The following is a 72,089-nucleotide window of genomic DNA, read 5'->3' on the forward strand; positions in this document are numbered from 1 at the left end:
TATGGGGGCTACTATGGGCCCCCCGGCATGAGAGGTGTTGAGTCAGACCGCTATGTTCTGGCTTGGAACCTTGTAAATATGAATCAGTCTATGAAAGAGTACCTAGGGTACCTACCGTTCATGGATGAGGTTGTGAAACAGTAATTGATTACTGATTTATTACTCGTGTTTTGGTACAATATCAGTATGAATGTTGAGATATTGTACTCAGCTTTAGTGATCCCAATCCATTGATTGCTACACTGTTTTTACCAATGGATGTCACTAAACGTTCTGAGGAAGCAGTCCTGCAGCCAAATCCTAACGGTCTTGGGGCCAGATGTAAGACGTATTTTTGCATGCGCAAACAGGTTTGCAACCCATTTGCGCATGCAAAAATACCTAAGGGCCATGTACAAAGCCAAATTAGGGAGTCACAAGTTATTTATGCAAACCCCACTGCGAGGATAAGAGTTAATGGGTCACTTGTGTCCTCTTTTTCTTTATTTCAAGGTACTCACCAGGGCTGTCCTGTATTGCCACTACTATTACTTTTGTCAATAGATATGGTATTAGTGATGATTAATGACTCTTTGGATATTAGTGGTGTTTCTTTTGGTTCACACACATTCAAAACAGCTGTATTTGCAGATGACATATTACTTGTTTCTGGAAACCCTTACATTGCAATTCCTAACCTTCTCTCCCTGATCCAATCTTTTGTGGGATATTCTGGCTGCACGCTTGATAGAGATATGATAGCCGTCATGCCCCTTGATGTTTACTGCCACCCTTTTTGTATTGGACAATCAGGCCTTCTATGACAACCAAAAATTATTAAATACCTTGGTATATGGTGTTCTAAGAACGTAGTGAAATCAATAACCACAATGAACAGAAAATCTTATTTATATCTTGGTGGGGAAGATTAGTAACCTTAAAAATTATGATCATGCCCCTTGTGAAATTCTTGATTATGATGCTTCCTGTTTGTCTGCCATCCAATTTTTTTCTAGCTTAGACAAATTAACATCCAAGTTTTTGTGGTAAAATAAAAAAATCTAGAATGAATCTTAAAAAAATCGAATTCCTGGTTCAATGGGAGGGTGTGCTTTTTCAAATTGGTATAACTATCAAATAGCTTTCCTTGTAGCCTGCGAAGTGCGCTGGTTTGATATATCAACTACTATGGTAGCCCTTGGATTTTAAATTGACCACCATTTTATATCTCCATAATCTTTGTTTTCAGAATTAACTATGAACACTTTTAAGTTGCCCCACTCCTCTCATATGTTTCATGATATGATTCAAGCTCGAGTTATTGCAGTATGTGGCCTTTTCATTGCAGAATAACTTGAAAATCTCTACTGAGGTTTCAGTTGACATCGGCTCAGTTAGGGCTGTGAAGTTTTTTCATGAAAAGATGCAAAAGATACAAACCATCTACCGCTCCTTCCCGAGGTCCACCTTACTGAGTGAGATTTCGAGGCCCAGCTTCACCGTCGATGTAGCCCTTTCAATCCTCCCTGATATGTCCGGGGAAGTATTTGATAGCTTGGCAACTAAGGTGAAATCTGGGTCACCTGCTGACCCACTTAGACCAGCACAGCTGAGAGAATCCTCAACTCGTTGTCTGCCCCATGTACATCATCTTATTAATCTATCTCTCTCTTCAGGCACAGTTCCTATCAAATGGAAACAGGCCTATGTCACTCCCATCTTGAAGAAATCCACTTCAGATCCTCTTAAATTAGCGAATTATCGACCTATTTTTCTTCTTCCATGGGCCGCGAAGGTCGCTGAGGCCCATGTAAATAACATCTTGTCTGAACATCTACAGAGGGTCAATATTTTGGATTCTTCCCAGAATGTTTTTCGTGCTGGCCACAGCACAGAGACAGCTCTTCTCTCGATGACTGAATACCTGCGGACTGTGGTGGATTCTGGTCAAACTGCTGCACTGGTGTTGCTCGACCTCAGTGCCGCGTTTGACACAGTCTCCCATGCAATATTACTGCAACAGTTGGGAGATACAGGTGTCTCTGGCATGGCACTCAAATGGTTTCGGTCTTTTCTGGCAGACCGCTCATTTAAGGTCGCCACTTTGCCTTATGAGTCTAAACCTTACCCTCTGGAATTGGGAGTTCCCCAGGGATCGGCACTGAGTCCCACATTATTCAATCTTTATGTGCAGCCGCTGGCTGCGGTCGCCAAGCTGTGGGGTATGACTGTTGTCTCCTACGCTGATGACACGCAGCTGGCGGTTACTCTTAGTGGGAATTCCGACCTCGACGCCCTTAGGTTTCGAAATGGTCTCCTGGCAGTGGCTGGCTGGATGACAGCTAATTGTCTCCAGCTTAATGCCAAGAAAACTGAGGTCTTGATTGTGGGCAATCATAGCAACCTCTGGGGTGATAATTGGTGGCCCCCAGAGTTAGGAATTACTCCTACTCCGGTTTCGGAGGATAAAAACCTAGGTGTCTGGCTAGACCCAGCCCTTACTTTCTGTGGCCATACAAAAAAAGTAGCAGCAACCTGTTTCGGGATCTTACGTGGCTTGAGGCCCGTATTAAAAAACATTTATGCCCCTACCAGGCAGCTGATTATTCAGGCAAGCATCTTATCCCGACTTGATTATGCCAGCTCACTTTTGTTAGGGGCTAATCAAGCCGAAACTGTTCGGCTACAGCGTGTTCAGAATGCTGCGGCTAGGGCTGTGGTTGTCCTACCGAGGTTTTGCTCTGCAAAAGGAACTACCCATGCCCTCCACTGGCTTCCAATGGCGCAAAGGATTGACTTTAAGACCTTATGTCTCTCCTTTAAGATCCTCAAGTTATCTTCCCCTCGGATTCTTGTAAAACTTTTCAACTCCTATGTCCCTTCACGATCTCTGAGGTCTCTTGGCCAAAATCTGGTGGTTGTTCCACGATTTAGGCTTTGCAGAGTTGGTGGACGTTCCTTCTGTGTTTTAGCTGCCAAACTTTTGAACTCACTTAAAAGCCACATCCGTGCCCTCAATGATTTGCTTGAGTTCAGGAGGGCTATCAAAACCTTTCTGTTTCCTCCTGTCCTTTAGTATTCTGTGCCCCAGGTCTTTCTGTTGTCTTTTTTAGTGTTGTGTTTCTTCTGCCTATCCTAAGCCCCGGGATGCCCCTTTGCTGGGGCAGCTGTGCGCTATAGAAGTCTCATTTAACTTAACATAAAATAACAAGGGTGTAAATGTAGTGTCTGATCTGATAGAAGGTGCCCAACCTCTCTCATTTGCCCTTCTACAGACTAAGCATCTAATTTAGATCTTGGCGGCTGGGTTACTCTGTCCCAATGGTAATGGATATCCCATCTGCCAAAATATAAATCCCATTATATCCGATGTGATTTGTATTTCGTCGGATGAAATATCCATCACCATTGTGACAGAGTAACCTGTCCGCCAGGATCGAAATCAGACCCTTTGTATTTATTATCCAATATGGGTTTTTATAACTTCTTAAAGATTAAAGCAAATATTTCAAAACTTGGTACATTACCTCCTTCAATGCTCTGGTGCAGTCTGCCTCACCCCTTCAACAAAGTAAAATCTTCTTTCGATTCCTGACAGTAATTGGCCAAACATCTCTTCTCACCTTCTTAACAATACATTTATCCCACACTTATCCCAGACAAGTTTTTACACTGCACATTTTCTCTATTAGTCACCATTGAAATTTGTTTCAATTACATTTTCTTGAATCTGATCTTTGCTGGTCCTGTAAGGATACTGTTGGCACTTTTGAGCATATGTTTCTCACATACCAACACTTGAAGTAGTGAGCTCACTTGAGTGAAGTAGTGTGGCTCACTGGTTAGAGGTGGCAGACCCGAGAGCAGAGGACGGCCCGGGACCAGGGTTCGATTCCCGGCGCGGCAGGTTTCTGGACCAGGGTCAGCGGACTCGATAATTCTCTCGCCTCGGTGCCCACTCTGATCAGCAATCACACTCGGCAACTCTGGGCATTAGCTTGCCTCATCTTCACTAACGGCCCCACCAGACCGCCGGGGATGCCTGGTCTCACCCTGGAGATACCCATTAAGGGACCATCTCTCAGGGAAGCCAGGAAGGGTTTCGCAGCGGTCGAAGCGCCTTGGGACCCTACGGGTAAGTAGTGCGCTATATAAATGCCTATACATTTACATAACACTTCTCTTTCTATTGAATGGAAGTTTACGATCACATTTCTAGGATTTTTAACATATCGTTCTTGCTATGTATGCCTCTCATCATGTTATGCCCACACGTCTTGAATCCTCCTTTGTAGTTATCTGATAACAATATAAATTTGCTAGACCTTCTTTTGATGGTAGCAGTCAAAGTTATTTTGTTGGAATGGAAAGCGTTGAATAATGTTACATTTCCTCCGTGGTGGGCATGGGTTACCTACCTAAGAAGCTTACAAAAGCGTTTATCATTTTCACCAAGGACACCTGTCCCATCACAATCCCTTTGGCATACACTCTGCGCTTTTTTAGCTTCAATGTAATAATAATTTCAATAATACTTCTCTTTTTTCTTTTGTCTTGTAGGAAGTGCCTAATTTTATTCTGTGTTATACAACCCCATGGCGCTCCCTTTCGTCTCATCTCCTTTCCTTTTTTTTTCTTTCTTTTTTCTCTTCTTTCTTTTTTTCTCTATCTTCTCTCTTCTCCTATTTTTTTTGTCTTTTCTTCTCTTTTTTCTTCCCTTAATCGAATGTACCTTTGACACCTATGAATATTTTATTCATATATCCGATTTCTGTACTACTAGGTCTTATCTATAGTATTACCAGATTGGATTAGTGCTTTCATTTTTATTCATATATTTGGTTAGTTCTGTCTAACATTTTAATATATTGATCTTACATGTTCATGTTGTACTTGTGGCACTAAGATACATTTTGTGTAACTCTTTATATACATATTGGATTGTAATTTTTTAATGTCTTTTATTATGTGTGACGTGTATATTTCTTGATTCCCGTGATATTAACTCCGTACGTTATTTTTCATTGCTTTTGTTATTCCGTCTGTTTTCTGAAAATTTATAAAATATTTGGAGCAAAAAAAACCTGTTAACTGTAAATTACAATGATTTTAAAAGTATAGTAATAAATTTACATTTCTATTATTTGCAGACACCATGTTAGAAATATCAAACACAAAGGGCAGTGATAGGAGAAATGCTTACAATTTGTTTAACCACAGTCATTCGCTCGGCTTAGCAGTCCCACCACATCATTTTTATCCTCACCATGCCACCTCAGTTTGTAACCAGCCATGTACAAATCATTCTTGAGCCTGCACCCTGTGGGAATAGCCCAGCCTGAACAACCAAGCCAGGTCATCACTGAACTGGAACACTGGCAACAGAGGACTGATTTCAGAGGGTGGGCGTAGTATGTGTAGTGGGGCAACGCGAAGCTACGTGAAGCGGGCATGAAGCTACACCCACCCACGCACTTCACGCAGCCCCACTACGCGCCGCCCGCCCCCTCCCACCCTCTTCTACAAACCTAATTTCTGCTTAACAATACTTGAAAAGTAAATTAAAGGCACTAACCTGGTATGCGGCTTCCCGGGGCTCCCTCTTCTATTTCGCGCCACCCGCGCATGCGCATTTCTCGTGGAGCGTAGTCTTGCGCCCAGGGTTAGCTCATCGGCCAGCTACAGATTGTACCTTGTGGCACAGTGAGAACAGGACCCACTTCTGGGCATACCCTTGCCACTTAGGGCAGTAAATCAAACACATGAAAGGTGATGGGAGGAACTGGTCCTAAGTTGCTTGACAAGGTTGATTTGCATATGGTTGGGTTCAAACTGAGGTGTCGCTGGTAAATAGCCAATATCAAGCACGACTACGTACTGATTTCTGGCTTTTGTAAAATGTTGCACTTAGCTCATGTAAAAATGACTGTTTGTGACTTGGGTCACAGATGAGTGACTCTTTGATAACATTTTAGATCTCACTATGGACACCAGCTTGGAACAAGAGACCTCTATGCCTCTATTCTAGTTGCAATGCCAGTACTTATTTATAGCTTATTTATAGCTTGGCAGATGGGTGCTTAATCACAAAAGCTGCAGATTTTGCAGATTAAATATGCATTATAGCAGTGCTTCCAAAACTTTTAGAACCACAACCACATTTTTTTAATGAAAAGCTTTTGCTGTCCTGTCCAGTTTTAATGAATGCAAGGCAGGAGCAATTTTTTTATGTAATTATAGCGAATGTTTGTAAAAGCCACCTTTTAACACTGCATTCCATATCGGACTGAATCCATAATAGGGACAGATGGTGGAATGCACTGGAGTCTGGAGCTGGAGCACTTTTCATATAAAAAAACATATAAAAAGCATGGTGGAGCCAGACTTGCATTACGCCACAGCCTTAAATGAAGCTTTACAATCGCTTTTTGGTATGTAAAGGACACCGGCTCAGATTGGCTCAGATTGGTAATCGATTATCATGATGGAGATAGTGTCGACGTGGGTTTTAGAAATCAGTATATAGTCAGGATTGATTAATTGAATATTTACCAGCATGTTTTTTTCACCCTTCACCTGTACCTACCTTAACAACGTATAACTATCCCCAACCCTCTGTGGCTCTATAATATCACTAAATACGTAGAGCATATAGAACCCAAGGTTAATATCCAGACACACAGGGTCTGGCTCAACAATACTTTTTATATGTTGGACTGTTCCTAAAACCAGGATTAATTTTACCAGTTCAACAAAATTCTATATCAACGCTGGGTGATCTAATAAACACCTTCCTTCTGACATTATCTAAAAATAACTGAATATCCAAATATGTGTCAATGCTGGCTAGGGATTTTTTGATTGTCTCAACTACAGCAGAGATGGCAAGGTAGTATCCCAGAGGAAACCTTTTGGTAATGCTTTATAGTAAGTTTGGCCTCCGACCTGCTAAACACATTCTATGTTTGAGGGCACTGGATTTCTGTTAGGATAGCCTCCACCTCCCTTTTTAGGTCCACCAGTTTAGAGAGTTTCACTGCAAAATTAGAAATTTGATTATCAGGAAACATATCCTTTGATGTGTTGGAAGGTAAGGCAATATAAACTTACTCTGTTGCCATATTTTTGTTTCCCTTTCTTGTGCAGAGAGTTCTATACTCCCATTGCCTTTAAAGTGATAGCCTGGCCCCAACTGTTACATTTCCCGGGCCAAATCATCCATTTAACTAAGGCTTGCTTCTTAGCCCCTCCCCCTTACAATTTCAGAATCTTTTCAACACTGTTGACCCGCTGTGGATCAACCACCACCTTTTGGAACTCTTTGTTGTAAAAGTTGCCCTGTAACCTCTTTGCCATCATAATCTTTTAAACAATAAAGATATATACCTTATTTACACTCTGTATGCACCACTATAAATAATTCTGTTGCGAGAAACATCTGTTGGTAGCCATTTGTAAAGACCCCTTTTAACTTAGGCACCCAACATGATCACCTTGTTTTAGAAGAGGTTTCTTTACTACGATTCTGAACAGATTGCCAGACACGGTTCTCCACACCACTAAAGAATGACGTGCTGTTACCGCTATTTGCATTGTTTCGATGGTTCTGTGGTAGCTGGCATTATAAACAAATATAATACATCCACATAGTGGTATATGTTGTAAAAGCTGTGAAATAACTCCATATTTTAGATTTTAAAGTTGTGTTAAAACGTTCTATCAAAACGGTGTTGACCTCCATGTGCATAATAGAATGATGAACCGAGCGCCGTTTTAATAATTTTTGAAACAGTTTGTTTAAAAATTCTATTTCAGCATTTGTCTGCAGTTTCTGAGGGGTTCTGTCTTTGCTGTGTATAGCTTTTTGAGTTCAAAATAATGTTATTGAATTTTCAGAATAAATAACATAAACATACATACAGAAACATTTTACATGAGCAATAATACCTAAGCAAAAAATGAAGAAATAGAAAAACATCAGTAAAGTATAATAGGTACTCAAATTTCAATACTAAATTAGAGGAAAAAGGAGAATAACAAACAGTAGAGGGGAAAAGGGGAAGGGGGAGTATATACCATATCATCTTTTATAAAGTAGAGGTACTATTAACATATAAATAATGCAATATAAAGAAATTTGATTATATAACAGGCATAAAAATACATTTAAAGTAATAAATAAGTATCAATAGGTAACCAAAAGGATTGATAGAAATGAGACTTATGATTAATCCCATTCATAGATAATTGTGCTCCTCTTCTTGTAAAAATTACCCATGACCACCAAGCATGAACGGATAGATCTGAAATATCTTTCCAACAAAAAGTAATAGATTTTAAAGCAGCTGAAATAGGAAAATTGAACAGTTTTTCTTCTAAATCAGTTAGGATATGTACAAGACCAATCGATTTAAAAATTATTAATTTATAAGAAAGAACATCTTGAATATGTAATATCTTTTGTATAGTATCCCACACATCAGCCCAAAATTTAGAAATTAGAGGTCAGTCAAAAAGCATATGTTGCAACAATCCTGAATGTAATTTACAATGCCAACATGTTTCTGATTGTATCAGTTTAGCACGGAATAAGCGCGCTGGGGTCCATAATTAATTGATTAAGATGTAGGAGTTGGTCTGATGAAGCGATACAGGTAGCCATCCTGAAATACTATTAAGCAGTAAAAAGTGTCATTAGAGAAAGAAAGGGAAAGTTCATTATTCCAAAATGATGAAAATATATTTAAATTAGTGCCTATCGAGGTAGCAATGTTTTTGTATAAAATAGAAACAGCATGTGAAGATGTAGAAACAGCTTGAATATATTTTACTAAATCTGTTTCAACATTAGATGTGCTACCATGAGGGAAGAATCTAAAATTGAATTACATAGAAACTCATATTTAATAAAATCAGATTTAGGTAACCTTAATTCTAATTGTAAAGTTTCAAATGGAATAAATGCATTATTACAATAAATATCTTTAAGATAAAATATACCAGCTTTAATTCAGGAATTCCAGAAATTCACATTTGTATTCAATTTATTAATATTACTATGTCATAATGACAGATCTACTGTATGACCTATAGGAAATAAAAAAATTGAATCTAAGTCATTAAAAATTATTTTCAAGGATTTGATAATAACTGAACGGTGTAGGACTGTAGATTTATTAGACATTGATAGCAAGGTTAGTAATGGAAAAGGGGTAACAAGAGATTGCCCTATATGAAACCAAATAGGAGATTTAATTACAGAGGAAGATGTAAGTCATATCGAACTTTATTTCAATATAAATGCTTTATGATATAGAAAAATGTCAGGCAACCCAAAACCAGCATTACGTTTAGGTATTTTTAGTATTTTATAACCAATTCAAGGTGATTTATTATTCCAGAGAAATTTGGATAACATTCTATCAACATCTTTATAAAATTTTAACGGAAACTGAGTAGGAATCATAGCAAGGGTATTAAAGATTTTAGGAGCAATATTTATTTTAATGGACTCCATTCTACCCACCAAGAAAGATAAAGAGAAGACTATTTAGCTGCTGTATCTTTAATATAAGTTAGGATAAAGTTACTATTCAATGTTAATGTTCCTTTGATGGAGGACGAGAACAAAATATCAAGATACTTCAACTTATTTTTTGCCATATAATATCAGTCATAGGCAACACATCAGGAGTACAAAAAACATTTAAGGGGAAACATTCTGTTTTATTAATATTAAGGGGCCGATTATGATGGCGGATGGACCTGAGTCCGTCCGCCACCATAGAGTAGGAGGGAACCTCCGCATTACCTGCGGAGTTCCCTCCTGTGCAATTAGGATGTGACCGCCACCCTGGCGGTCACATCCTCAATCTTTAACATTGCGGCGGGTGCAGCTTCAAGCTGCACCCGCCGCAATGTTAAAAATGCATGCACGACATTTGCGTGCACAAAGCAGCAGGCACCGCGTGGTGTCTGCCGCTTTGTCTACACAAGTGCACCCCCCTTCACCCAGGGGGCCCGCAACGGGCCCCCGAAGTGAAGCTCTGTAAGCTTTTCCACAGCGGAAAAGTCGCCGTGGAGAAGCTTACTTTGTACTCCATCCTAATATGGATGGCGGTGTCTGATAGACACCGCCAGCCATGTTAATGCTTTTCCGCCGTGGTCGCCTTCCGACCACGGCGGAAAAGCGGAGGACAGATTGTGAGACCCACCAGCCATCCTAATTTGGCGGTGGGTCTTTCAAGCCTCTGCGGCGGATTGCTTCCGCCGGCCCGGAGGATGCGGGAAATCCACCATCGTAATGACCCCCTTAGTTTGTAATCTGAAACCATGGAATATTTTGTGATAATTTCTAATAAGGAAGGGATTGAGGAGACAGGATCACTAATAAATAATAACACATCATCAGCATAAACATTCTTCACTGTGATGCTTTTAATATTATCACATTTTCTTATATGATGAAGGAAAGGTTCAATTCCAATTAGAAATAAAAGTGGAGAAAGGGGACATTCTTGTCTTGTGCCTCTAAAAAGGGAAAATTAATTTGATATTTGGCTATTGCTAAATAACCGAGCAATGGGAGCAAAATAAAAGGCAGAAATCATACTAATACACAATGGACCAAAATTAAATGACAGTAAGGTTCGAAATAAAAATTGCCAATGGATTTTATCAAAGGCTTTCTCAGCATTTAAAGCCATAATTCCTGAGGGAGCAATTAAAGTGGAACTCTGTTCAATTACATGCAATAAGATTCTTGTGTTGTTTGCAGAATATCTGTTTTTCATAAAGCCTCATTGATCTGGGTGAATAATAGAGTCAAGTATAGGGGCTAGTCGGGAGGCGAGAATTTTAGCACATAATTTACAGTCTTGATTAATTAAAGATATAGGACGATAATTTGAAACAAGGGTAGGATCTTTATCAGATTTGGGAAGTCCAATAATTAAAGCATCAGTAAAAGAACCTGATATAGTTCCTGAAGAACTAAAAAAGTAAAAAGTTGAAAAAGATAAGGTAAAAGTTGAGATTGGAACTCTTTATAAAATTCAGCTGGTATACCCTCAGGGCCAGGGGGCTTTTATTTAAAGAGATTTAATGGCTTTTAAAATGTCATCAGTAGTAATGGGTGAATCCAGTCCAAGCCTATCTGTTTGTGAAATTTTGGGCAAATCAGTATCTAAGAAAGAATCAATTAATGACGTATAATGAAAATCTGGTTTATTATATAGAATAGAGTAAAAATCTAAAAATTCTTTAACAATGTCATTATGGGATAGAGAAATTTTGCCATTAGGGCCTTGAATTTAGGTAATCTGTGTCTTATCTTTTTGGATACGCAAATAATTCGCTAGGAGTTTCCCAGATCGATTGGCATTAAAACGAAATTTAGCATTAGATTTGGAGAGTTGGATGCCAGCTCGTTTACTGAGGATCAAATTAAATTCATATTGGAGCTTTAGCAGCTTAACTCTGAATTGAGGATCATTGGTCGTAATAAAAAGTCTTTCAAATTTCGCGATTTGTGTTTCTAGGTGACTGATATGTGCATTGAAAATTGTATTCTCGTAGGCCATAATAGAAATAGGCGTCCCATCTATTGACCATAGAAGTGGATTCTTAAGGGTTATGCAAAAAATAATCATTAATGGATTTTAAGATTTTTGGTTTATTATGCTCATTAAGAACAATGCCAGTATTCATACGCCATCTAGTTTGTTTTGTAAATGTGGAGGTTAAATTTAACAAAAAAGAAATCAAGGCATGGTCAGATATATCGATATTACCAATCATAGGATTAATCACAGACTGAATAAGTTGAGTAGAAATGAAAAAATAATCATTCCTGGCATATGAATTATGGGTATTAGAAAAAAATATAAAGCATTTGTCAGTAGGGAAATGTAAGCGCCAAATGTCCGCTAATTTGGTGGTATGAATAAAGGATTTAAAAGCATGAAAAACATTAGGAGGACAACATTTAGTACTAGATAGTCTATCTAATAATGGGTCAGCAATAACATTAAAATCACCTACAACAATCAAAGGAACTTTGCCCAACTTTAAGACTTCTGTGGTAATAGTAGACCAACCAGTGGGGTCATCTGCAGTAGGACCATAAATATTGAGTAAAAATAAGACTGAGTCATGAATTTTAATTTGAACTATTATGTATCTACCATCTGCATCTGAAGTTTTACTTAAAACTTGACAATGTAATTTTTTTGCAAAGAAAATAGCTACACCATTATTCTTACCATTAGCAGGGGACAAAACAATAGTATATACCCACTTTTTTAATATCATTTAATATTTTATCATCAATATGAGTCTCTTGAACAAAAGAAATATCTGCCTTACAACTACCTAAATAATCTAAAATGTTGGTACGTTTAACTGGATGACGTAAACCTTTAACGTTTAGAGAAACAACTTTAATATTATGAACATTAGCCATAAGTAAGAAATAGAAAAAGAAATAAAAGTAAAAAAAGCAGGAAGAGGCGAAGAAGAGATGAATACAAAATAGAAGAAAAACATGAACTCTAGATTTAGAAAAAGGACAGGAAGAATACAGGGAGAAAATGACAAACTAAGTACATTAATATCAAGAATGAAACGCACATACGTTCTACAAGTATGATCGGAACCGTTGGAGCCCCAAAGAAGCATTAGCAATTATCTTGTCAGAACATAATAATTTAGTTGAATTCAAGTATTAGAGTCATGAGTATCCATGGAATGATGTGAATGTTGGTCCAAAAAGTGACGTAAATCATCAGGTCGGTGATAAGATTTTGAAAAATTGTCTTTACAGATACACATAGTAGAAGGGTCAAAAAGTCCATATTTGAACCCAAGGCTTCTCAATTGGGGAGCAGAGCAGAAAACTCCTTGCGACTTGAAACAGTTTATTTTGCAAAATCTTGATGAATAAAAATGTTATTCCCATTAACCATCAAGGATGGAATCTCCCACGTAGCTTTTCGAATCAAAACCAGATGATGATGTCGAAGAACTTTGAAAATCATTTGAAGAGGTTTAGTATGCTTTGGATTGCGATGTGAAGGAATCCTGTGGGCCTTGTCAATCTCAAACTTTTCTGGAAATTTAATTTGTAGAAGGCCTGGAATCGAATTTTCTAAATACAGCCTGCAGTTATTACCCTCAACCTCTTCTGGCAGATTAAAAATACATAGGTTGTACTGCCTATTGCGATTTTCCATGTCTAAAAGTTGTGTAGTAATTGGTGATATTTTTGAAACAAGTGGGTTGAATGAGTCAAGCTTACACTTATTATCCTGTATTTTAATGGCATTATCAGAAATTTTCATTGATACACTCGCCATTTATTTTCAAACATTTTTAATTTCTGAAGCAATAGAGTCAGTATTAATGCAAAGAGCTTGAATTTCCTCTAAAATTAGTGATAATGAAGGCTCAGATGATTCAACCGCCTTTGATTTAATTGGTGGAGGTGAAACTTGGTGCCTTCTTTTGGAAGGAATAGAATTCTAATTTTCCATTTCATTTAAATGACAATGTCAAAATTTGTAGCAAACAAATAAACAAAAGGAGTAAAGTTCTAAGGCAGCAAGAAGAAATCCTTGTTAAAGCAGCAATAATGGGCTATGGGAGTGGCTAGGCCCAAGCCAGGCCCTTTCCTGAAGAAATGCTCCGCCCCTCTGACTGACTGACCTGGCTGTTCCTGGGAGCAGAGCTGGAGGCAGAAGCAGCTGGAGGAAGAAAGCTGCTCACCATCGCAGAAATCGTCAATAAACATCTCAACAAACAGGTACTAGCTGAAATACATAAGCAACCTCATTTTCGCTGCTTTTTTGACAAGATTTCAGTGTATTCTAAGCCCAAAAAGGGGACCGATGCGCCGGAGCTCACTAAATGGCGGCTATCTTGTAGCGCACGCTTGCGCGTCTCCTCTGTGTATAGCTTTAAAGGCAGCTGAAGCATTAGTTTCGGTCTTATTGTGTAGTTCTTCTGCAAAGGCATACTTGGACAAAGCTTCTATTACCATTAATATGTTTTGTGATCCTTTATTATATCTGAATAGATCTTGAAGGCTGATTACATCTACCTGCCATTGATAATTTATTTGCACATTAACATTGGTAAGCCTCCTTTTGAAAGTCTTCCTAATGGTCTTATGAGCAAATACTCCTCTTCCCCAGACAGCCACGCCTTCACCAGCATTCTATTTACTTGCTCTTCTTCAACTCTGACCTGCCTAAACAAAGTTTTGACACTTCCAAGGTTTACGACCCACTGTGATAAATGTTCCTTAAAGCATCATCAGCCATGTTATTAGCCTCTGTAGACCATGACATGAAAGACACTTTTTGTGACAGAACATTATATTAAAAAGAAAGACCGGATAAACACCAAAACACTTCCACGCTTTGCAGCGTATTGATACAAATATTGGTGCTGTTGTTGTAGAGAATGCCTGCATTCACTGTATATACATAATATGACATAATATGACAAATGTACAGCTACAAAGTCAACTACTCACCCCTCATATAACTTTGTACACATAGGACACTGGCAGCATTCAAAAGAACATACAATCCACTGTCATACAGTACATAACCTTTATTACAGAAATAATCGTCAGCCAAAATATCAGAGGCACTTCGCAAGCTGACAATCAGCTGCAGTTTTTAACCCATCATACAGTACTCATAGGAGTTCCAATAGTCATTCACTGAAGGTAACCACACTATGGCACACCAGACAGCTAATACCGAAGGACTATCAAACTTCAGATCCTTTGGCAAAATATAAACCTTTAAATAGCACAAAATTGCAGAATGAGTTTTGACTGTTCTGTCTTTAAGCAACATGTATATCAATTCTGTGATGCATATGTTTCCAGGCCTTATATAAAAGTCAGATTGTGGATGGGTGTTCTGTCATTTGTTTTACAAGTAAGTATGTGACATTATGTAACACGATAATGACCCAATAATGAGGTCTTAACAATTTTTTTAAACACATTTCGATGGACTAAAGATCCTTTTTGCTGCCTATTTTTAAAATCTACATCACACACAAGTTTTTTTTACAGCTCTTTAGACAATCTTTCTAACAAATGTCGAACATTGCCCTTGCATCTGTTCATGTTTTGTGCATGACTCCCACTTGAATTGGAAATCTCTCAATGTACTCAACAAGACCATGATCATATCTGGATGGACACTTTTTTTCAACTGTCAAATGATACAGCAGCTTTAGTAGATTACATACTGTGTGGTGGTCTAACAAAAAGCATATATGACGGATATATCTTGTTCACTGTGTATAGACACTTGTGAGCCTCCTGTTGCGCGTCATTGATTTTATGCCAGTGGCAGAGAGTTTAAAGTCACGTTTGAGACAGGCGTTCACAGCACAAGCTGCAAAACCTTATACAAGTTATATGTCATTAAATGGTTGAGCTGGGGCTTTCTTTTAAAAATCTGCATTATTATGGATACAAGCACATCTCTTATGTGATTCCCTCTTTTGGCTTGGGGATCGTTCTGTCTGTTTTGAGAAGCATAAACAGTAAAAATTACAAGCATGAATCAGTGGCGTACCCTCTACCACTGCTCTTTTCGATTATCCTTTCAGCAGTTCAAAAAAGTAAGAAAGGCAGTCTGTTAGTTAATAATACATATGTTATGTGTATACAGTTTAAAACATGATTAAAAATGTTTTACTCACTTAGCACACTGCTTGTTCAAAGACACCTCCTAATTCCTGTGAGTTGTTTAGATCCATCAAGGCATAACTGCTGGCGGAGCTTGCACCTGGCTCTCACATGATGATAGCGTCAGAAGACGACTGGGCCAGAGACCCAATATATTCATACATAGGTGAGTTACATACTGTTAAAGATCCTTCCTTATCATCCATCTTGAAGATATTGCTTTGTTACTAGATGCCTCTCTGCTGTTGGATCCCTTAATACTAGCTGTGGCAAATCATTGAGGGTAAGATTTGCAAACCTCTGGCGAAATCCTCATTAAAACAGGTGACGTTGTGACCCTCATCTTTAGAATCGCCTGGTGACAACGTCTGCATCATATGCATAGGTGTCACACTGCAGTAATATTTATTGATGGTGTTCACGCTGCTTGTATTGGCTGTCTTTTTGGTGATGTAGTTATACCGCTTCATAATGGCGCTAGCATCTCTTTCCAGGAGGAGCTCTGGGGCTGTCGGCAACTGTGTAGGGTGTTCCTTACATGTATTCCTTGCACCAAAAGGGGGCATACTCCTCTACATCCCATCCTGGACACATGGTCTTCAGGGGTCAGGGCTCACCAGTGACATATCACACCGGTCACAAGATCTTCCTGGTCAAGGATCACAGACGACATCACAACAAGGATTACATGCTTTTCCGGTTCAGGATTCACTTATGATGTCATAGCTGGGTCATGTGACCACCTACGATCACCTGATAAAGGTGATGTCACACACCTGTAAGCACCCTGTGATCACCTGACTAAGGTGATGGCACACCCCATGTGACCTACTCCCGGGTCACATGAACTCAGGCAGTCATGTGAACCAGATATGATGTAAGATCCAGGGAGGAGCACCAGGGGTCCCGGAAGTCCCGGCTACAGAAGTGACATCACTTCCGGGGTGGGATACAGGTCAGTTTTGAAGTTGATGAAAGGTACCAGTTTATCCAACTAATGGGTACATGCACAACGGTTTAAAGGATGGCTGTAGGAGCTTTTCAAAAAATGTTTACTAGCTCTGATTGATCCACACAATCCTGTTCTCGGTTGTACCGTAAAAAATCCAAAAATGTATTCAGTGACAATGATAACCTATGTCAACTGTTTTGAAATGAGTCCCCTATATACAATGGATATTAGCAAACATGATGCCTAAACTAGGGGAGGAGCCAGCTAGTTATGTAGCGGGCCCTCCTATGGCATGCTTACAAGTGGGAGGACAAACAAGGTGCAGTAATAAAGCTCTCGTTAATACTGCTATCGGGTGGTAATATTGAGCAGTATTACTATGCCATTACAGGTTTCAGCCCCAAAATGGAAAAAAACATGCTGGATGCAGCATTACTAGACTCATATTTCGATGCTTTTGCAAGCAAACATTCCACATGCATTAAACAGTTGGATATGAGCCTAGAAATGCTGGCCAATTTGTAACTCCATTTTAGCTGAAAACAGGGACTTGGGGCTTAAACTGGAATTCTTGCCTAATTGTAACAGAGCCTGAGCTTGTTCCTTAAACTGGTATGTCCCCAGGCAATCCTGCATGTGGAGCTGTGCTCCCAGATCCTTGGTGGGCTCACCTGGAGCGACAGTTTCAACCCCCTCCGATGAACACCCTCTGTCCAAAATGGCTTCCAAACCTGGTCTGTGAGTGGAACATGCCACTGAGCAAGCACTGCCTTCCTTTCTTGGTACAGCAACATCTTAACTTGTAGCTTCATGGACTCAACCTTCTTTACCCGATTGGAGATCATGACTCACCTGGACCATGAGAAGCTGCCCAACAGTTGGCCTCAGGTGCTTACCTGCCTTGTCCATTCATTGTTCAAGGCGATTGTCAGCAAGAGGTTTAGCATCAACAAAAGGGCAAGAGCTAGAGGACAAGAGCTGGGTGCAGGAGCCTGGCACAGTGCAGACATGCTCTCAGTCAACCTGCTCCACTAGCCCGGGCCTACATCCCCTCCATCACCTCTCATCTTTGCATTGTAACTTAGTTGTGTGTCCTGCTGCTTTAAGATACTGCTTAAGAGTGAATCCCTGAAAAACATCGCCAGGGTAATTGTTGCTTTTTGGAACACCTTATCCTGCAATGCCTGCTTAGTGGTTTATTTCCTGGTATTGTTCTTCATTTTAAAGAGCCGCTCTGATATTTATATTGGCACTTTATTCTGTTTGGTGGTCTATTCAGTGCTAGGTACCCATGGACTTCTAGGTACTAAAATGAGCAGAGCTTGTAGCCCGGAGTGACCCCAACTATGTTCAAGGCCTCACGATTATAATTGTGATTAGTGTTCACACACCAGGGTATTAGACTGTCTATGGTGGCCTTTTTCACTGATAGAGATGAGTGCTGGGTCTATACTTGCACAGAGTATGGATCTGTGTCTTTGGGTGATATCATTCATTGCTTTACCTCCCCTGATGCTGGCATACCCCCCTGACTTCAGACTAAGCTTCCCTTTAGCTGTATTTATTAGTTCTTGCTCTTGGGTCCCAAGTCCTTGACAAGCATCAGCAGTGATGAATAATCTATGTGTACAAACAAATTACCAACCTGGTATTATTTTTGGATTGTTGTGTGCTCTGCCATTGCTCATTCTCTATGACTTGCACTTCAGAGGGTACCCTGTTGTGCTCCAACACAGCTGTACATGCCTCCTAAGTGGAACCATGATCCTTATCCGTTGCAGTCAATTGTGTGCATCTTTGCTAGACCTAAGAGTTTTGGAGAGGGCCACACATACAACAACCTTGGAGGCTACGACAGGTACATAGAGGTCTGATACTTGTACTGCTGACCTATTAGTGGATATATAACAGTTAATAGTTCCGTGTAGTTTCAGTATTCACAAACTCCGAGTGTAAATTACAAAAAGTAAAAAAATAAAATAGGAAGTCCGGCACTACATAGAGCCAAATACTGGCACTGCAACACCCTCCCATAGAATATAATGGCAATAGGGACTTCAAACCTCATAGGAAATAAAGTTAAATTAAACCACTCAAAATATTCATAAATATCAATGCATATAAATAATGTTAAAAATATAAAATAGTATATATATTATTTAATTATAAAATATTTGAATAACTGATTTTGTATTAAGACAAAAATAATAACAATAATATAGGAATATACATCACCAAAAATAATGTCATTAATATTGATCCTTTTGAGTTATGTGGGAATATAGAACGGAATGTAGAATCTATTGAAAACTGGGTCAAGCAAGGCACAAGGAGTCTAGCCCCTCTGATCACATGCCTGGCGAAACCGGTTAGACGCTCAGCTCCGTGGTTCAATGCCACTTTATCTCAGGCCAGAAAATACTGCAAACGCCTGGAAAGAGTATGGAGGAGAGTCTTCAGCATGGAAAATAAAAAACTATAAAAAAACTATAAGAACCTATCACAAAAGGATACACTGGGAATAAAAGTATAGAACTTTTCAGTGAAAGGTTTCTCGTCACTTAATGCTGGATCTGACCATCCCTACTTCTCCGTGGATCGGATCAATCAGTTAGCCAATTTTTTCTATACGAAAATAACCGAGATTCAATCTTCGTTCAGATTGCACGGGGGCCTGAAAACAAGGACTTCCCCCTTAATGACTGTCAAAATAAGATAGAAAATGCTTGACTCTCTTGCTTTCCCCCGGTTCCCTTAGAATCTTCCTTAATAATAATGAAGGGTCTGAAGTCCCCTTCGGACCCTTGCCCTGCAAAACTTTTGGTCGCTATAGCAGCATATTGAATCCCACAGTTAACAGTATCCTGAACCTGTCCCTAAGCACTGGCCAGGTTACTAAGAATTGGAAAAGTGCGAAAGTGATTCCTCAGCAGACCAAACAATACTTTCTAACTATAGACCTATCTCCCTTCTCTATTTTTTGGCTAAAACGTTGGAAAAATATGTACACTCGGTAGTCTCCAAGTTTGCTGAAACAAATAACCTTCTCCATTCAAGCCAATCAGGCTTTCGCTCTAACTTTAGCACAGAGACGGCCCTACTTGCGGTCTCTGAGACCATCAAAAAGACCCTCGATAAGGGAGGAAAAGCTGTTCTGATTCTCTTGGACCTCTCAGCAGCTTTCGACATCGTGCCCCACAATCGCCTACTGCAGAGATTGCAGGAGTGTGGCTTGGGTGGCACGGTGTTGAAATGGTTTGCCTCCTTTCTGAAGGACAGAAAGCAAGAGGTATTGTCTCCCCCCTTCGCAGCCAGGATTCTTCTTTTGAACGTGGGGGTCCCCCAGGGCTCCATTTTTAGCCCTGTATTATTCAATCTTCATATGTCCCCCCCTAGCCACGTTGGTGGAGGCGGGCGAGGCGAACATTATATTCTACGCGGAGGACACTCAGTTGTTGTTCACATGTAGGAAGGGGAGGATTTTAACGGACAGAAGATTAGAAATTGTCTGACAGAAATGTTCTCTTGGTTTCAACTCAACCAACTCAAATGAAGTCCTAAGAAGTCGAAAATCATCTTCTTTGGCACCCCCCCTCTGGATGTTTGGAAACAATGGTGGCCTGACGAAATGTCACCACCCCAGATGGCAGTCAACACAGTCAAAAACCTGGGAGTAAAAATGGATGACATGCTATCCATGAAAACTCAAGTTCAGACTGGCAGGAATTCGGACTAACAAATCAACAGTATGCAAGGCAAGGTCACTTCATAAAAATCTGGAATCGAATAAAAAATGACCACGAAAAACGAAATATCACAGCTAATATGGAGGGAAATAAATAACAACACAAACTCAACTGCATGGCACTATCTTAAGGAAGCAATAAGGGAGTTTGCAGTCACGTCCATTTGGGAAAAAAATATAACCACAGCATTGTTTAAGAAAATAATGAATAAAACTGCAAACCAACTATCCATTGTAAACGATAAAGCTGTCCTTACAAAGAGAAAACATGCCTGGACCATAATAAATAAATGGTTATATAAAAAAAGGAAATTAAACAATATCTGGAAACACCCTGGACGGAAAAAAATAAACAGGTGCTCCTTAAAGCAAGATTTGGAATATTGCCAGGCCTGTGTCACCTTCCACCGTGGGAGAGAGTGGAAACCCAAACGTTATGCAGACTGTGTAATAATGGTGAGGAGAATATTCTCCATCTATTATGTATGCCCTGATTAGGTGCCTACATTCGAACGACATAATCCTGAACGCTACCTTTGTAAAGTTTTTATTAACAGTTAAAAGGAAATTAGGAGAATGATTTCTTAGAATATGTATTTTACTAGGAAACCAAATGAATTTATATGATGTAATGGTATTTTAAGTGTTTTATACTTGAACATAGTTTTTACTGTTTTCTCGTTTTAGATGTGTAATATTGTAAGATTTTAAATAATCAACACAATAAAATTACTTACTTACTTACTTATGAAGTTCAGACAGCGACCTGCACATGCTTTGGACTCCTGAAAATGATTAGGAAATTCCTCTACCTGTTACCGACAATGCATAGAAAGTCAGTGGTGCAGGCTCTTATCACCTCCAGATTGGACTACGTTAATGTCCTATATCTAGGCCTCCCGGAGTGCTTACTGAACAGGCTTCAGATTGTTCAGAAGTCAGCGGCCAGAGCGGTCCTCAAGTTAGGGACCAGAGAATGGATTTCTCACCATCTGAAGAAATTACACTGGCTTCTGGTTCGGTCTAGAATTCTCTTCAAAGACCTAACTCTTGCTTTCAAAGCACTTCATGGGCTGGAGGCTCATTACATCCGGAAAAGAGTTCTATACTATACGCCACGTGGATCGCTTACATCAGCTCATCAATATTTGATCATGGCATTGAGCTTTTGTAGAGCCCGCTGCGGCGGTCGGTCTTTCCAAGTGCAAGTGGCTCAAGCTTGGAATAGCCTGACATTATCTCTAAGATAGACGACGACCCTGCTGGATTTCAGAAAGCAGTTAAAAACTTGTATGTATCAACAATCACCTTAACGTATTAGCTCCTCTCGGTCTTTGAGCTCAAGTTCTCTCGTCTCTTCTGTCATAGCGCAGGGACACTCTGTTGAGTAGCCGTGCGCCTCATAAATCTCTGCTTAACATAACATAACATCAACTCTATACATCACTTTTAATCCTTATTAATGCGCATTAAAAATAAGTTGGGTTCACCACATAGATCACCGTTGTTCTTGAATTGTGACATTAACATACTGGTTAAGGTCATTTTCAGCAGACTGACTGAGGTGTTCCTCACACTGGTACATTCAGACCCATCTGTCTTGAGTTTGGACAGAGTTACTACTAAGGCTATAAGGCGATGACACCTTTAATGGCCATTAGCTCAAGGAACATCCAAGAAACTGTTTTAGTGTCTCTGGGTGCAGCAAACATCTTTTACTTGCTCAGATAGACGTTACTGCTCATTAGAAAGGAATGGCGGGTAAAAGTCGTAAACATGTCACAAAGTTCACCTCATTCATTCCAGGAGTGTGAGAAAATAGAGGCGTAGGTGGGTTGCCAGCGCCTGGGGCAAAGCAAGTATAGTCCGACGCAACTTGGAATTTGCACCCCTAAAAAGGTGTGCCAGGGCAACCACCCCTGAGGCCCCCCACATGCTACGCCATTGGGTCTACACATATTGCTGTTCAGGAGGACTCTATTACTATTTAAACATACCAATGAAAGACATATACTAGTGATATAAAGTATCTAAGTTAAAACCTAAAAGGTTTTTATGCACCGTACCTCCTATTCTGAATTTTCAACTTTAACATGAGGCATAGCGATATTTAACATATTGAATTCCACTGGGCTTATTTACAATCCCTTGTGCCACCCGTACTTCACTTTTCCCATATTAAAAATGTCGGAAATTTGGGGTAAGGGGCTTGTAAATAGGCCTCCACGTTTCCTCTTTTATGGGCCTTCTCCACAGATGAATTAAAGCAGGTTTGCAATGGTGTAATAATTATCACACAACTCGTAATTCCGAATGAACTCTTAACTTTTAGTGAGGGCCTAGGTATTGAAAAGGTCTGATTGTGGTCCGTCTATGTCGGCAGATGGCGTGGGGGTCGAAAAGAGGAGGAGGTATTGAAAAGCGCTGCCTGCAAAGTCAGCCTACATTACTCCACAGTGTGGCTAATATAAAAAAAAATCTATTTATAGAGAGAGGGGACACTAGGAGCTGATCATTAGGTCTAGTGACCCTTGCTCCCGAAAAGTAACTAGTACATAAACGGAGTCACTGTTCCTTGTAGAGAATAAAAGAGGAAGAAACTTTTTTACGTGTGCTACTCTATCTGCACCCAAACGGCTTCTCATCAAAAGATCTACGTTAAAGAGACCCTTCAGGGGACCCGTAGGGCCTTGCAGCACCGACCCGACGAGGAGCAAAGCCCAAATGATGAAGCATGACATCCTTCGGGGTGTGTGAGGGCATTATGATGAGGACACACTGTCCCCCACAGATAGAGTAGCACACGAAAAATAGTTTCTTTCTCTTTCACTTTCTACAAGGAACAGTGACTCCCTTTGTGTACTAATATTTAAAAAAAACTTCTTCCCTGTGTCTGTCTGCAGTAGAAAAACAATAGAACGCATGTGCTTTCACAGCAGAAGGCCATTCTTTGCGAAGGCGGATTTATGAACGTCTAGATGTGTATATGGCCAATTTTCCGATAACAGTCCCATATGGGTTAAGACGCAGTGAAAATCAGTCAACAGACATACCAACTCATTTGCATAAATGTAATTGAATCATTAACACCCACCATAAATTATTGTAAATTGGATGCATAATGCTCTGTAGTTCAATCCAAATGGCCATGTTTCTGCTGGGAGTTTTCATAAATCTAAATATTAAGCACGCAGAAATAACACTTTCGACACTGTGGCCCTGATTCCCAGCTCGTCTGTGTTTTCTGAACTCCTGCGCCAACCCTTGTTTGGAGTTGGAATTCTGAGTTGAGAGGTATTTAATGCACTTAGGGCCTGGTGTACGACCCATTTTTACATGCACCAACAGGTTTGCGACCTGTTTGCACATGTAAAAACCTAAAGGGCCATGTACAAAGCCTATTTAACAAGTCACAACTTATTTGTGACTCGCTAAATAGGTTTTGCGACTCGCTATTAGGAAGGGGTGTTCCCTTCCTAATAGTGACCCTAAAAGTCATGTATGACTGTTTTGCATATGCAATTGCGGTTACAAAATAGTTGCACTTTACCACCCTTTACAGAAGGTTGGTAACCCACTCAGAAAAGGGGAAGAGGTTCCTAGGGGACCCCTTCCCCTTCGTGACTGGCTCTAAAAATATTTACTAAGTACAGGCAGTGGTCCCAGGGACCACTGCCTGCCCTTAAAAAATGAAACAAAAACGTTTCATTTTTCGTTTTTTAAATGCATCCCATTTTCCTGTAAGGAAAACGGACTGCATTAAAAAAAACTGGATTATTGAAAAGCAGTCCCAGACATGAAGGTCTGCTGAGCGCATCTGGCCACCATACCTTGGAGGGCCAGCCATTCCCTATGGGCCTTCATGAGGCATGCAATTTGCAACCCCATTGGGAATTGCAATCAGTGTCACAGACACTGTTGTACATACCAATTTGTGATTTGCAAATTGCGAGTCGCCATTGTGCTGCAATTTGCTAGTCTCAAATTCCTTGGTCGTACATCTGGCCCTAGGTGAACAGTGTGTTCATCCTAACATGCAGGTTTTGGTGCATTAATCACCAGTGGGTTTTGGAGGATGCCGACTGCAGGTGTGTCCCCCCAAGGGATCAGCAGCTGCTCCTCCTTTAGGGTGATGGAGCTCTGCCCCACTGCTCAGCCGTGAATAAAGGAAAAATAAAATAGAAATAAAACAACATTATCATTTTATTTTTCCTTGCTATGCTAATTAAAGGGAGGGGCCGGGCCATCCTGATTGACACTGGGAGACTGCATATGTCTGTTTGGCTGACCATCTCAGGCCGGCCAAACAGAGACACACACTTTCTCCAATAAAAACAGCAGACACTCCCTGTGCCTCAGTGAACGTGAAAGTAGTCTGCTCAGGCCAATCGCCACGCTGCTCTTATGCTATGCATAGCACAAGAGCTGCATCTGGATTGGATGGGGAGTCTGTGATGTGTCCCAGGGACTGCTAAGCGCAGGAGAGCAGAGGAGCACTGAGGCCCCAGGCTGAGGGAGCATCAGGTAAGTCATTATTTATTTATTTTTAACACCCTCCTGTAATCCCCCCACACCTCTCCACCCGCCTCACCACTTTTTATTTGTATCAGATGGCACTGCCAGGGAGTTTTGGTAAATGTATTAGGCCAGGCTTCAAATTGGCTCCTTTTGGGCTATAAACATTTGGAATATAGTCCAATATATGAAGAGCCATTTTAGGGCCAATTTCCCCATTTTGGGTAGGTGACATGGTGTTTAGAGACCAAGATTTTTCTTTATTAGTGTAGTGTGATGGAAATAATAGAAGGTATGGTCGATCAAAGTGTTAAAGAAGTCATGCGCCTGCTATCAGTGCAAGGTTGCATGAACTTGACTGCCACAGGAGCGCGTGTATCGGTGTGGTTGGCATGTCGGGTGGCAGGCGGGGTTGCCGCAGCAGTAATGGCATGTTTGCCATGGTGCGGCGCATCACAGGAATCAAAGCCACAGAAATGCACAAGGGGCCGCCCTGGGAGAGGAGAGCAGCATCTGGATCCATATGGGACGCGTGCGCGCCCGCAGTAGGGTGCGTTGGTCTGCATTGGTTTTTGAAGTTGGGAAGGAGGAAGAGGCCCAGGCAGTCAAGGTTGTGGCGGGCGCATCGCATGGTAAACAGTCAGTGGGTATCCCTGGGAAAGCAGCCCTGCTTGTGAGATGACAAGCAGCAAACCACCCTCCAGCAGCGGTGAACTCAGGGAACGCACCTCCACTGGAGGTGATGGCACAGGAGATAGTGGCAGCGGGAAGGCTGAGGCCCCAAGGCGGTATGGTCATGGCCCTAATGACAGGCCTTAGCTTGATAAATCAGGACTTGGGGGAGAGAGGGGACAAGAGGAAGTGCTAGGAGGGTAGGTTAGTGAGCACGGTCCCCTGCAGGGATAGCAGTTTTGGAAGGCAAGGAGTGGGAGGGGTTAAGAGAGGGAGTTCAGCAAAGAGGTCTGCCAGTCCCTGTGCCCGTTAAGAGGCCACAGAAAGAAGAGCATGCGAGGGGCCACAAGTTGAGGAATGCCCGGGAAGGGTGGGGGTAAAGCAGAAGGAGCAGTATGGAGAATTAGGGGACAGGAGCAGGAGGAGCAGGACAGATGGGAAAGCAGTGGTTTCAGGTCAAGCATAGAATAGGGGCCGAAGAGGGACAGGTAGGAATGGCAGGAAGTGGGGGATTGGGGACCGGCATTGGGGGAAATGAGGTGCCATGATCCTGGGGGGTGCAGGTGGAAGCCCAGGTAGCGTGGCATTGGCCCCCAGTGTTTTCTCCAGGGGAGGGTGGTTAGAGAGAGCTCCAGCAGGGATTAGGCCATGCTGGTTGGAAGACAACGGGTGGGTATGCAAGGTGACATAGGTCTCTTTGCGGCTAGTGAAGGGGGGTGCAGACAGAGGCCTGAGATCCACGAGAGGTCAAATGGAAGTTACAGTGACAGCCCAGTTAGCTGCAAGGAGGAGGAGGACGGGGCCGCCGAAGATGGTTGGGAATTACCACATGCATAGGACCTATGGGCACAAGGACAGGGCATAGCTCCGGCAAGGATGAGGGCACTCAGCGCTGGCAGGGAGGGGGGTGGGGCTATCCCTGTGGTGGAGTTACTAGGGGCCTACATGGCTGGTAGGACAGGGCAATAGCAATGGATGTCTGACGAAGCAAAGGGGAAGGCAGGTAAGGATAATAACACCCACATGCCGGACCTCCCTTTTTCTTTGCAGGTGCCTTTCCACTGTGGTAGGGCAGACTCGGAAGAGCTTGGTCTGGCTCGTCAACCCACTGGAGAAGATAAGGCATGGTCTTGGGCGGCCAGCCAGATGATGGCAGGGAACAATACTTCCACTGCCACACAAAGGTCTGGCATGACCTCTGCAGTACGTCAGCCCAGATGGATCAGTACTGTCGATGGGGTGGAGGAGTGCCGCTGACAAGGTGTATTACAACTCCTTGGCAATGCTCTGATGTTGCAAGTATACATCAGCGTACAGGGTATGCTGGGGTTGTTTCTCACACTGGGCTGTTGGATTTCGGGGAGGTGGCCAAACAGTTGCATAATAATGAGTTGAGTTTGGAAGAAGGCAAAGTGGTGGATAAGGATTTACCTTTAGAGGAGGAAAACAGATGGTAGCAGGGCAGTGCTGGGCAAGAGAAGGCACAGATAACAAGGCTGTTCCTACTGTTTTCCTGGTCTGGTCGACTGATCAGAGGGCACGTTGCTCTGCAGCTAATGGTGGAGGACCTTCACAACTGGTTAGGCAGCTGGATCTGGAGTGGAGGCCGACCTTAACGCCAGGTACGAGAGACAAACGTACCAGCGTTGGGAGGGGTGAAGTGGGTATCTACAGGGGAGGATTCTGGGAAAGACTGGTATAACAGGGACCTTAGATTATAGAAGGGCTTGTATGTAAAGGATGCAGGGGTGGGAAAGTTGGTACACACAACTAACATCAATGGGGGTTGCCAGGGTGCAATACAGTGAGTAGTTACAGGCGCATCTAACATGGGACCCAGAGGTCAAATAGGGGGAAATCAACAATGATCTCTGTCAGTAGACAATGGGCTCGGCTAAGTCCTGTAAAACCATATTTATGGCAAGAAACCTTATATTAGTGGACCAGCCCTCTCAGCCTGGTCCCATCGAGGGGGGTGGCAGCAGCACCAAGAATCAGGGAGGGGCGCTCAGGACTGTTGGGATTTTAACACAGGTTGGTACACAAGAGAGTATTGCAGATTTCAGCATGAGTGCACAAAGTGAGCACGGTGATGGATTAAACCCAGATCTTTTGACTGGGTGTGAGTGTTTGATTGATTCAGATGCTCCGTCCATCACCACCCCCTTTTGTACCGCAAAGTGAGCAGGTAGACATCCCCTTGTACAATGCCACGAGCCAGCCAGAAGCAGACAGGGCCAGTACACAGGGTAGTGTATGCCACATGCAGGGAATGGCGGTTTCCAGCAGGGAAATTTGGCAGCCAGCTTTCTGAGAGGATGGGATGCACAAAGAAACATAGGTAAGGGCTCATACTTAGTGGAGCATTTGGAATTTTGGTTGGTCCAATATTATAAAACGGAGGATGCCACGATGCTGCACCATGGTTTTCAGGAGGGTTTCTGGCTGGGATATAATGGCCCAAGGATGTGTAGGTGGGTGGAGAACTTGAAATAAGAGATCGGGGAAGCTACCAAAGGAGGTGCAGGATGGAAGAATAGTGGTTCTACTCAAGGAATGGCCAATGCATGACTTGATCATATCTCCCATTGGTGTGGTACCTAAACAAGAAAAAGGGGTAATATCGGCTCCTACAACATCTGCCATGGCCGGAAGGGAATATCGGGGAAGCCTCAACATTCTCCTATGTTTCAGTCGACATGGCAATGGAATTGGTGGAACAGGTGTGGTTGGGGGTCCAAATGGCAACATGCAACATCAAGTTTACCTTCCACCTGTTGCCGGTGCACCCGAAGGACTTTCAGTTGTTGGGCATTTAATTTGATTGTTAATGGTACGTGGATAAGGCATCTCTCTTTAGCTCTTTAGCACATTTCTCCAGTGGCTGTTTGTGTGGAACACTGGTCATGGGACCGTGACCTATTACCTGGAGGATTTCTTCTTTGTGAGGCAACCCAGTTCTGCGGACTGTCAACATCAGTTGACAAGTTTTGGAGAGCTCATGGGTGACCTAGGGGTGCAGCTGGCTCTGGAGAAAACAATGGGGTCCAGCTCAGTACTCTCATCTGCAGGAATTGAATTGGATTCAGCCTGTATGGTGGCACACTTACCTAAGGACAAACAAGTGCACATGCAATTGCTGTTAGATACAATGTTGGTGAGGCCTAAGGTGACTGCCAGCGAAGTGCACGTTTTGCTTGATCATTTACATTTTTCATGTAGAGTAGTGAGGGCAGGTAGGACATTTTGCCAGCAGTTGTGCAGATCTCTAGCTGGGCTGTCGCAACCTCATCACCATATGCATTGACAGCAGGCAAAAAGGAGGATTTACGTATGTGGTGCAGGTTTTTGGATTAGTTCAGTGGCATTCCCATGGTGGCCTCGAGAGAGTGTGATTGGGATGTGCAGATATAGTCTGATGTGACAAGGGGCATTAGATTTGTTTTGTACTGGAATGGCATGTGGTGTGCAGAGGAGTGGTTGATGGGCTGAAAACATGGGAGCAGAAGCATTGCTTTCCTTGAATCTTTTTCCCCTGGTTGTGGCTGTGACTATATTGAGTCCGGAACTGGTGCACAAATAGGTACTCTTTAGAATCGACAACATGGCAGTTGTACATATTGATAACAAAACATCTATTAGAAATGTGCAGGTTCTCAAGCTTTTGATGGTTTTCATCCTGGGTTGTTTGAGGCATGATGTGGCGTTCAAGGCTAGACATGTCCCTGGGGTAGACAATGACATTGTGGATGCTCTGTCTCGTTCACAGTGGGCGAGGTTCCATGTTCTGACCACGGAGGCAGACAAGGTCAAGACATCTATACTGGCAGACATGTGGACCATAGGTGAAAAAGGACGTTCCAGTTGGTGGTAGGGTCAGTGGCAGATTCCACCAGGAGGTTCTGTGCACAGGCATGGGAGGAATTAATTACCAGTGGCACCCAAGAGATGTTTGAGGTTTGTATCAGGGAAGAAGATGTTGTTCTTTTTATATTGGCAATGATCGACAACGGCCTATCCTGTATCACAATTACAAGGAAGCTAGCGGGTATAGCTTTTATGGGTGAGCTTCTGTGGGGGTACACACCCTCTGCTAGGGAGGAGGATCCTAGAGGGGTAGGAGAGATGAAGGGGTAGTATGACTACAGTGAGGAAACCATAGCAGAATTCAATGAAATCACTCAGCCCAAATACCTGAGGGTGTTGAGACTCTCCGACCTGGGGACAGAGCTGGAGCCTTCTTTAAATGTATGAAGGCAGCTGTCTCTGTGGCGAGACAAGATCTGGACAGTCAGGGGCCAAGGGATATCCGACAAGTTGGGGAGATGTTTCAGTTTTTGGTTTCATATAAAAGGTGGTATCCTCTACACTGCAATGTGCTCCTTGCATTGACAGTGACACAAATGTACACTATTATCTGCGAGCAACATGCCTTTTTTACATTGCACAAATGTATGTATGACACATTCTTCTGTATCTCCCCGCCAACGTTGATGGAATATTTTATGTTTTTTAAAATGATAATAAAAACATTTAAACATAAAAAAGAATACTATTCAAGATTCTCTTTATTACCTTCAGAGCATCCGGGGCAAAATATCTAACTGCTTGATTTACTCCGTATATTACTGCCCGGTCACTCAGATCCTCCTTAGCAAACTTGCTTAAAACCCCTGTTTTCAGGTACAAAACTAAAGGGGGGAAATCCCTGGCAGCTCAAAGATCCAAAGAATGGAACATTCTTCCTACAAATCTAATACTGACTGAATCAGAATCTCTGTTTAGGAAATTATTGAAAACTTGGGGGTATATTTACAATACCTGGCGCATCCCTGCAAATCAGCAGGGATGCGCCAGTTATGGTGCGCCACAGCTCCGCCATCATGGATGCGCCGCATTTACAATGCGGCGCACCATGGTGCAAAAACGGCACAGATGCGTGACGCATCTGTGCCGTAAAAGTGACGCATTGCTGGAGTTGCGTTGCAAGCACGATGCAGCTCCAGCAATGCTCTGCGGGCCCTATTCCTACAATGCTGCATCAATCCTTACGCCTGCTTCAGGCCGGCGCAGGGTTTTGACGCAGCATGGGACTAAAAGTGACTGAGTGAAATCTTGTAGTTTTCACTCAGCCACTTTTAGGAGGCGTTCCTGCGCCGGAACGCCCCCCCCCCCCCTGCACAGGAACGCCTACATGTGGCGCAGGGCAATACAACGTGACGCATCTCCCAGATGCGTCACGTTGTAAGTAACCCCGCACCATGGAGCCGGATTTGCGCCGCCGCTGCGTCACAAAAGTGATGCAACGGCGGCGTAAATGAGGCGCAAGGGGCTTGTAAATCTGCCCATGGGATTTTTGCAGCCCCTAATGCCCTGTGCTCCTCACTTGTCTAAAAATGTGTCTCAGTTCATGCTTGTTTTGATCTTTATCTTTACTTCTGCATAGCGCCAGGATGCTCCTTCCAGAGTGACAGATACGCTTTATAAATATAAATACAAATACAAAAACAAAACTCTAATGTCATGGATGTTTTTAGGGACTTTCAGTGTGTCAGAATTTCTGGGTAGGAAAGGAGTTCTGGGGTTGGAGTGGGTGGTTGTGGTGCGTGCGGCCCCCATGATAAAGTTTTGTCTGCGGAAATCCAAGATGTATCAAAGTTCCAGGGAAAAGACAGTGGTGTATCAGGAATTCCTGGCCAAGGCCTTGTTTCTGGTCAGTTGGGACAATCAACTGAGGGTGACCAGGGTGGATGCGCAGGGTGCAGTTTTTCAGCATGACAATGGGGTCCGAGGTACTTCTTTACAGCTGTTGTGTGTGAAGCAAAAAGCATTAGCTAGTTTGGGGGAAACGCCTAAGGATTATGGTAAACATTCATTCAGGATTGGTGTGGCCATGAAGGCAGCAAGGAGGGGTTGGGCAGGGATAGGATCATGCAACTGGGTAGATGGTCCTCGTAGTGTTGCGGTGGCATGTGGAATTGAGGGGAGGGGATTGTTGAGGTAGAGGGAGACTACGTTCTGTTTGACATATGTTGTTTTTTCAGGTGCAGTGGCTCGTCTGGATGCAGTTGACCTATCAACTTGGCTCATAGGACATTCATTTATTAAGTGGGTGGAGAGACACAAGCTACAAAAAGGTCTAGGTGCTAACCTCAGGTTCAACGAAAGTCTGTTTACCATCAACTGGCCGGGGAGAGTGGGGATGAAATGGCAAGAGCTAAGGGCACTGTTTGAACAAAAGTATGAAACAACATGTTTTTGTTGGGAGACTAGTTACATCAGGAAAATGGGGGATGTCAATAAAGTTACAACTGGAGGAAACAAGAAATAAAGTTAGGATGTAGAATATTTAGATAGTTAGATATTAATATATGTAGGTCAATTGATAAGTGAGTTACAGGTCAAAAGTTTAATAACAGGGTAGGAGTTAGACATTTGCAAGATAAACATGTAAAAGGGGAATGAGAATCTTAGTGTTGAGGGGTAAGCGATCCTAGGTGACTGGTTCTAAAGTTAGGTTTCATTTTGTCAGACGAAAGCCAAAGGGGTTTGTGTTGCAATGAGCATCTGTTTTCAATAAGTGCCATTTTTCACACAATAAAGCAAGTTTCTTGTCTGTGCTGCACCCCTTTTACCCAAAATCTCCATGTTACTAGCCAAAACCTTGGAACAAGTGTTATTTATTGTACCTAATATATAACATAACCATTGGTATGGTTATTTATCAGGTGCAATAAATGGTTGCTTTTCCTAGGATAAACTCGGCATCAGAATCTGTTTCTACCTTCCCATTATGCTTCTACAGGCAGATTTTAAAGATCACCCCTAACATATGCAAGTGTGCAGTTGCTGGCAGGCAAGAAGGAGACATTGCATCATGTCCATTTCAGACATGTTCTTAACAAATCTGTATTTATTACAGCTTCGAAAATATTTTTTTAAACTAGCAAAGGGGCTGATTTAGAGTTTGGCAGATGGAGATAAGTCTGTCAGTGTGGTGGAGTCATTCACCTGTCAAATTTAGAGTTGTCCACCAGCCTTGTGGAAAACTCTAAACATTTTCAGGAAACACTGTCACAGCAGTTCCTATCAATGTATGAACAGTTTGATGGATGGTGCAGTCAAAATGATAGTACCATTCTTAAGACTTTTATTATGCTTTTGTTTTTCTAAAATACCAAGGAGGGATTCTATCTTTGAAAAAACAAAAACAAAAAAACAACACCCTGTACGAGTTTTCTCCCATGGTGTAGGGCTCATGGAAATGTTTTAACTGTTGCTTACTGACACGTTTTCATGTCTATAAGTGAGAGTAAAAACTGGCCATTCTAATTAGGGCAAATGGCCAAACCCTCAGCTGCCCTTAGTCCATTGAACAGTTGGAGGAGTATGTCAGGAACAGAGAAGGAATAGTCTCTGTCACTCACACACTTAAGGTCCGCCCGCCTGTAAATCAGGCAGACAGACTTTCAGTTTGGCGTAGGGGGTTGTCTGTCATTGCATGGTATCCTCTATCTGCCAAACTCAAAATCAGCCCCAAAGTTTGGAGAAGTTCCTGATTGTGAGAAATTGGGTTGATGGTTTACTAGGGTGTGAGTCCAGGTCAAGCAAGAGCCACAGCCCCTCACATGGTGAATCAAAAAAGTTACTGAATTAACCTGTGCTTAACCCTGGGTACTTTGCACAAAAAGCATTCAGGCTTAACTTACAGGCAATGTGCAAAGCATGTATGCAGCACACACAGCAATAAAGTGAAAACACATCACTGGGAAAATCCCGAAACAATTTAGAAAGACAGTAAATTTTTATAAATGATTTGACACCAAAACCATAGAGCTACAATCAGTAAAATCCGTGAACTAGAATTTGTAAATTTTTTGTAAAAAACTGGTGCCTAAAAGATCAAAGTGCCATCCCTGTACATGTAGGAGTGCAAGATTCAGCGGGGTAAATGCTGGAAGAAGCGCCATTAGGTATTGTCGTCATCAGATAGCCTTGGGTCGAAGCTGCAGTGAAAATTTCTACATTCTGACTTAATATTAGAAATGGAACTTGAAAATCTCCACCGGGACAAGGCAGAGAATTGTAGCTGAAGACAGTTCCACAAAGTCAATCCAACCGGTGATGTACCTCAGGCGCTGTACCTTGGGCGGATAGGTGAGGAGGTTGGTCCCTGTCTCCTCTTGGTTCTGAGAGCAGTTTTTCCAAAGTTTTTCAAAGTCCTCAGTTTTGGGATATGCCACTTGGACACTGTTAGCACTACAACCAAGGTTGAAGGCTGGTGGGACACCGCTTGGGGGTTCAGAACCCACTCAGGCAGGCTACGGGTTAAAGATGGTGTAAGCCTTTTGTGTCCTCTAAACCGGAGATCAGCAAACAAGCCTTTGTGAGTCACTCTATAGGTCCTGTGACAATTGAAGAGCCAGCCCATGTACCCAAGCAGAAGTAAAATGGAGCAGCAGGACAACAGAGCAGCAGTCCAGCAGAGGAGAGTCCTTCTAGCAGCACAGCAGTCATTCTTCCTGGCAGAGTATCCTCAGGTCCAAAGTAATCTGAAGAGTTGGTGTCTGAGGTCCCCTTTTTATACCCTGGCGACCTCCTTCTGGAAGGTGAGAGTAGCCTCTAGACAGTGGCTTTGAAGTGCATAGAATTTCCTGACTCCAATGCCCTGGCTCCAAGCTGGCTGGCTGCAGTGACTATGTGAAGTTATTTGATGCTTTTTGAGGAGGCAGAGCACAGGCTTTGCTGTTGCAAGTGGGGTTGTGTTCAGCTTCCCCACTCTCCATCCCTCTATTATATGACTGTCTGGGAGGGATTCACAACGTTTGTCTGTTAAATCCATTCATGTGACCCGACAGGCTATCAGCACAGAAGGGCTAAGGGCAGGAAATTGTCAACTTTCTAAAAGTGCCTTTTTAGAAATTGTAATAAAAAACCCAACTTTACCATTAAATATGGTTTCTCATTATTATCCCAAAGACACCAAACATGATATATATACCTGATTCCAATTGGAAATTACGGCTTACTAAATGTATTAAGTAACCTCCAATGTTATCCTGTGGGAGGGGTAGGCCTTGCAATAGTGAAACAAATTTATGAGTTTTTCACTATCAGAACATGCAAAACTTCAAAGTACATGGCCAACCTTTTAATTACACAGCACCCTGCCCTATGGGCCACCTTAGGGGTGACATATGCAATAAAAGGGGTGTTTACGGCTTGCCAAGTCTTCGTGAGCCCCTAAACTTGGTTCTCGTGTATGATCTAGACAGATGAAAAGTTTATTATTGTTCCACCTGAGGATAGCTATGGCCTTCTATGCCCGTTATGTTTTAATTTACATACACACAGTTGGAGGAGTGCCTGTTTACTATGTAATAGTGCTGAGATTGTTATTCTTCACCACATTAGATGGTGACTTTGTTTATAGTGCCTGTAGAGAGCTATTGACTAGTATCTTTCACCAGTACTGGACAATTGGTATTGACTGAGACTATTACTTAGAGTGCCTTTGAAACTTCGTAAACGTGAGGTACTTTCATTAAAGCATATCTATTCTGCTGTGATGGTTTTCAGAACAACCTTATTACTGAAATGTTTTAATACTGCATTACATCATTAAAAGATGTTTAAATGATCACCAGAAAAAATGCTGGTGGTAATAACTACGTATGCTGCAGAATCTGGAGCAAATCTTGCTACATTTTATTTTTGGGCAAGCAATTCGCCAATCAGGGTAATACTGCACAACCTGTTTGCCTTAAAGGTGGGATGATGACTCAGTGACATTAACTCTATCTGCTGAAATAGGAAGTGATTGTAAGGCCACAATTTCGAGTCCTTAGAAAGACTGACTCATCCTTTCACATTTCCAATGTCTCTGCCAAGAGCACACATAGAGTGGGTAAGAGAAACCGCAGTTACTTGTCACACTGCGAAACTGCAGTAATAATAATCATCATCTCTGAACGTTGATTCATCAGCTCTTAAATGAGAATTATGCACATATATAATACATGAAGGTGTATTCCTTCTCTTGAACTGAAGCTAGAAGCTGAATTTCAGCCAGTTTACTGTAATGCACAGTGCAGAAGCTGCTTGGAGACAGTATTCAGTCAGTTTTAATAAAGTGAACTCTCCTGAGCTTGTCTTCAAATGCTGCAGAGACAAAGACATGGCTCCCCACAATCTCAGTGAGCTTGAATATCATCTCACTGCTTAACATTCACAGCCATTTTAAGTCTGTGTCGGAGGACTGCAAAGTCAATAGACTGCTAAAAGGCATTTGCATTGCATTAAGCACTGTTTGTGCAGAAGACCTTCTCTGAACAATATCCTATCACAAGGGGTTGTATTCTGCTAGATGCCAACTATTATCAGTAATCCCTTTCTATCCACCTGCAAAGAAAATCAAACAGATGATTACTTCTCTATTTATCTGCTAATGCCACAATTGGGCAATCGGATAAATCTATTTATTTATTTGTAGTGTTTGTAAAATGTGTCATGTAGCTCGTAGCCGCCTCAGGGTGCTACAAGTGTACTTGATGGCTGCAATTGCTTCAATTACAAAATTAGCTTCGAGGATGAGGCAAAAAAGTGTTGCGCTCCAGTATAATGGTGTTTTACCCAACCACCCCTGAGGATAACATAGCAAAGCCTTTATAAATAGGAGGCAGGGGTGTAGCCCCATTTGCCAGAGTAGGAGGCCAAATGATATAAAACACCCTGGTGCGTGCACGGCCCAGGTGCTTTGGCAATAAGGACTGACATTGGGTTAGTAAATGAGTCCTTCATGAAACAAATATGAGCCCCTTGCAACAGTTTTACACCACCGGTGCATCATTTTCTTGACATACTGGCAGCGTAAATATTGCGCTATATTTACAAGTTGACAGATCTAGGCAAATGCATCACCTTAAAAAGCCCTTCGTCACATTATACCTGCGTCAGGTATAATGTATGCAAGGTGGACGTTCCCACACAGCAAAGCCTCGTAGGAGTGGTGCAGTGAAATCTATCAGATTTTACTGCACCACTTCTAGCATTCCACTTCGTCAAAACCTTACGCCTGTCTCATAGCTGGTGTAGGGGTGACACAGTGTAATGTGTATAGGTCTGCCTCATGCATTGCTGGAGTTGCATCATGCTTTTGACACAACTCCAGCAATGGATTACTTTTGCACCAACAGATACATCAGTATTCCTGACGTATCTGTCAGTCCTTGCAACATACAGCGCCGTACATTACCCACGGAGGATCCATCGCGACTCAAGGAGGGCACAGTGAAAACTGTCACATTGCTGTTTTATCGAAGCAATGCTACAGTTTTCATAAATGATGCCATGTGTTTTTTGCCCTTGTACGTACTCCAGTTCCTATTGGCGAGATGAGTTGGTCTAGTACTTTTTACATATTTCCTGAACCAGCAGGTATACCTTACGATCCTTTTTCTTTAAGTTTCTTTCCAGTAGGTTTCATGCATGTGCTTTATTAATATATCTCTCCTGACAGTTTTGGTACAGTAGGTACACATAGCTCTTTACTTAAATCATGGGGATTTCTTTCCAGTTTCAGCCATTTTAAATGCTCATTATGAATATACAGAGTGCTATTCAATCACCAAAGTGCTGCCTGTAAAAAAGATAACCTTCACATTTGCTTAATAAATTACCTTAGAGGGTATCTCAAATATACAATATTGAATGCACTGACAGCCACAAGCTGGAAAGCCTCTGCCATTACCTTTCCCATCTGTCAACACCTGGAAAGCTCATAATCTGAAAGGACAATCTACAGACTGCTGGAAGATAAAGTGAGAGATTGATGAAGCACATTGTGAGTCTGTAATGCTAATAATGGAAACAAGATTTGTCAATAAACTGACAAATATCATTAGCATGAACATGGTTGGCCATTTACTTTCTAAAATAATCTGGCCATCTGATCCCAAACAGCATTCTAGAGTTAATTAGAGATATTCAGATCAGTTTACCTCACCAGGAGTGGTGCAAGATGTTTGGTGCTACAAGCAAAACAATGTTTTGCTGTTGGAGTGCTCGCTCTCGCTAGGAGAACAGTATTTTCTCAGCTTTTTAGTGCAAGTCATCAACCTTGCCCAGACTTACAGATGTGCTGTGCCGGGCCATGGGTTTGAAATCATCAGCAATTTGAGTAATATCCCCTCGTATTGCTTGGTTTTATTCAGCTGCCACCTGCCAATACAATACAATATGTTTTTATTGTTGAATTAATAAAAATCCTTACAATGAGAACGATAAGATTAACCAGTCTTTGCAGCGCAGGTTGCAGATATAAAAACAAGAAAGTAGCAATTTAGAGAGAGGAAAAAAAATAGAGTTAAAACTGACACTCTACTCGAATCCCGCCCCCTCTTATATCGTAGGGATTTATAAAGTGGGCTAAGGGACATTAGTAGAGAGGATGGGGACTAGACAATATAAAATTATCATGAGGAGGCCTGTAACTGCTTTCTGATTTCCATCATAAATTTGAGGCCCCGACAAGTCAGGATTGGGGAGGAACCTCCCAGCCAGTAAATAACGGCCTGGCGAGATGTTCTTATTTTCAAATTGTTCAATATGTCCCGTAAAAAGTGTCTTCTAGATACCATAAGGGATGGACATACACAAAACAGATGAACTAGAGATTCAGTATGATATCCGCAGAGTCAACATTTTGTGCAATCATTTTGGGGTTTCCAGGAAGGTAGTAGGCCACCTGCCATTTATGGTCTATATTCCACTTTAACCAAATGTTGAGAGTGATTATCAAGACTTACGTATGTACATATTGAAATGTGTAACATTACCGTTTTGTTCAATAATGAGAAATAATAAAAGGGAATCAAAACTAACAGTTTTGAAAAATATGGCTCCAAGAAGGCAGGCAAAATGCAATGCATAAGCCTCAGTCTAGCTCACCCATTCCCAAAAACCCTGTAAAGCCAGACCAAGAATCAGATCAATTCTGGAACATTATGCAGCAGGCAGCAAACAGATAAGTTGCTATCAGCATGGCACAGCAGAGGGCACAAAACATCAAACTAGCATATCTGCAGGTGTGAATGCAGCCCACAGAGAAGTTTGTCAATATCACTCAAGAACTATGCAACGTAATCACACAGTCCCGGCCTTTCATTCCACTTGTAACACTGTAATTATGGCATAAACAAATCAATGCAAAGTGCTTTTGTGTTGAAACAAAAGTCGACTGATCTAAGGTCTCACATATGATTGACTCAACTTGCCAAGTAGGGTTGCTCTCTTTAAACAGTTGTTTTTGGGTGTGCTTTTTGGTATAGACCAACAGATTCTCAACCAAAACCAAAGCAGGTTGGATCTTCACTACACAACTAAGGGCCAAATGTACAAAGCCTTATTCGCATTTGCGAAGAAAAAAGGCATTAGTCAATGTACAGAGGCACAATTTGGGATTCAATAATCTATTACCAAATTGCAAATTACGTTTGCAATTCGGTATTAGGAAGAGGAGTGTTTAGGATGTCCCTTCCTAATACCGAATCTTAGTGGCATGTGTGCAAGTTTGGCAACAGAAATGCGGTTGCGAAATAATCACATTTTACCACCTACTTCAAGTGATAATCCATTTGTAAATGGGAGGAACTATTGTATATGAATTTAGGACCCTAGTGTCATTTTCCCGATTCATGCCCATATATAGGTATAAATCACCCTATCCTTATATAAGCATAGAAATCATAACTATATTTAGACTTAGCCTATGCAGTCCAAATACGGCATGGCTACTTCCACTAGTTCTGAAAATCCACAATGATTTCTTTAAAAATCCCGCCTTCAGCAGTCAGGGACTTCCCCTTACTTGAATATTGATTTAACCAAGAACTGATGGAGTTTTCAAAGAACTGAGTCTTTGATGACGTTATTATTTCCAACCTTACGTCAAACTCGGCACCTTCAAGGTATAAATATGCCGACACTTGCCCAGGCAAACACACAGTGGTTTAGAGCAGTTCGACTATCTACTTGCCCGACGCATCTCGCTGCAGCAAGTGCCGAAGGAAGCCGACCCTTCAGCAGACGCACTGAGAGAGACGCTGTCTTTACTCTTGCCAAGAAATCCAGTTCCAGTGTTTCCAAGCTACCCTTGCGGGTTGTTGGGAAATCGAGTCCTGAGAGAGAGATACCAGACCTCCTTCATTCTAAACCAAGGTACGGAGCTGAATAGACCCTTAGAGATTTCTTGGATAGGTTCTTGGCAAAAGAATACTGAAACTAAGCTACACCTCACTTACTCCTTCACTTGTACTAGACCTAGGTTAGGTACACCGGGGTAGGCGTATTTTAGAAGCACCAGTTGAGTACTTTTAGTCTTTATTTAATAATGTATGTATTCTATGTTATTTTATATGGCTTAAAACCATATCATGCTTTTGCAGTATTATTTTATAATACTCTTCCTACTGTACGCATTGTACTTTGCAACCAGTATTGCGATTGTAGCAGTTCATTTCCTCTGCAAGAGAAAGAAGACTGTTCAATAAATACTTTTATTGAAAACGCCTGTCTCTCTCTATTACTCTGCACCTCTGGTGACACGAAGCATGCACGATTGACTGAGTCAAATATCTATCTATTGTTTCCGCGACTCTAGAGATACATTTCTTATTCTTGGGAAACAAAGTTGTCATGTTTATGCGGTTGTCAGAAACTAATCCCTTCTTGTTTATTCAAGAAAGTTTCTAGTGACCTCTGAGCTAGCTGGCACTCACAATTAAGTCTAATATATTCCATAGAGACCTAGTCGACCTCAGTCCTATGTCTAATCTATAGTATATTTTATTCCAATGCGCAGAGCCTATTGGGAATATAGGAACTAAACTACATGGCGCCCAACCTTTGGTAAGGCGATAATTTAACGCTAGATACTAGAGTAACTCAGTTGTGCTTTTCACACAGACCCTTTTTTCCCATAAAATACTCCAATAGACGTCTGGAGTGGGTAAAAGGATATAATATCCGCCATATATGAGCAGGACAAAAATCCTATGGATTTGTTTTTTGGTTTATTCAACGTTGAAGTCAAGTCAAGTCAAGTCAAATGATTTATATAGCGCGCTACATACCCAGAGGGTCTCAAGGCGCTTGAGGAAGGGTGGGGAATTACTTGTCGAATATCCAGGCTTTAAGTTGCTTTCTGAATGTTAGGTGGTTCTGAGTGAGGCGAAGGTGAGTGGGAAGTGAGTTCCAGGTTTTAGCTGCCAGGTAGGAGAAGGATCTGCCTCCCATGGTGGCTTTGTTGATGTGAGGTACAGTTGCAAGGGCTTGGTTGGAGGATCGTACCTGGCGGGAGGGGGTGTAGAAGGAAAGTCGTGAGTTGAGGCATTCGGGTCCAAGTTCGTAGAGTGGTTTGTGTGCGTGGGTTAGGAGGCGGAAAGTAATCCTCTTGTTAACGGGGAGCCAGTGGAGGTTTTTCAGGTGTCCAGAGATGTAGTCTTTACGCGGGATGTCTAGTATGAGTCTGGCTGAGGCGTTCTGGATGCGTTGGAGTTTTTTCTGGAGTTTTGCGGTGGTACCGGCGTATAGGGTGTTTCCGTAGTCCAGGCGGCTCGTGACCAGTGCGTGGGTGACCGTTTTTCTAGTTTCGGTGGGGATCCAGCGAAATGTTTTTTTGAGCATGCGAAGAATATTGAAGCAAGATGATGAGACGGCGTTGACTTGTCTGTTCATAGAGAGTGAGGAGTCCAGGATGACACCTAAGTTCCGTGCGTGGTCCGTCGGGATGGGTGCTTTTCCAAGGGCCTCTGGCCACCAAGAGTCATCCCAGGCGGAGGGGGAGGTACCTAGGATAAGGACTTCTGTTTTGTCTGAGTTCAGTTTTAGACGGCTGTACTTCATCCACTCGGCTACTTCTTTCATTCCTTCATGTAGGTTGGTTTTGGCGGTGTTAGGGTCTTTGGTGAGTGATAGTATCAGTTGAGTGTCATCAGCGTAGGAGATGATGTTGAGGTTGTGTTGGCGTGCGATGGCCGCGAGGGGGCTCATGTATACGTTGAAGAGGGTGGGGCTGAGTGAAGATCCTTGTGGCACGCCACAGATGACTTCGGTAGCTTCTGATTTGAATGGTGGAAGGCGGACTCTCTGAGTTCTTCCGGCAAGGAACAAGGTGATCCATTCCAGTGCTTTTCCTTGGATTCCGATGTTTCTGAGGCGTTGTATTAAGGTGCTATGACAAACTGTGTCAAAGGCTGCGGAGAGGTCGAGGAGGATGAGGGCTACTGTGTCTCCATTGGCTAGCAGAGTTCGAATGTCGTCTGTTGCTGCGATGAGTGCGGTCTCAGTGCTGTGTTTGGCTCGGAAGCCGGATTGTGAGGAGTCGAGGGATTTGTTGGTTTCGAGGAAGGCGACAAGCTGGTTGTTGACAGCTTTCTCGATGACTTTGGCCGGGAATGGAAGGAGCGAGATGGGGTGGTAGTTTTTGAGTTCGGTGGGGTCAGCTGTGGGTTTCTTCAGAAGGGAGCTGAGTTGGGCATGTTTCCAACTTTCCGGGAAGGTGGCGGAGTTGAGGGAGCAGTTGATGACGTCTCGGAGGTGCGGTGCTATAATGGAGTCTGCTTTGTTGAAGATGTGGTGAGGGCATGGGTCTGTGGGGGATCCTGAGTGGATAGAGTTCATCAGGCGGATGGTGTCCTCAGTGGAGATTGGGTTCCAGTCATTGAGGATGTTCAAGGGGGGTGGGGGTCCTGCAGAGGGTTGGGTGGGTTGGTCTTCGGATCGGTTGTCGAAGCTGTTGTGGATGTCTGCGAGCTTGTTGTGGAAGAAAGAGGCTAGGGAGTTGCAGAGGGCTTGAGAGGGGGTGATGTCGTTGGAGTTGGCTGAGGGGTTGGTAAATTCCTTGACGATGTTGAATAATTCCTTGCTGTTGTGGGCGTTGTTATCTAGTCGGTCCTTGAAAGTGGCTTTCTTGGCATTCCGGATCAGTTGGTGGTGTATCCGGGTGGCGTTTTTGAAGGCGTCCTTGGTGCTGATGTTTGGGTCTTTTTTCCAGGCCTTCTCAAGGGAGCGACAGAGTTTCTTAGATTTCTTAAGATCATCGTTGAACCAGGAGGCCTTCTTGCTGCCTAGTTTGATTTGACGTTTTTTCAACGGTGCTAGGATGTCGGTGCTGTTGGATAGCCATTGGGTGAGGTTAATGGCTGCTTGGTCGGGGTTTGAGGAGTGGGCGGGGGGGTTTTGAAGAAGCGATGAGGAGATCTGGTCGATGGTGATTTTGTTCCAGTTTCTTCGCAGAGTGGGTTGAGGATGGTTGTGGGTTGTGGATACAGTGTTCCAAAAATATTGTGCACCTTATCTTTGTTTCCTTGAAACTTGCTCTGCAAACTTTTGGTCAACAAAATGTCAGAGAGTGACGACGAAAGGGAGAGAGCTGCAGCAGCAGCTCAGGCAGTTTTAGACGACACAAGTATTCTATTCATGGATTCTGTTTCCTGCAGCAAATCCAGTAACACACAAGTTCCACTACTACAAAGTAGAGGAACCTCCAGTGGAGTACGTTCCTTTCGAGGATGTTGAAATTCCACTAACTTACCAAGAGCATCAGCTCTGGTTTAAAGGTTCCCTACAACATCAAAATCACATTGCCATGCTCGGTCCACTAGGTAGACCAGGAGCAACATGGCTGGTATTAGCCAGCTATATACCACATCCTGCCATTAAACAAATGACAAGGTCCAGAATTATTAGCTCAGCTAAAACAGATTATTAAAATACATAGACAGTTGGTTCAATATGTAATACGGACTTTAACAGTCCAACCTGCTATAAAGATTTCACATCACACCCCTCATCAGGGGAACACAAACAAAATTACACCACAGACTATACAATCAGTCATTGGTAAATTACCCGCAAAACAGGAACAAATTCTGTTCTGGTTAGCTCAAAAAATTACTCAAATAGAGACAGTATTTCCCGATAGTACACCTCATGAGAAACACAGGATTCTGACAATCTGTTTACTAATGGGGATCGCACCACACGTGGAGGACTGTGACACTTGGGGTACAGTCTTTGCTTCAATCTACACAAAAACACATGGTGTTCCGTCTATGGCGGTATTACCAGATGTCCTAAGACAGATTCAAAATGAACACGGACGAGAACCTGCTTTAAATCTTGGTATGGAATTACTAAAAGATTTTGAACAGGTCTCGGTTATACTGTTAGCTAACATTAAAGGTGAAGCAGCGTCCGTGGCAATCTGCCAAAAATTAAAAGAAACCGATATAACAGAGCAACCACATGAACTTGCAAGAATTATTGAAGAATCCTATGAAGAACTAGGTAGAGATAGTTTGGGTGGGAAACCAGTAAAACCCCAACTAACAGAAAATCCTGAAAATGTTTTTATTAAAAATAATCTCACTACTCCTAAAAAGAAGTGGGAGAACACTAAACAAACAGTTCCTAAAGAGAAGCGTTCTCAGTCCCGAGTAAGTACTCCTCAACAGGAGCCCTCTGAAAAGTGGTATGACCCCAGGAATAGGGATAATTTGAGAAAACCTGATAGATATTAAGATACTGATACACGTTCCTCTCGTACCTTTCAGACTTCCTCGCAGAAATCCAAAAGAAGAGGATGATCAGAACAAAACGAGGAACGCGTGAAGTCCAAAGATGAACAGTACGTTCCGAAAAATAAGAAGACCCAATTCACCAAAAAGAAGTTACCAAGTCTAAAGATCAGACATGCCGAGGATCTTGAGGACACAACTCAACGGGGAGTGGGCCCAGACATTGCTAGACAGCGCAGCAGAAGTCACCATAGCTCACAAGATCTTGAAGGATCATCTGGAGACAGTGGACTTGAATGAATGCATTCAAGTTGAAACTGCCAACACCAGGGTTAGTGTACCCCATAAGTTATATGAAGTAACACTCCGGAGGGAGGGGGACATAACTAGGAACATAAAAGCACTCTTTTGAGAGAAGCTATCTAAGGGTTATGACATTCTTCTAGCTGAACAAGACTGGCCACCTGAATTTGTCAGGGAGTGCCCACATGGCCACATGGCAAAGAGATAATTATGCCAGCCTTCTCAAATCACATTCCAATTCATAAAAAATACACATATGCCTAAAAATGGGCAGTAGCCCAGGCTCTAGCATTATACAAAAATCACTTAGGATGGGATGAGGACTCTTCTCACCATAAAATCCAGTTGAGAAATCAACCTACTGCACAGAGGCAGTATCCAGTTAAGCAAGAAGCTAAAAAACAGGTCAGGGAGGTCTTAGATCAAATTGAATACCAAGGGGTGATTGAAACATGCACCTCATCTATGAACAATCCTTTGTTTCCTGTCTCCAAAGCAGACAATTCATAGCGTCTAGTATTGGACTATAGACATTTAAACACTTGTTGCAAAACTTTTGCAGTACAAAATGCACACAGTGCAGCACTGATGAGTAACATTGTGCGGAAAAAATATAAAACCACATTAGATATTTCTAATGGTTTCTCCTGTCAAAACATTGCACCAGAAAGTAGGTACTTGACCGCTTTATCAATAATGGGGACACAGCGACAATTTTGCCATCTCCCCAGGGATTAAAAAATAGTCCAGGTTTATTTTCAGCCAGAGTAACAGAGTTACTACAAACGTATGATGATGAGGCATTATCTTATGTCGACGACATCTATCTTACAGATGATGATTTGGACGTACACTTGAAGAGAGTGAACACCATAATACTTGGGTTTGCTTCTGAAGGGTATAAATTCAATTTCAAGAAATCACGAATTGCTCACCTCAACGTCCTATTCTTAGGCTATGAATAAACAAGTGAAAGCAAAAGCCTGGCAGCCAACTTTCTAGAGAAATGTGCGCTGCTCCAACTCCCAAAAACGCTGAAAAACTTACAGTCAATTGTAGGTTTCCTGAATTTCGGAAGAAAATATATTCTAAATTACGCAGAAAGGGTTAATTCTCTCTACGAACTAATAAAACCTGAGTTCAAATCAACTAATTGGACTCAAAAACACACAGAAATGTTGCGTACAGACATTTAGCAAAGACACAATTACAGACACGTGACAACGTACGCAACCTTGTGATCCGAATCATCCCAGGGAGATGCGGATTCACATGCCTAACCTTTAATGAAGGTGAAAAGGTACCAATAGCTTACAAATCACACTTGTACACACAAGCTGAAATGAAATTTACTTGTACAGAAAAATCCTGACAGCGGTTCAAACTGCAGTTGCAAGAGAGAGGGCCCTCGCACAGGGTAAACGCATAATGATTGTTACACCTGTACCTGCCTTAGAGGCAGTGACAAAAGCGAGCATTCTAAATGCCAAGGCTTTACATCCAAGATGGATACAATGGGTTAATTCTCTTGCTGCAACAGACGTTGAATACGTTTTTGACCCCTACTTGAAGACTCAAGAATTTCTCCAATGCGAACAAGAATGTCCTCTGCCTATTGAGATTCTGCCTCTAGAACATTACAGATGTATAATCTACACAGAAGGATCAGCACAGCCCGCAATTGGGGGTAAACAAGCCTATAGTGCTGCATGTGAGGTTCCGTGGCAATTGTAAGTGGTGTTTTCAACTCGCACGAATATGGTCGAGTCTGGTATCTACGAACCGCAAATGACGAGTTTAGTAAGTGTGTGCAGTTTCGCTGTGCTAACTTAAACCGTTCGTTTGTTACGTGGGTTTTTCATCTGTACCCACGGGTTCCATCTTAGATACGGCATCCATTTTGTCTCTTGCCCTCAAGTAGCCAGCGAACGGACGTTGTCCGCTTCGCGACCCTGGGATTCCCAAGATATCTGCGGAAGACACATGTCCTTTGAAAGTGTCTTTATGACGAGGGGGATGATACTGTAAGGCAGATGGCCCCGCTCGAGGCTCATCTCGCCGTGCCGGTGTATTGTCTCAGCCGTGCATCTCATTAGGCACGTCCCTTTGATGCCTGTAGCTCGTGTTTCCCGATACCTCCCCTTTTACACCCTTTCCAATCTCCCCACTGTTTCCATCTTCCTCCACACCTGTTCTTGTTCCTTCTTCGATCTGTTTTACTGCTGATTGGAATGTACTAATGGTGGGAAGATGGGTTTTTACAGTTGGGAACCGCCAAATGTTTCCGCACTTATATTCCGGACCTTGAATGTATCAAAGTGACTAAAGCGACCCCTCTCGGGGATAATTGTGGGAACCAAGTCGTAAACCTTTGTGTACCATGTAAACCTATGGGAGAATCGTGTATAAAAGGAGCGATCCACAGAACCAATTTGAAGCAGTCTCCCCGAACTACACTCGTTGTACTTCCTGTGACTTCTGTGTTTCCCTGCAGTAAATAAACCTTGAATCTTTGACGCCGAAGGAAGTGTCCCGTGTCTCTGTCATTCGTACGCCGGAGCAGGTTACCCACGAAGGTTTCAGGTGTTGTCCCCTGGCACCGCTGGGTCTTAAAGAACCCAGTCCTTCAGTTGGCGCCCAACGTGGGGCTGCATCAGTGGTACCGGTCCAAGCCCGACGATCGTGAGGAACTTCGTGTGAAATCTCCGAGGGAAGGTGCACTCCGCTTCATCGATCCTGTTGTCGAAACAAGTGGCCCGAAGACTTTTCCCGCAAAGATTCCCGCCTCCTGACGGCTGCGACGGACTGCTGCCCTGACTGTAGACCTGTTTTGGCGCCTTACGTAGACCTTGGTATAGCGAGACGATTGACGGGCCTTCCTGGTGACGCCATCGATCTTTGAGTTAAGTATTTGTGGGTCGCTCCCAGAGTTCTTGGTTGTGGTTGCTTAGTTGTCGCATGGTTCCATTGCACTTGTAGTTCTCGGTACTTTGTTGTGATATTTGACGTCTGCAGTCGCCAAAAACCGAGGGTTTTTGCTCTTTGCTGGGACTTGGTAAATCCCGTAACCCTCGACGTTTGTGAAACTCGGCTAGTGTGCAAGATGCCTGGCCGCAGTACTTTGTTTAGTTGTTTCAGACGTTGTGGTACGGATTCCCGACTGGAGGACTCGTGTCCGATACCTCCGGTTGGAACTCCAACTTATGAGCTGTACAGCAAACACGGGCTAGGCCCGATTACTTTTAATGATTACTGGATCCGTTATACCAAAAAGGATGGTGCCCTTAGTTGGCCACCTCATGGTAGTTTTGAGACAACGATTTTAGATAATCTTGAGACTAAATTGTTCAAGAAAAAGTCAAGGCCGGCCATGTTTGATGCCTTTCGGTTGTGGCATAAAGAAGCCCGACAGAAAGAGATCAGACAGACTAAACGTAATCAGAGTGATGGTGTTGCTACCATTGTAAAGAAAGCAGAGCAGTTTCAGCGTGATAAGGAGGTTAAGGAAAAGGAAGTGTTTGCCAGGCTACAGCGTATGTCCATAGATAAGTGCTATCCTGCTTTGCCAACGGAGTCGGATAAGAAGGACGAATCAGTTGAGGATCCTTTAATGTCTTATCTTATGAAGTCACCACCTCCGTACGTGCAGGGTACCGCAGCTCCTGTGGTCCCCCCTGTACCTGTTCCTCAACTTGCACCCGTTCTTCCGACTGTTCCCGCTCCTTTGCCTATTGCTATTCCTACTGCTCCTCCGCTTCCACATCCTCCTGCTCCCGCTACTGCTCCTGCTCTACTTACTCCTGTTGCTTCTTCTGTTTCTACCCCTTCTCTTGTTAGCCCCTTGTGTTATACTTCTCCGTCTACTCGTAGCCGTACTTCTCCTGTTGCGGCTAGTTTTTTCCATTCTCTCGGACCTGTTTTTGGGTCCGCTGGTTCAGATGGTCCTCAGAGACGTAGTCAGCTTCCCGGTAACAGGGAGCGTGCTTCGCTATACAATATGGCGATGGGTTGGATGACGCACCCTCTTAGAAATCCTCCACGTGTTGTACTTGATACGTTTTGCCAGTTCAATGAACCAACACAAAGATACGTGTTCGAAGAAATGTGCAAAGTGCTGCGTGATCAGATATCGGCCGATGCACCTGACGAGGTGTTGACCGCTTTGTCTGATTTACAGCTTCAGTTCTCGAATGGACTGATAGTGGATACTAACGTTCGACGTGCTGTTGAACGGTTGTTATCTTTCCGTCCCGCTCCTATACCTCAAGCTTTGTTTGTTGAGGATGTTGAGAGGCAGTTAGATGCGTCCGGTCAGTTTCCTATGCGGGAAGTTCCACCAGTGTGGATGCCAGGTAATCCTGCAGCTCAACCTCCGATCTTGCCGTTCTTTCAGAGAGTATGGATACATCTCCCATGGAAACGATCAGAAGTGTTACAGGTGAAGCAATCTTTGCCTGACCCTCGCAAAAATCTTGCAGGGTATTATAAAGAATTATCGCAGCTTGTAGACGCTACGGTAATGAATCTTGCCGATATCGATATGCTGTTCGGCAATATCGTACCGCAACCGGTATGGGCTAAGATTCGGCACGAAGATCACGCAAACGAATTAGGTGGCGATTGGGCTGCTCTTACTGCGGCCGATACGCGACAAGTTGGCGGGGCTAAGCCTGAACAACTCATTACTGCTCTCCCTCAAAGAATAATTACCCTAATGAAAACACTTATGCCAGCTATGAGGGTAAACTGGGACAAATTGTCAGCTTGTAAACAGAAAAAGGACGAGAGTGTCTCTGATTTCTTCACGAGATTTGAGGAGGCGTTCATCGATCATAGTGGTCAGGATATGAGCACTGAGGGTGGTCAACGGTTGTTCGTGGACAAATTTGTCTCTAACTTATTGCCCGATTTGAGCAATAAATTGAAGAATTCTGAGAGTGCGTGGGCCGTTTCTACCTCGGCTCAAATATTGGCTACGGCACAGTATTATGAGAACAGAGAAAAAGAGGAGAACGACCGCGCCGATAAAAAGACGAAAGAACTTAAAACTAAAGTGTTGTTACAGCAGGCCTATCCTCTGCGCTCGAATCAGAATGCTTCGCAGCAAAATAGACCGCAGTCGCAATCAAATAGGTCACAACCTCGAAATGACTCCTCTTCCCAAAGATCTTCGTTAGGGTACAATCAATGTGCCTATTGTAGACAGGAGGGTCATTTAAAATTTAACTGTCCCGTTTTAAACGATCGTAACAGTGGTAACTCATCTAGAGGAGGTCGTGGTGGTTCTCAGCAGGCACCACGTGGTAGAGGTCGTGGTGTTCAAAATGACCGTTCAGATAACTCATCAAATTCCGATAATTGTTTTGATCAACGTGGATCATCGCAAGAACGATCTGCGCAGTACAATGTAGACGATTATTACGTCGATCAGGGAACTGACGACAGTAATTACTAGGACAGCCATAGAAAAGGAGAGGGAGTGGTATCAGTTCCGGTTGATCAGAGAGGGCCTTACGTCGCAGTTGCTACATCGGGCGTCGTTGAGCCTTTTCTGTTGGACACTGGTGCAGCGAAAAGTTCCATAATGCATTCGAAACTCCCTGGCGCACCTTTGTCTGGCTTAACAAATGTTTCCGTTGGATTCTCTGGTGCCCCCGTTAGCAATCCAGTTTCACGCCCTTTGCCCCTTACAATTGGGCCTCGTGAGCTAGAAGCTCCGTTGATTTTGACTACGGGTTGTGGTGAAAATCTTTTGGGCCTGGATTTGCTAAAACGTTTGTATGCAACTCTGTATTGTTCCCCTGCGGGTGTAAAGCTTACTTTAGGAGAGAGGGTTGTCTCTCCTATGTACTTGTCTCTCGATAAGCTTCCACCGGAATTGAGTTCTCTTCCTGCATCTTTGTGGGCAACAGGTCCCAATGATGTGGGCCTGCTTGACATCTCCCCCTATGTTGTTCAGTTGAAATCCAATGTGCGGTTGCCACGTATTCCCCAGTATCGAATCTCTCTTGATGCTGAACGAGCATTGTTAGCGATCATTTATGATTTGATCGAGAAAGACGTAATTGAAGAAACACGGGGAAACGTGTGCAACAGCCCTGTACTGCCCATTCTAAAACGTACTGATCCTTCGAAACCACCTGTTTATCGTTTTGTTATCGATTTACGGGAGGTAAATAAAATTGTGATTCCTCAGTTTCCTGTTGTGCCTGACATCACGGCGCTACTGACTCTGATTCCAGCTTCTGCATCGTGGTTTTCGGTGATCGATTTGAAGAATGCGTTCTTCAGCATTCCAATTGCAGAAGAGAGCAGAGACCTTTCCGGTTTCTCTCTTGGTGGACGCAGCTTCCGGTTTAAACGCGCTCCTCAGGGCTACTGTGAGAGTCTATCGATTTACAGTCAAGCCTTGAAGGGTCAACTGGATGCGTTTTTGTTGCCGGCTGGTGCGGCCTTAATCCAATATGTCGATGACTTATTGGTAGCCGCAGATACTCAGGACATTTGCAAAATTGCTACGGTGTCGTTGCTGCAACATCTCTGTGACTTACATCACAAGGTGTCACCTTCTAAACTCCAATATTGTTGTCAGGAAGTAACCTATCTAGGTCACTTATTGTCAAAGGAGGGAAGACGGTTGACCCCAGAGAGAATTGCAGCAATTGCGCGAATGGCTGTGCCAACAACCCAAAGGGATGTGCGTGCCTTTCTAGGTATCACGTCGTATTGCAGGCAATGGATTCCAAATTTTTCATTGCTAGCGAAACCATTGGTGGCTCTTACGTGCAAGGATGTTTCGACTCCTTTACCATGGACGGAAGAATGTCAGAAAAGTTTTTCTGAATTACGTGACTCATTGTGTTCGGCTCCTGTGTTAGGTACTCCTGACTATAGTAAGCCGTTTACACTATATGTTCACGAGAGGGAAGGTTGTGCTTTGAGTGTCTTAACGCAACCTTTTGGTGGTAAGCAACGTCCATGTGCATATTTTTCCTCGACCTTGGACCCGGTAGCTAGAGCATTGCCGAGTTGTTTGAGAGCAACAGCGGCAGCTGCGGTGTCCATCCGACAATCAGCAGGATTGGTCATGGATAATATGCTTACGGTGATGGTTCCGCATGCAGTCGATACTCTTTTGAATCGTACGAAAACTCAGCACTTGACGAGTGCGAGGTTGTCTGGGTACGAATTGACGCTGTTGGCAAGCCACATTCAGATAAAACGTTGTAATGTTCTGAACCCGGCAACTTTGTTACCCATCAGCACAGAGTCAGATGAAATAGCAGCCCATGACTGCTATTTGAGAACTGAAGAGGAAACAAAAGGTCAAGTGGACCTTAAAAACACTCCTTTGGAAGATCCAGATGGAACGTTGTATGTGGATGGTTCATGTTTTAAATTGCCGAATGGTGATGTGACTACTGCATATGCTGTTGTGACATTGAATACTGTTGTGGAAACTGCGAGATTGAATCAGAACTCTGCCCAGGCTGCAGAGCTGATCGCTCTAACTAGAGCATGTGTGTTAGCGAAAGGGAAACGTGTGAATGTGTTTACTGACAGCCAATATGCTTTTGGCGTCGCCCATAGCTTTGGACGGTTGTGGAGAGAGAGAGGTTTTATGACATCGCATGGTACGAAGATTCAGCATGGACAACTTGTGAATGATCTTTTGGATGCACTTACGTTGCCTAAGCAGGTAGCGATTGTTAAATGTAGTGCGCATCGTAAGGTGACGGATGATGTTGGTCGTGGTAATGCCTTTGCGGATGAGATTGCTAAGGAGACTGCACGGGATCTTAGCACTAGAATGTATGTGATGAGTTCGGTTAGGTGGCCTACCGAATCGAGTATGTGTGAGGACACTATCGAGAGTGTGAAAGCAATTCAGAATGAGGCCACCGAGACTGAAAAGACGAAGTGGAAAGAAAGTACGGGGAAGTTGGATGTGAATGGTTGTTGGGTTGATTTGTCGGAACATAAGAGATGGATGTTACCGGATGCGTATGTGCTGGCTGTTGTGACAATGGCGCATGGGTTAGCACATATTAGCGTGAAAGGTATTTGTAAGTTGCTGTCCCCTGTGTGGAAGAATGATGGTATCATGAAATGTGCTGAACGATTGGTTAAGAATTGTATGGTATGTATGTTATACAATCCTGGTAAGGGAACCCCAACTCCTCCTGGTAGTTTTGCTCCCCCTTCATGTCCCTTTGAGGTGATCCAATTAGACTTCATCCATATGGCAATAACCTGAAATACGTTTTAGTTGTGGTTTGCGCGTTCTCCCGATGGATTGAAGCCTATCCCCTCAAAGACAACACTGCTTTGTCTACTGCGAAAATCCTACTGAAGGAATACTTTCCTCGGTATGGAATGCCTCGGATTGTATGGTCGGACAACGGAAGTGAGTTTGTGGGGAGTGTGATGAAGAGTGTGTGTAAGGGCCTTGGAATTAATCAAAAATTCCATAGCGCCAATCATCCCCAGTCAGCTGGTTTGGTTGAAGGGTACAATGGCACCCTTAAATTGAAACTAGCGAAGATTCAGGCTACGACTGGTCTTTCGTGGCCTGATGCTTTACCCTTAGCCTTGTTATCAACTAGGGCAACCGTACACTCCCGAATAGGGCTTAGTCCCTATGAAATAGTGTTCGGTCGTCCTGCGAATGTGTGGGGGGTCCCTAGACCGGGTGTGTTCTCCAGTCTCGAATACCCAATGTTGATTGACTATCTTTATGATCTGACTGCTAAACTGAGGTTAATTCACCAACAGGTTTACGAAGCATTGCCGACGCAGACGGAGGGTCCAGGCCACCAGCTCCAGCCCGGAGACTGGGTGGTCACCAGAAATTTTTCCCGCAAGAAGAACTTGGAACCCCGGTTTACTGGACCCTACCAGGTCCTCCTTGCCACGAGAACTGCCGTTCGTTTAGAGGGCCGGAAGAATTGGGTGCATGCCACCCATACAAAGAAAGTTCCTATTCCTTTGCCGGCAGACTCGTGGGTGAGGAGGGGCATTGCTTCATCTGAATCCGAAGGATTGCCGGCGTTTGTACCTTTCAGCGACGCACAACCTGTCGGAGAATCCTCAGTGCAGCAGAAAGACACTGTTGAACATTTGTCATCAAAAGACTCGAGACCAGAACATTCGGCTGATCAACAGGACTCTGTTCCCTCATCGGATCCTTTGTTTGATGAACATACACGTCCTGGGAAAACTCGATACTTTTTGCGTTCCAGCACTAAGGACAAATAAAATAATCCCGTTCTGCCCCTTGATAAGTGCATTATCCCGTTTTCCACGATCAGTCCGAACACCCGTATTATTGTAATTATTTTGTATATATATTGAGTTTCGTTCCATATGTGTTTTTGCTTCCACAGCTGAGAGACATTTTTGCATATACATTGTGAATAAAGGCCGTAGGGCCGCGCGTGTACTTCCTTCTGGTTAGCAGGTCTTGACGCTAGGTTAAAGACCGTCGGTTCCTGGGAACTCCTAGGGATTGACTACTGCTACACAGAACGAAGTGCGTCAAGAAACGTTGCGGACGGTCATAGGGGATGGCGTTTTTGAAGCTGATGGACTTGGAAGAAGCTCAGGCGCAAAGGTTCAAGTTACAACAACTTAGTCGTACCAAATGTTTTATGTTTCAAATATTCGTACTGCTTCTGATTGTTTCTGCACTTTTGGCGGGTGGGGTGTATTACACGATGTCTTACTTCTTACCTTCTGCTATACCTACTCCTACCTCTGACCCTACACTTACCTCCACTGCATCCCCTCATTCCTTTCATATCTTACCCGAACACGAGCAGGCTAGACGTGCAGAATTCCGTAATAATTCCCTTATACAGCTCCTTCACCAGCACCAGTTAGTGGTAAATACTACCAATTGTTGGGTGTGTGGACTAATGCCGCATACCACGGATAAGGGAATTCCATATCTGGTCTTACCGTATAGTTCCCAGGGTTCAGCTCGAGCATTTCAAACAATGTTTCGAAGCGCACTAGATTCTCACCCCAGTCGAGAGCCACGTTCTCCCTACCTTGGCCTTGACTCGTACTATAAGCCTTTGTCTATAGCGATAGAAGATTTAGATAGAGATATCTATGAGCCGTCGCTCATCCCAGAGGAAGAGGTACAAGCCTATAGGGTCCTGAGTAAGGTTGAGTACAGTGCGCTCACGAGTGATAAACAGCTTAAAAGCTCGCCTCCGATATGGGTCGTACCCCACATTGGTAATTTTTGTCTAATGGGTCGTGGCCGAAGATCGAAAGCCCGACTTGGAGAGAGTGCTTGCACCGAGAATTACATTCTGCCGATGGTCTCGTCCCCTGTGTTTCTGGCTGCCAAGGGTACGTACTTTGTCTGCCATGATCGTGCGTATGCATGGTTGCCCTCCGACTTTTCGGGCGCATGCTTTATCGCAAATTTGTTGCCTCCGACGTTCACTGTAGATGCAGATTATCACAAGACAAGAGTTGTGAGAGGCGTAATTAGCGAAGAGGATACTGCCGGTCAAGAGGCAGGAGACTTTTTCAAGGGTTTCCTCCCGTTTTGGGGGCCTATGGTTAATAGTAGGAACCTGAGACAGTTGACTCGAGTGGTAGAATCGACAGCTAATATTACTGCCAGTGCCCTTGGTAACATCACCACAGAACTTCAGGCGGATAGACTTATGACGTTACAAAACCGTATGGTTTTAGATGTGATCTTAGCAGATCGAGGTGGGGTATGTAAGGTGATCCATTCGAGCTGCTGTATTTTCATTCCGGATAACGCTCCGACTGTCTATCAAGCCATCTCAAAGTTGCATAAAATCTCTGAATCCATACACGTGGATGTAGGGGATTGGACGCTACTTGGGTGGTTTTGGGGCCTGATGTCGACTTGGGGTTGGAAGATTCTGATGATTATCGGAGTTGTTGTGGCGTTCCTGTTCACGTGTTGCCTTTGTGTGCAGTGTGGTCCTGCCTTATGTGGCCTCTGTGCTACAACGTGTATGAGACAGCCACCTGGGACTCGGTTGGACAGAGCCATGTTACAGCAACATCTAGATGGTCTGATGAATATCGAGTATGATTCCGACTAGTGCTTGCCTACATGAGGGCAAAAGGAGCGTCTGAGGTTCCGTGGCAATTGTAAGTGGTGTTTTCAACTCGCACGAATATGGTCGAGTCTGGTATCTACGAACCGCAAATGACGAGTTTAGTAAGTGTGTGCAGTTTCGCTGTGCTAACTTAAACCGTTCGTTTGTTACGTGGGTTTTTCATCTGTACCCACGGGTTCCATCTTAGATACGGCATCCATTTTGTCTCTTGCCCTCAAGTAGCCAGCGAACGGACGTTGTCCGCTTCGCGACCCTGGGATTCCCAAGATATCTGCGGAAGACACATGTCCTTTGAAAGTGTCTTTATGACGAGGGAGATGATACTGTAAGGCAGATGGCCCTGCTCGAGGCTCATCTCGCCGTGCCGGTGTATTGTCTCAGCCGTGCATCTCATTAGGCACGTCCCTTTGATGCCTGTAGCTCGTGTTTCCCGATACCTCCCCTTTTACACCCTTTCCAATCTCCCCACTGTTTCCATCTTCCTCCACACCTGCACACCTGTTCTTGTTCCTTCTTCGATCTGTTTTACTGCTGATTGGAATGTACTAATGGTGGGAAGATGGGTTTTTACAGTTGGGAACCGCCAAATGTTTCCGCACTTATATTCCGGACCTTGAATGTATCAAAGTGACTAAAGCGAACCAAGTCGTAAACCTTTGTGTACCATGTAAACCTATGGGAGAATCGTGTATAAAAGGAGCGATCCACAGAACCAATTTGAAGCAGTCTCCCCGAACTACACTCGTTGTACTTCCTGTGACTTCTGTGTTTCCCTGCAGTAAATAAACCTTGAATCTTTGACGCCGAAGGAAGTGTCCCGTGTCTCTGTCATTCGTACGCCGGAGCAGGTTACCCACGAAGGTTTCAGGTGTTGTCCCCTGGCACCGCTGGGTCTTAAAGAACCCAGTCCTTCACATGCGCGATTGTTAAAGGTCGCTGGAGTGAAGGTAAATTTAGACCAATGGTCACTAAAACTCAATCACTCGGAGACTGTACAGCTCAGTGAGCTGAGCTACAGGCTTTCAAGATGGTGCTTGAAAATACCGATAGCGAATTCCCCACACTCATATTTGCGATTCGTATTACTGCATCCAGTCTTACAGTGAATATCTGCAGAACTGGGTTCAAAACGGTTTCAAAGGCGCAAGAGGTGGCACAATCAAGCACAAAATGCTTGGGAACAAGTAGTTCTATTACAGAAAGAACTACAAAAGACTCACGTGATCCATACACTGAGTCATCAGCGTGATGGCGTTCACGTTGCAGGGAATTCATTGGCTGATGAAGCCACGAAGGCAGTTGTGCAAATGGCTCCTGAAGCTGCAATCACTCATTCAAAAACAAAAATAGACGGTGAAACAATGCTAGCAGTCAATGCCTCAATGAAAGGCAGCTATGCAGCATTACCTCTAAATTATCCACTCAGATATACATACATAATTGATGCAAACTCCGTTCCTTTTGCTGGAATCCTTGGAGTGGATTCCAAACAGGAACCAGGGAGGTGCTTTGGTTCATGAAGCTCATATGGGAGAGGGTCTGACACATCAAGGGATCTTAAAATCTCTAATAGAATTAGAAGAGATGTACTGGTGGCCGGAAATGAGCGTCCAAGTTTACGAATTTGGAATTAATTGCGATGTTTGTTACAGAGATCATAGGTTTAAAAACCACCAGATACCTGACTACAGTATAGCCAGCCTAGTTCAGACACCATTGCTAGACAGCATTAGACTATCTACACGCAAACGTCACCCTGGACGAATGCGGTCCCACAACTATTAGGACAAAATTCATTTGGATGTGGGCTCAGCGCTCGGCTGACGCCCAAACTGCTATAAAAGATTTGTGAGTCTTTTATCGGCACATACGCAATCGGAACGCTGCATTCTGACCAGGGCTCTGCGTTTAGCTCTAGAGCTTATAAGGAGGCCATGTCTAGTTTGGGCGTTGCATTGCGATACTCAAGTCCATCCATCCTTAGGGAAATGCGGTAGTGGAAAGAAAAAACCGTGACATAAAGCAATCTATAACAGCTAGGGTATTAGGTTCGGGTGACGGGTGGGTCAAACATCTAATAAGTGTCCAACGTAGTCTTAACAATCTCCCAAGAAATTCTCTGGGTGGAATCACTACATATGAATTACTATTTGGTACTAGAATGATCATCCAGGATCTTGATCGTCACACTTCAGTGGTGGAACAAAAACCTTTTGATATCAAAGACCATTTGGCTGTTTTACAGGACTTAAATGAAACAAGAAGTCTGAGCAACACAACACAAAAGCCAACGACCACTGAAGAGAAACCACCTGTCACAGCAAGGCATGTCTGGATTCCAAAGATTGGGGATCTAGTCAGAGAAAAGAAGGAATTTGGGCCTTCTCACAGAAAACCAGGACCTGTACTAGCAATCCACGGATCAAGAACAGTGTTACTGCCACCCCTTGCTGGAAGAAAGAAGAACAGGTCCGTATCCATCGACCTGGTAACACCACATCATGTGGCTGATAATAAGTAGTAGGCCCAGTGGACTCCTGAGATGTAGCAGATGACCAAATCTTGCTACAATACAAGAGATTCAAACTGAAAGACTTATCACCTTTGATAAACCTGCAGTGAGAAAAGAAGGAGTATGCAACAAAGCAATGGAACTTGTACCTCTTGAGAACCAAATAACAGTTCGTCAAAAAACACCTGTCTACAATGATATAGCCTCTGACTATACTAATATGACAAAGGAAGAAACAGCTCCAGCGATTCCAAACAATCCTGATGCGATTCCAACAATTGACAGAACTGACTCTGGCTATTTCATCAACTTTGATACATTTTCTGAGGATCCCAGTGAACCTGAAACTACGCCAGCAAATAAAACTTTCAAAGAAAAAATAACAGAACTCTTTCATCAACTTGAAAAGACATATCTGGTTTCACCATGGGTTGAACTTTGGTTAGGTGTATTTTTTCTCTTAGTTTGGCTCATTCTTGTTTTAAGTTTGGGAAAGATGATAGACAGAAAATACAGTACAATGGACACAGCAAGTAAGAACTTCAACTTGCTCCTGAAACCTCACAAATCATCTCATCATAAGCGAAGAGACCTGTCATCAGTGAACATCACAGCCATTCCTATACCTGGTGGAATAGCATGGGACATAACTGATTATGGCATTTATGGCCGGTGAAACTGTTTAAGATTCCACACCAGTTTAAGATTTCTTTGAGTGACTTTGTCTCACCCTGCACATTTTCTTATGATTGGGACTTTGAAACTGTTAATAATATGATGACAGATTTAGAAATGTCAGCTGAATTCACTAAACATGAATACTTAGAAGGTTCATCAATTTATAAAAACATGTATTGTTTTAATCATTATGGGCACCATTATTTGCACAAATCGGCAAATCCTAGAAATGGTTTTACTTACAATCAATGGGAACATTGTCCAACGCCGGCAAAAGGCAGCTTTAAAACATTTTATGAAAAGTTTCCATAATTCTCAGGTTTTAATGTCACAAATCCAGAAACGTTTTATTTCAAAAATATGAATAAGACAGGAATGAAAAACATGTTGACCAATACTAAACAAACGTATTCTGTGAACTTTTATGCTCAACTGTCTACATTAGGGTTTAACTTTTGGAAAGACAACATTGAGACAAAAACTGTCTAGGGCACAAAAGACTGGCAGGTATACGGTTTAGAAGCCTTATTCAGTGCCTGTATTATCCCAGAACAAATAATGTTTTTAAATGATACTATTCAACAAACATCTTGTCTTGGCTAAGATAAAAGAGTTAAACAAACCGTCCATACGCTGAACGCTGTGTTGGTGCGTTTGGATTTTAAAATAGCGCTCTGCCCCCACCTCCTCCTTTGCTCGCCCAGAGAGTCCACGCTGTTCTCAGTGGCCGATTAAGGGCCTCTGGAAGGCGGGACTAGGCACAACCAATTTCCCTTCAGGTGCCATATTGGGTGTACCGCAGGTTCAGCGGGCTAGAGTTTAGGGCGATTAGGCCCAGCACTACATATAGATCTGAAGCCTGCCTATCGCGGTGATAGTGAGTAGACTCTTGAGGCGGAAGCCGGGAGTCAGGGAACGCATTTCTTTTCATTTGTGTTATTTTATTCTTATTTGCACCATTTTAGTAGATCGTAAATCTATTTGTGTGACAATCTAAATATTCGTTTCACTTCATTTATTTTGCCCCGTTAGTAGATCGTAAATCTAAATCTGTGTGGCATTTTAAACAATCATTGAACGCTGTGTTGGTGCATTTGGATTTCAAAATAGCGCTCAGCCCCCACCTCCTCCTTTGCTCGCCCAGAGAGTCCACGCTGTTCTCAGTGGTCGATTAAGGGCTTCTGGAACGCGGGACTAGGCACAACCAATTTCTCTTCAGGCGCAATATTGGGCGTACCGCAGGTTCAGTGGGCTAGTGTTTAGGGCGATTAGGCCCAGCACTACAAAATGCTCCTCCCACCTCGACCGCGCAGCCGACGAGCACAGTGGGCGCGATGATGGCATGCCGAAGGTGCGCCAGAGGTAAGCCCGTCTGCGCTCGTCCGCGCCAGTCAGAGCTCATAGCTCGGCACTATGGGAGGATATCATCAGGTCCCACTTGAATACTCTAGAGACGCCCTGATGCACATGAGACAGAAGGTAGCAACCCCTTGTTTACACTCTATGACAGGGGACAGTCCCTCCAACCATTGCCTTCACTGCCCTTACAAGCTTAAGCTGAATGAACCTTGTTGAGCTATTTCCATCTCAATACGTATGGCCCTAGTCAATTGTAGATCGCTTCCAAAACATGCTGTAGAAATCTATCAAATTCTAGAAGACCTCCAGTTGGAAATCCTCTTCCTGACAGAAACATGGTTAGGACCTGACTCAGACCCAGACATCATTAAGTTTCTTCCACCGGGCTTTCTTATCCAGCATGTAGACCGACCAAAAGGGAAGGGAGGGGAAATCGCCATATGTTATAGGGACCATCTTTCCTGCCGTCTTCAAGGCAGCCCCCTCTCTGACTGTGAAAATGTTCTATTTATGTTTCAAGTCTCCTCATGTAAATCCCTCTCGGGACTTCTTATCTATCGACCACCGTGCCCTATAGGACAATTCTGTAGCTCACTTCTGGAACACTCAGGCATACTGGCTGCCACCCACTCTAGCTTTATGATCTTAGGAGATCTTAATATCCCCTTCGATATGGGCGAAGATAAACTAGCTTCTGATCTGCTATTAGACCTCGAAACCCACCAGCTTTGGCTGGAAAGTCGGTATCCCACCCACACGCTGGGGCACCTCTTGGACCCTATTTTCACCAACATCCCTAATCTCACAACCCTAAGTCCCACCCCGAAACCATGGTCAGACTACTTCCTAATATTACTGAACTGGCGGCTCTCCACCATCTTTCGCCCCAGACCTCCTCGTAGCAAACCTACACGCCCCTGAGCTAAGTTAGACCCGGAAAAATAGAAGTACAACCTGGAGCTCTCCTCTCCACTATTAGTCTCGGATCCCGCATTAGCTGACTCCGAGTTCTCAAAGTGGATTGGAGAGACACTGGATATAACTCTCCCGAAAAAATCTACCTGCAAACCTCGAGGTAAAATCACCTCGCCCTGGTTCACCAAGGAAGTACGCCTCTTAAAAAAGCTCTGCAAAAAAACTGAAAGAGAGTGGAGAGAAGAAAACTTTGACCCCATCAAGAAGCTAGAATATAAACATATGATTCTTAAATATAAAAAAGGCCCTCAAAGTTGCACAGTCCAATTTTTTAGAAAAAAAAATTAGGCTATCTGCCAATTCATCGAGGGAGACCTTCCAAATTGCAAAAAACTCCTAAAAACCCCGGATCCTCCCTCCCCTGTGGAACCCTCGGTCAGCCGGTGTAACGAATTAGCTGAATTTTTTGACTCCAAGATTAAAAAGATTCTCAACTCCCTCCCCCTGCAAACACCAAACAAACCTACCCCTCATAACTTGCCCGGATTCATATCCCAGGCTCCGGAGCCCCAGCTGACTCGGTTCGCTCCCACAACAGTAGATACGCTATCCCCAGTACTACAATCAATCAAAAGTGGATCTCCACTGGACCCTGCACCTTTTAACATCCTAAAATCAGTTGCCCCAACCATCCTGCCTCTCATGGTGTATCTGATCAACACCTCGCTCTCTCATGGTATTGTCCCGCCGAGCTGGAAAAAGGCAATCATTAAAGCCCTGATTAAGAAACCTCACTTAGATCCCCTGGAGCTAATTAATTTTCGGCCGATCTCCCTACTACCAGGTATCAGTAAGATCACGGAAAAACATGTCAATCGGCAAGTTTCCGACTACCACAAAGTTAATGGCCTTCTTAAACCCTCACAGACGGGCTTTAGGCCAGGCCAGAGCACGGAGACCGCGATGTTGGCGGTGGTCGAAGAGGCAAGAAAGATCATTGACTCAGAAGGATCAGTGGCAGTGATCCTCCTGGGCCTTAGTGCGGCCTTCGACACCGTGAACCACTCCATACTGACCCACAGGCTTAAGGACCTGGGTATCTCAGGGCCTGCCTTGTCCTGGCTGGAATCCTTCTTGAGTGACCGTTCCTTCCAGGTAGCGGATGGTAATTTCACCTCCAAGTCAACACCTATACACTGTGGGGTCCCTCAGGGTTCATCTTTGTGCCCGACCCTTTTTGATGTGTACATGTCCCCCCTTGAGAAGATCGTCGCTCCATTTGGGATCAAGCTGTTAACCTATGCGGATAACATCCAGCTGGTGGTATCCCTTAGTCAGCTTGACCACCCTTCCACCAATCTCTATACTTGTCTTGGTGACATAACCAAATGGATGGACAGTTCCCACCTTAATCTCAATAGCGAAAAGACGGAGATCATGGTCCTGGGCAACCAGTCATACTTCCGCCCGAGTCCCTGTGGCCTCCCTCTATGGGCATACCCCCTGCTCCTAAACGTGAAATTAAGAGCTTAGGGATCTGGCTGAACGAGGGTCTTAACTTCTCCACCCAAGCCAGGAAAACGGCAGGAACCTGCTATGGTCTCCTACGGACCTCCAGAAAAATCCTCCCTCTACTCCCTGCACAATCTCAATAACTATTGATTCAGGGCCTTGTGGTGTACCGTTTAGACTATGGCAATGCCTTATATCTAGGGGCCCCCAACAAGGTGCTGGCAAAACTCCAGGCTGTGCAAAACACTGCCGCCTGTCTTCTCACTGGGACACACAGCCGCTGCTCAGCCAAACCAGCCCTTAAATCACTACATTGGCTGCCCATCCAAGAAAGGGTTATTTTAAAGCTCTTTGCACCACCCATAAAATCTTGCACAGAAACCCCACCCATCCTAAAGGACCTTATTGCCCCCTACAGAACTAACAGAACCCTCCACTCTTCACACTCAAACTTGGCATCAGTACATAGGATTAGGAAGACCCGCTCTGGAGGCCGACTATTTTCATACAATGCCTCCAAGCTGTGGAACACACTGCCCCCAGACATCCGGGCTCAGCCCAACCTTCTTCCATTTCGCAAATTACTTAAGACCTGGCTGTTTCCCTAATTCACTTCTCCCTCAATCTCGTCTGATCTATCACTAGCGCTGGGACGCACAAGGGCAGCCATGCGCTTTACAAATCTGTAAAATGAATAAATAAATAAATGCCTAAGCCCACAACTGACAGTAATAGCACTGCAGACGAGGAGATAGACATAAAACAGATTTTAAAACAGAACAGAACCAATCCTGATTCGAAAAAATGGTTAATCTGGCCCACAGACACGAATAACTGTCAAGATAGATTCCTGAACAAAACACAAGGGTTCACAGTAACTAGGCCAGACCCAAGATATTCCCAGAGACAACATCCAGGGATAGTTACAACATACTATGTAGGAAAACTATGCCTTGAGTGGCTACAGAAATCCACCCTTCCAGAAATTAAACAACACTTAACTTTACTTAAAGAAGGGGTTGATTTACAAGACTTCTTACTTGGACCTCGTAAACCACGTAAAAAACGTTTCATATATGCCGGTATATACTCTGCTTACAATAATGCTTGGAAAGTCACGCAAATGGAAACTGCAGAAAGATTACGAGAAATTGATTGTATTAATTTAGAGAAAGCTCTCTCTGTAGTGGACAATGGGTTAATGACTCTGTCCTCCAGAATCTATTCTTTGGACAGCATTGTATCCTCTGCCATCGACATAAAAGAGCAGGACTTGCTAATGTTACAACATGGCCAATCACAATTACGTTCTATAATGCTGCTAGGCTGGACATTACAAAATCTCCTTTCAGGCTACGTACCATGGCGTCTAATCAAAACCATGTCGTTGTTTTCTGTATTTAACCTTACAGATAAACAAATCTCTTTGGCACAAAGAGGAGCAGACTATATGGTGCTGACCATTAAAAAACTGGAAAGATTACCATTAACTGTGTCTGAGAAACCAGTTGTGGAATGGATAATACATGGCACCATCACAATACCAGTGACGATGTTCCAGTTTCAGTATTGCTTAAGACACATACCAGCGGGCCTGTATGAAAGGTTGGGTAAAGTGTACGTTAAGTTGACCTGGAATTTACCATACACACACAAATGAACTCGCTAAGCGGTACACTTTTGTATCAAGGTATTAATTTACACGGAGCCTGCGAGGGTTCTTCAAATAACCTTTCTTGCCACATGCACGGTTCTCCAGCAGCAGTGATAGACCCAGTTTTTAGGCAGGTATCCAATGGTAGCTACATAATGTTGAGTGATCACAGCTGTTGTGGAATGATGCCAGGCATAACCTATCTAGTTAGTGTGTCAGCCAGGGTCACTTGTTGTATGCAAGTATTGTTTCCTAAAAGCAAGACAGACGGGGAGTCGCTGTTGTGGCCTTCAATGAATATCTCTTCTATACGAATTGATACTTTAAGCAGAATGAAAGCCATTCTTTTGCAAAAAACTGTGCCACTGACCTCGTCCAGAGAAACGTATGATCTGCAAGTCGCAAGGACGTCTGCGGAGATACATGCCCTATTATCAACAAACTGTCCAATACATTTCGCAGAAATGTTAGGTCGTATATTAAACATGTCTGATACCAGTGGTATTGTACATGTATTTAAGACAGGTTTTTCGGGACTGTTGGCACCCTTTGAAGCAGTCCTAGGCATTTTTCCAAATTTCATGCACTCTGTGTTCGACGGCCTGCCTCTTTTTTGGGGATTCGTAGCAGGAATTCTATTTTTGTTTCTTCTACTCCCATATGGCAAGTCCAGTTACCAGCGATACCCAGACTACCCTGGAGAATGCTCTCCTAGCCATGCGGTACCATGACAGAATTACACAGATTCTTGGCTTGGCCTGTTTGAGAGATTTTAATACGACATGGTTTCTTTCATTCAGACCAATCTGACAAGATTGCATCTGACCTGTTCTACAATGGACGTTTGTCTTACACTTCCGTCAGCACTGCCAACAGATGTTGACGCTTTGCTAGGTTCGGTAACGGCTCATGCATCGTGTTGCCCCCAACGGCTGCCAATCCTGATTACGGCATTCATTGACATCTCACTGGCAATTCCAGCTAATGGTGAGATACATGGAAAAACAGGCACACAGGTACCATCTGCTGCAAACATTGCTAATGTGAATGACACTGACAGCGATGCTTCTCATCTGGGCACAATTGATCTACTTAATAACTTTTTAAATCTGCACACGGCGTTCCATGAACTCTGAATTCGGCCTTCGTTTTTCAAAAACAATGGAACCCCATTTTTTCGGATATTTTGATTTGACTTTTTCCAAAATTGCACTCCTTTTGGCACAAAGTAATCTGCTTAAAGTAGAACTATTCTTAGAGTACTGGAAATTGTTTTTTGAACACTTCCTAGAGACAAAATTTTACCTTGTCCTCAAAACAATAACAGTCTATATATTCTGTTATGGAATGGTCTCGACCTTTTTTTTCTGTAAACATAGAGCCATTTCATAAAAATGTAAACTCATGATTCATTCAGTTAGCATTGCCAATATCATGCTATATGCTTAGGATGATATCATTCCTTTTATATGCGTACTGTAAAAATACTCATTTTTCGTGTGCAACCATGTTAAATGCATTTTTGTGTATTTTGGGTGGGATTGTAAACACATGCTTTAGATATGTTTTAGTGCTTATGATTTAGTAATGTTAAACCTAATAACGTGGAGTGGGTGTTGTATATGAATTTAGGACCCTAGTGTAATATTCCCAATTCATGCCCATATATAGGTATATATCACCCTATCCTTATATAAGCAAAGAAATCATAACCATATTTAGACTTAGCCTATGCAGTCCAAATACGGCATGGCTACTTCCACTAGTTCTGAAAATCCACAACGATTTCTTGGAAACACCCGCCTTCAGCAGTCAGGGACTTCCCCTTACTTGAATATTGATTTAACCAAGAACTCATGGAGTTTTCAAAGAACTGAGTCTTTGATGACGTTATTATGTCCAACCTTGCGTCAAACTCTGCACCTTCAAGGTATAAATATGCCGACACTTGCCCAGGCAAACACACAGTGGTTTATAGCAGTTCGACTATCTACTTGCCCGGCGCATCTCGCTGCAGCAAGTGCCGAAGGAAGCCGACCCTTTCGCAGACGCACTGTGAGAGACACTGTCTTTACTCCAGTTACATAGATTTACTACTCTGCCCAGGTCTAAAGTTTTACCTTATGATTTAGTCACCTTTTTGAAAGTCAAAATCCTTCAGTGGTGCAAGGCTGCAAGCACTACCTGGGAAGGGCTTCATGAGGCTGGAATCTTCACTGCGTGGTCTTGCTGAACCAATTTTCTGCATGGAAAAACCTGGTTCTCTTGCCCACCTTGGGTAGGACCTTTCTCAGCAAACCTCCGCACCTTGTGCTGGTCTACTGGGAATGTTTCACCTGATTAGTCCTGGAGCCCCCAGTTTCACAGGGCAGGTTTCCAGGCACAAGGTCTCTTTCCAGGCAGCTCCTCTGCAGGCTCAGGTTTTCAGTGGTCAACTGGGCCCTTTTTGGATCAGGAATAGTAATAATCCCTGCTGCTTGTTGTGTTGCTGAAGCTTGAGAACGGTTAATAGATGCCAGCTGTCAAGCTTGGGGTTAGAAGACTAACCTGATATGGTTGATCCTGTGGGAGAGAAGTGGAGTCTGTAAGATTATCTGCTCCCAACTTATCCTCAGTACTACCAGACACAGTGACTACCTAACAGGGCGAGTCACAGGAGACCAGAAGCAGCAAGGGGAATGGGATGCGAGAGAGACTTCTGCACCTGATAGCGAGCCTCGTCTTGTGTCTTACTAATAGTATGCCTAATTCTGTTGTCTCAGGCGACCCCAAGACTTTCGTTCCATAAACTCTGAGAATAAAAAGAAACATTTTATTTGTTCTCTCCTTCACCAAGTATGAAACTACTTGCTTTCCCCTCTAGTTAGCCCTTCTCACTGTAACTTGGTATTCTCGCTTTCCCTCCTAACAACTGGTAATTGGTAATGGAATGCCTTTACTTTCTGGACTGAGGTTGTGTTAAGATTTTTAAATAAAAACACAAGCATTAATCATCAAACCTCACTCATTTATCGGACAGAATCAGTAAATGTTCTAGTTGTGTACATACCAAAGTTATACCCTTGTTTGTTATCATTCAAGCCTCAGTGAATGGCTTCTTGCAAAGTGTTCTCTAAACACCTAACAGATGTATTCAACAGTGAGCTAACACTCAGTGTGTTGGCTCATAACATGTAATAGTATCACATAGAAATTCTCACCTTGAAATTTTTTCTAAAGCAGTGCCCATTAAAAATATATTCTTCACTGGAAAAATGTTCATACGCAGTGCACATTAACAATATGTTTGAAGTTCTTTGGGGTCTATTTTCAATTCATGCTTTTTATAAATACAGAGTTCTATCTTGTAAACACAAGTCTATGATATGTGTTTTCCAGGACTAAGCCTGGCCCAACTCAGGAAGTTAGTTCTATGAGAGAAAGTGAGCACAAGCGCTTGCATGTTACAGCCTTTAATCATCATCAAATACATTTTGATTCTTGTTTTCTCCTCTTGCTGGACTTGTGTAGAAGGATTTAGGCTGTGAAGAAGAATTGGTGAGGAGGTTCCGGACAAATGTCAAAGGAGAGGAAAATGGCAACAGAGAGCCTTTCCTAGTGAGTAGCTGAACAGCAGGCAAGTGTTGAAGGAGAGGTGGACTTAAATAGTAAGCCACACCTAGGATGGCCGCCGATCTCGCAACATTAGAAGATCTTATGGGAGGCCCAGTTCAATGTAAATCCCTCTAGGTCTCAAACTGAGTGACTTCCTGCTCCTCCTGTGCTGATTTCACTTGCGCTTTCCATGGGTCTTCGTGCAGCCTGACCATAGGGGTCTTGGACGCTTCTTGTGTCTTTTGTTTCCTGCTGGGGAACTAATGGAGCATCTTTGGGTGTGATGTTAATGTGACTGCACCAGTTAGGCTCATTAGGATGCAGTTGAAAGGAGGCAATTTTAAGAGGGAGACAGCTAGAATTGTGAGTTTTCCACCTGAAAACTGATGGCTGGCATATATACCGGATGGCCCATCAACATCCTGCAGCAGATAAGCTTAGAGGTCCTTGGCATGCAGGAACAGGGGTGGGAGCACACCACCAGTGAGAGGTACTTGATCTGATGTGATGTTTGGCAGCCTACTCAGCAAACCCCAAATTTGAAGCCTGTAATCTCTACTGATGACGTTTAAAGAACCGGAAACACGTGTCTAGAGATTAGCACGATCTGCGCCAACTCTGGCGAAACACTCGTAAATATTTTAGCAGAGCAAGCAACATGAGACTGCATTTACCATAATGCCAGCGGCGAACCTTGCTGGGAGGTCAAGCGGTGTGCTCCCACCCCTGTTCCTGTTAAAAGTACTCCCATGAGTCATTGAGCTGACGAGCTTGTGGAAGAAGCGCCCGTGCTCCAGTGAGAGGTACTTGACCTGGTGTGAAGTTCGGCAGCCTACTCAGCAAACCCCAAATTTGAAGCCTGTAATCTTTACTGATGACGGTTAAAGAACCAGAAACACGTGTCTGGAGATTAGCATTATCTGTGCAAACTCTGGCGAAACACTTGTAAATATTTTAGCAAAGCAAGCAACATGAGACTGCATTTACCATATGCCAGGGGCGTGCATTGCTGGGAGGTCAAGCAGTGTGCTCCCACCTATGTTCCTGTTTAAAAGTACTCCTGTGAGTCATTGAGCTGACAAGCTCATGGAAGAAGCCCCACGCGCCAGTGGGAGGTACTTGACCTGATGTGATGTTTGGCAGCCTACTCAGCGAACCCCAAATTTGAAGCCTATAATCTCTACTGATGATGGTTAAAGAACCAGAAACACATGTCTAGAGATCAGCACTATTTGCGCCAGCTCTGGTGAAACACTCATAAATATTTTAGCAAAGTATGCAACATGAGACTTCATTTACCATAATGTCAGGGGCGAACCTTGCTGGGAGGTCAAACGGTGTGTTCCCACACCTGTTCCTGTTTAAAAGTACTCCTGTGAGTCATTAAGCTGACAAGCTCGTTGAAGAAGCACCTGCGCTCCAGTGAGAGGTACTTGACCTGACAAGATGTTTGGCAGCCTTCTCAGCAAACCCCAAATTTGAAGCCTGTAATCTCCACTGATGACGGTTAAATAACCAGAAACGCGTGTCTACAGATCAGCCCCATCCGCGCCAACTCTGGCGAAACACTCGTATATATTTTAGCAAAGCAAGCAACATGAGACTGCATTTACCATAATGCCAGGGGCGAACCTTGTAGGGAGGTTAAGCGGTGTGCTCCCATCCCTGTTCCTGTCCTTGGCATGCACTCCGACTTTCCAAGAAGTCTTTCTAAGATCCCTGAACCTTTTCAAGAGAGGAGAAAGGCTTAATTTAGAAAGAATGTGCAAAGTATTTATGTAGTACCACCCTCATGCCAGGTTTTATAAATCTTCATTATGTCTTCTAAGATCTAAGATGGTCTTTGGCACCCCCCTTTGGTCATCAGATGACTCAGACAGCTCCTAATCCACATTACAAAAATCAACAGCTAGTGATTATACACCACCCACCAGAATCCAATCAGAAACAAGCCAGTTCAAAATTCAGCACACATAGAAAAAGAAAAAACGAGGAGAAATAAAAGTATTTCTCCTTGTTGCACCATGTATTGACGGCGGACAGGTTTCTGTTACTAGGCGATTTTAACTACCATGCAGACGACCAGTCTGACGCAGAAACAGAAACGCTAATCTCCACCATGAGCACCCTAAGTCTTAGTCAACGAATCAAGGGCCCAACCCACTGTGCTGGACACACATTGGACCTCTTATTTACTAACTCCCCCGATATTTGGACTCACTCCCCTATTCCGTTATTATGGACCGACCATTATTTAGTAAAATTCATCATAAATGTCTGCATGTCGGCACCGCCCAATAAGGCCAATTTAAAAGTATGCAGAAATATGAAAAAGATCACTCTAGCCTCCTTTTCGAATACATTCCTGAAATATCCTATAGATTTAACAACAAATGTTAATCTAGCAGCAGTTCAGTTAGAGTCAGGGATAGGTAAGGCATTGGATAAGTCTGCCCCCCCCGCGTATGGTCAAATGCAGGGAAAAGCCATCCCCTTGGTTTACGGAACAGCTCAAAGAAACCAAGTCCATCATAAGAACTGCTGAGAAAAAATGGCGAAAAAGTAAGGATGCAAATGATCGCAAGATCTATCAAACCCTGCAGACTAGCTATATGAGGGAAATAAGAACAGCTAAGAGGAGGTATCTAGCAGATTGTATAGCTAAAGCTGAAAATTCCTCAAAAGAGCTTCACCATATTCTAAAAGAATTTACTTCCCAAAAAAATCCATCATCTACTCCCGATACTGTAGAATGGACTGAAGAACTTTCTAAATTTTTAGAGGACAAAATCACAACTATATGTGAATCCTTCAGCCCAGACTCTCTGCCTACACAGTACCTAGATCATGATCCTACTATTGAGAAATGTCTCTCTAGATGGACTACTTTTGAAATGTTTGATAAGGACACTACCATTAAAATAGGGCAAAAGATTAAATCAGGCTCCCGGTGTGATCAACTACCCCCAAAACTATTTCCCTTACTTGCCCTGGCTCTAGTAGACTGTCTCACCAGCCTGCTAAACAAATCTCTGTCTGAAGCAGAGGTCCCAGAGATTTGGAAGGCGGCGAGAATAAGACCAATATTGAAAAAATCAGAAGCTGATGTAAACATCCATGTAAACTACCGACCCATCTCCTTGCTCCCGTATTTCGGGAAAATATTGGAAGCTTCGGTCAACAGACAGTTGGTCAAATATCTTGAAACAAATGACCTACTTGACCCATCACAGTCAGGTGCCCGCGCTGCTCACAGTACGGAGACAGAACTGGTGGAGGTCATAGACAACATAAGAATTGCCTTGGACAAACACCAATCTTCCATTCTTGTCCTTTTGGATATGTCTGCGGCTTTCGACACCATCTCCTATCGTATTCTGATTCAGAGACTATGGGAGATTGGTGTCAGAGGGCAGGTATTGGAATGGTTCAAGAGCTACCTCTCAAACCGGACGACCACAGTTCAGATAGGCAAAATCTTGGCCAGTACTCAGCCTGTAAAAAGGGGGGTGCCACAGGGCTCTATCCTGAGCCCCACGCTTTTTAATATTTATATGGCTCCCCTGGCCAAAGTAATCAGAGCGTTCGGCTTCGATGTTATATCGTATGCCGACGATACTCAGATTCTAGCTACTTTTGGCCCGGACATAAATGAAACTAAAGACCGTTTTAAGAACTGTCTGATGGAGGTGAAAAACTGGATGGGACAAAATCACCTACAGTTGACCGGCAGCAAATCAGAGGTCATGTTGTTTGGTAAGGCCACTGGACATTGGACCCAGGACTGGTGGCCTACACAACTGGGTGAATGCCCAGTCCCAAAGGAATGAGTCCGCAACCTAGGTCTCCACATGGATAATAAGCTTTCCATGAAAGCCCAGGTAAACCACATTGTTGGCACCTGCTTTGGCATCATGCGTAGCTTACGAAAGATCTTTAAGGGGATTCCAGCTGATGCCCGTAAGCCCTTAGTACAAGGCCTTATTATAAACAGACTTGACTATGGCAATTCACTGTTACTTGCCACAAATGAATGTCACATCAGGAAGTTGCAGGTCCTGCAGAACACGGCAGCACGCCTTGTCCTGGACCTGCCTCGTAGATCCCCCTCTGTGCCGTGCCTAAAAACTTTACACTGGCTTCCTGTGAAAAAACGGATCACGTTTAAAACATTATGTATGGTACATCAACATATGTATGGAAGGGGCCCAAAATATTGGACCATAAAACTCACATGGTACATGCCAAGGAGGCGGCTGAGATCAAGTGCTGAATCATTACTCACCTCT

Source organism: Lissotriton vulgaris, chromosome 8, assembly GCF_964263255.1.
Source record: "Lissotriton vulgaris chromosome 8, aLisVul1.2, whole genome shotgun sequence".
Classification (NCBI taxonomy): domain Eukaryota; kingdom Metazoa; phylum Chordata; class Amphibia; order Caudata; family Salamandridae; genus Lissotriton; species Lissotriton vulgaris.